Source organism: Dermacentor andersoni, chromosome 1 (assembly GCF_023375885.2).
Source record: "Dermacentor andersoni chromosome 1, qqDerAnde1_hic_scaffold, whole genome shotgun sequence".
NCBI lineage: Eukaryota > Metazoa > Arthropoda > Arachnida > Ixodida > Ixodidae > Dermacentor > Dermacentor andersoni.
In genome coordinates, this window is record NC_092814.1 from 336,258,481 (window position 1) to 336,330,569 (window position 72,089).

At 50.2% G+C, this 72,089-nt stretch overlaps 1 protein-coding gene and 1 pseudogene across 1 annotated transcript; both read right to left on the reverse strand.

Moving 5' to 3' along the window:
- Positions 1–12,291: 12,291 nt before the first annotated feature.
- LOC129381148 (uncharacterized) lies at positions 12,292–42,363 on the reverse strand. Its single transcript, XM_055063782.1, has 5 exons — positions 40,337–42,363; positions 32,227–32,399; positions 27,983–28,210; positions 20,945–21,122; positions 12,292–12,597 (listed from the first exon to the last, which is right to left on the reverse strand). The coding sequence occupies exons 1-5, from the start codon at positions 40,451–40,453 to the stop codon at positions 12,481–12,483; spliced, it is 813 nt and encodes a 270-aa protein (XP_054919757.1). The 5' UTR covers positions 40,454–42,363; the 3' UTR covers positions 12,292–12,480.
- A 19,305-nt stretch (positions 42,364–61,668) lies between these two features.
- Positions 61,669–63,325, reverse strand: LOC126516466 (beta,beta-carotene 15,15'-dioxygenase pseudogene; annotated as a pseudogene).
- Between the last annotated feature and the right edge of the window lie 8,764 nt (positions 63,326–72,089).

Genomic DNA, 72,089 nt, shown 5'->3' on the forward strand with positions numbered 1-72,089 from the left:
TCTGGCTATGAATTTAGCATTCTTCGGAAAAACGTTATCAAACTTAGAAGTATTACATGTTCTTATTGAAGTGACGCACTGAAGTGATCGTAGGTTAACGCTTATATTTTTACTAAAAAGACTCTGCGTAAACACGACCTGGGGGAGTTTGTATCTTGGCCACATAGAATAAAGAAACAAAATAGTGCAGGTTGTGCGACAAACACCGAGTAACTTGTCCCGGGAACATGTTCATGTGCTCTAAGAAAATGTTTGTACTGTTGGCAGCGGAAATATCGACGCTAAATCTGCTATGTTTGATTCTAGACACAGCACAGAGTTCGCCACATGCCTTTTCACAAATAGTCTTTCTCCTATTTCTTCTCGTGCATGATCACGCGCACATGTGCGTGAGATCGAGACGACGATAAAAAAAAGGAACCTCAGCACGCGCCTGGAAGCTTCATCCACTGCGTGCTAAGCGGGGATAACGTCCAGCAAGAAGTCATCTGCCTGCAAGTCCGAGGCGCCCTGCTCACTCGTCAAAGCGCCATGACGCGAGAGCGCGCGTATGCCAGGCGCCGGCCTGCCGCTTCACGTGCTCGTCAGCACTGGGGCATCCGGCGAGGACTCCTGCAGCTTCGTCTCGCCCAGAAAGGTGGACCACTGGTGCCGGACATCGTCTGCTCTGGCCAGCGAAATCATGGCCAGCTGGGAGGAGCTCCTAAGCGCGGTGCACGCCGACTGGAGCGGCAGACGCCGCACGGAGCGCCACGACCACCAGGACAGCGTACGAGCGGCTGGATCAACGTCGTGCCTAGCTCCTTCTGGAAGCCAAACCTGCGCAAGCATAGCGGTGACGACGTCATCGAGAGGGAACGCTTCGTGGGTGAGCGCAGCCGGAGGACCGTGCCGGGGTTCGGGCCCCAGAAATTCGTCGCCGGTGCTCCCTGGGTCGTCCCGTGGCGAGCTCAGCGTCGGTGTCCATGGCTGCCGCTATCGCATGGTCTCCAACACACCATCTGGCGCTGAGCAGACGCTGGTGAAGCGCCGCAGCTGTGCTGGCGAGGAACCTGCAGCAGAAGATCAAGCGGGCTTGGGGTGTTGGTGCTGGCGGCCAGCAGCACCAGCACCACAAGATTTTTTAACTGTAATTTCGTGAACTTTTTTCAGTCTTGTATTCTTCGTTTTTATAATTGTAAAATGATGCCTATGTATAAGCGAAATATAACACGTCAGTTTGTCTAAGCAGTCTCTTAATTACCAGCGCCCGCGTGGTGGTTCGCATACGACCGCCATAAGTCACGACGATCGGTCGCGCGCCATGGTGGAACTTCTGTGAAAGCAGCTCGGCAGATCTTAAGTTTTATTGCGATAGCAATTATATAGACACTGTAAGCACATTTCTGCCGTAGGCGTCGCCGTGAGGTTACGTATAAAGTCCAAGGGCGATAACACCGTCGCCGCGGGCCCGGCATACGCCGTACGTGCGAGTGCCTGCGGGGGGATCCGACGATCGCGGCTCAATCTGGCCAGCGCGAAAGGCACGAATGCGAAGAGGCAGTCTTCCCTCTCGCGCGATGCACCCAAGGTTGCGAAGTGCCGGGGGGGGATGAGGGCAGCGTTGTCTCCCGCTCGCGAATCGTTATTAATGGCTTCTTCGGGAGAGCATGTCGTTCCTCGAAGCCATGTAGCACTCAATGACTACTGGGTGATCAGGCCTGAATGCGCAAACAGTGCGGCCGATAAAGGCACGCTCAGTTCCGTTTGGCGGCACGGCTGCCTTGGAATTTGTCACTGATTTCTGCACTTGGACATCACTTTTTGTATTCTTTTTACACATTATCTAGACGTTTCGCAAATTCAAAAAGTCTTCGAGCGCAGACTTCCGCGTCGGATTTATTAAAGCGGTGCACTTGTTTACATGGACATCTACAACCGCAGGTCGTTGTTATCGTCAAATATTGTGGAAAAGGTCCATCGCTGATATGACATAGTGTCAAAATGTAGCAAAACACGCATATTTGCGCGTATATGCCATGTTGTTACACCCTGAGACGAGTGGATATGCGCGGCCGAACCACTTAAACAACGGCAACTATGATACAGATACATATATTACGGGCTGTTAACTCATTCTCGCTTTTCTTTAACTCCATCATACTTACAGTTTTAGCGTGCCATAGAGCATTATTAGAGAAAACTGTGCTCGCATAAGTGCTCATTTGTAGGCAATGTTGTTCTCTCCCGAAAACGCGCGGATGCCATCGCTCCCATGGCTTTGGTAGAAATGAGCGAGGCGGTTGTTTATGCTGCTGTATACCGAATACACCGTCTCTTGTTTGCCGCTTGAGGCAGAAGCAAACAGTGCGTCTCTGAAATTGGGAAATGTGTCGGCAAAGCAACACGCACAGGCCCACCGATATACGTAGCGAAGGCGGCCGATAGCCTACAGGTACGGTGACGTACAGACGTTGGCACAGCGCTGTGTCGCCGCTTACCGCTTATTGTGTATGCGCCATGCGAAGTGAAGTGTAGCTCATTTCAAATCGCTAAGGTCAGAATTGAACTATAGAAGGCGGCACCCATGGCGGCACACATCGAAGCGACGGCTCTAACCTAGCACTAAACTGGGTTCGATTCGTGGTAACACGTGAAGTTCGCAAGCTAGGAGAAGTGACTGCGGTTATCGCTTTCTCTCAACTAACGTGTGTTGTGAAGATTGATTCATTAGACGCCGCTGATTCCGAATTCTATTGTGGATCTTATGGCTCGTAGGCACGGCTAAGCTTGGCTGGTGAAGGCACATAAAGTTGGTTTGCTCAAAACTAAGCGCAACTAATTGTTTGCTGCTTACAGAATAACCTCCAAATCGTAATTAAACGCGAATACACGCAAGTCAAAATTACTATTCCTATCATAAAACGGTATATTTTATTTAATTATTTCTAATAGCTTTTCTTTGACGCCGTAGTGGCGCTGTCAGCGCAAGACGCTATCCGCAAACGCAAAGCCTTATTCTAAAGCTCTTCACTCCTGCATGCCCCAACGCCAACACCCGCAGAGCTCTTTGGGGCCCCAAACTATTTTGGCCCCTATTCTAAAACTCTCTATTGGCTCAGACTTCGTGGCCACGGCTTGAGAGGGTTAAAGCTTGTGCATTTCGACTTGGTAGGCGTGCTTGACTCAATTTGAGCACGATTAATTATATATACAAGCGATCGAAGACGCTGTCGCTATTGTGTTGTCGGTTCGACGGCCGATCGCGCGGGGTTCGGTCGAACGATGGTCGGCACGCTGATTTTGCCGGTGCCTTCGACATGAAAGCCTGTCGCAGTACGACTCGCGCTCGGCGGTTGCGTCGTTGTCGACCTCGTATGATAAAAAGGTTGCAGTGACGCACAATAGTCGGCCAATCATTGGAGTGAGCGTCTTGTCGGCCTCGTATCGACCCAGTGTTGCCGCGCCTTACGAGTACGTGCAGTCAGGAACGCGCTGCCACCACCAGCATGTGAGGACCGACGCTGCAAAAAGACTTCGTCAGCAACGAGATGTACTTAAGTGTCGCCCAAGTGTAATGCACGGGTTTTCCGTTAAATTATCGAGCCATTCAAGAAAGGCGGCAACTACCTGGCTCACGGTGCAGTCCGGACAACTCGGACGATGCCCTGCCCGCTTTCTCTTTTAATGTGGAGTTGCTGTCTTACGCTACGCACGTTTTCGCCACCGCGCCGACGTCGAGCTACCAGTAGAGTTTCAACGCCGTACACGGCACGAGTGTTTGCAGCAGCGCGCGTCCGAGCGCTCTTTTTTTTCGGGGGACTTTCCGACGCGCGGCCACGCGCACGACCCTTCCAAAACGTTTCGCGACTAATCCGCTAGGGCAGGGCGCATGCGCAGTCGCGGCATGAAAGAGGCGGATTGCGCATGTGACCGCTGCGTGCGCTCGCGCGGTTGACAGCAATCTCCGTTGGGGGCAGATGTATGTCGACGGCTCGTAGATTTGTGCGTGCTGTGTGTCCTCGGCGCTCGCTTTGCGTTGAAGCGATGGACAGCACGAATGTCACTTCCCTTGCTGCTGCTGCCGCGTTTCCTCACGCCAGCGTGTTTACAGCGCGTCCGCTGTCATTGAGTGTGATGTATTCATGTTTGCTGTGCCCGCTGACACCATGCCTATTAATTTAGCTAGCAAGCGAACGGTTACCAAGTTGATACGGCCGATAAAAGTACTATCCTTACTTCGTATGGCTGTCTGCTAAATTGCTATCGCAATCGATGCTTCGCCTTTCGGGCGAAACTGCGTCTTTTCTGTTTATATGAAGACCAAGGGGAATACTGGCCGAGCCAGTATTCTTTGATGCCTCGGAACAATATATTACAGTCGCAAATGAAGCTTCTCTTCTTCCGAAGAGAGAGGGCTGAGCGGATTCCGGATGTGAAATAGCATTTCGATATTTACTTGTCACATTTTGGCTGACGGAAGCAAAAGTATAGCTTTTGTTCGAAGTTGTGCGGTCCTACTTTTTTGCGCAATATCCATGAACGATCCACTACATGTCCGGGGTTGCTTTTCATTCGCGCAGGAGCAGTCGCGAAAACGGAGCCATGCGCGAAATACGTTGTTGTAGACAAGTACATGCATTTTTACCGTTTTAGGAGCTCTTTTTTTGTGTGTGAGGAATAATGTGTACCCAGTCGTTGCTCTCTTAAGCGACTGCGTTGCATCGCTTTACGACTACATCTTCGGTTCCAGAAATACCTCTTGTGGTTGGGTCTGGGTCCACACGTACCTCTGTAATTACGCTTACTTTGAACTCATTTAGTGCGACAGTTGCAGGCTCTCATAGCCGCGGAGTTTCTTACCCTATTACCTAAAGGGAAATATGGCACCACCATCTATGCAAGTTTCCGAACGGGCATTGTGCAGCCTTGAAAATGAAGAGATGTGCTTTTTTCTTTTTATTAGACGTGGCGTGGCCTAGAACAAACGGTCAGGCTATACATCTTAATTTCTTAAGACGAAATCTTCCGAAAAAAAAATTCACGCAGGAACTGCTCTGCAAGTTGTCTAAGCATGCGTAAGCGTTGCGCCGCTTTCTCATCTCCACGCAGCCCGGTGTCATTATCAATGTATTGGAACTTGATTCGACCAGCATAAACTCTCATCAACGCTCATCGGTCGTTATCAACCTTATCGAACTTGATCCGACCCTTATCAACTATTATAGGTCTTTATCAACCTGGATGTCCAGCGATGCTGTTTCAAAACCACCCCTACAATTGCTGAGGGGTGTATGATGGTTCGGATGCTCGTTTTGAGTTTGTTCTTTATTGAAACGTGTGCTGCTCTTTGTGCTGCACGGGTGATTTCAATTAATGTATCCACTGTTAGCTTCACTTTGCTGAGCGCTTGTAGCCTTTGCTTTACGTGGGTATGAGCCATTGTTTAGGGGGGTACGAGCCATTGCATTCGTTTTACATGACGGACGGACAAATTTCTCGTTGGGCAGGCATGCTTACGCACTTAAAAGGTTTGAATCATGCTCACTGCGTCTTCCATTAAAGTTTATTCATATATATGCATGAGAAAGAGCGGAAAAGGAAAACAGGTTTCTCACTGAGCGGCGACCTCCACCTCTGTCGTCCAACTTTAGCGGCCGACCGTTAGTTTTTTAGGTTTCACATAATTGTACATACAAGCACAGGTCTTCATGCTGAATGAAAATTGTTTTTGTGTAACTATAATTATTAATATTATTATTATTATTATTATTATTATTATTATTACTTTATTATTATTATTATTATTATTATTATTATTATTATTATTATTATTATTATTATCTGTTGCAGTAGTAGTGTTAGCGTCACGGGTGTTCCTGGCACTCAAGCATTGATAATTGACGAGGGCTGGGCGGCGACAAAAAATTTTCGCCAGTGTAATCGAATTCTTTCAGTCGAATATTTAATTGATTATTCAGATTTGTTTATATATTTGTGTGCGTGAGCTGAACAAATAAATAAAACTGGCATGATGTGAATATCAAATTACAAAAGAAAAGGAAGAAAAAGACGGCGCGATTTCAATGGACAGTTGCCTGGCAGCAATACTGCCTGACTAGACATATCAAGCAAATGCAGCTTACTAGAATGCAGTCGAACAGTCTAACATGGCGTGCGAACACTCGTTGACTTTCTCCATAGTAGTAGAGAGTTCTTTTTAAAAAGAAAAGGTCATACCAGCTGCATTGAAGAGGCGTTCGCGTGGTGGTGGTCTTTCTCTCAGTTGCATTGAAATGCAGCGCGCATGAGTGGCATGTGTTACCGAGACACAATGGCGCCGTCTTAGTCGGAACATTGAAGCACTATCTTTCGCTGTTTTTCTTGCTGTTGAACAAACAAAGCGGAGGCATTGACTGCAACGTTTACCTGGTTTCGCTTGTGACCTCATGGAGTTGGTGGAGATCAAAATATGAAACGCTATTAAAGCTTTAGTCGATTATCTAGAGCGCGAATCTAAGAATCGCAAAGCGCTAAACAACAACAACAACAACAACAACAACAACAACAACATTAATTGGTTTAAGTGAAAGGATTCACAGAGAAACTGGCAGCTGCCTGTGGTAAACCTAATGGCTTCAAAGAAAGGCGGCAAGCTTAAACAGTACATGTGCGGAAAAAAGAATCAAATAGAAAGAGCCAAGCCGGAAGAAAGAGGGACGTCAGTAAATTTATTAGTGACGCTGGAAGGGTACTTAATCAACTCGCGCTAAAAGAAAGTTACGTACTCAACAACAGATACAAGAGGGAGGCTCGCAGCTTCAAGTTGGGTCTTTAAGCACAGAAGAAAGCAAAATTGCACAAATTGTGCAAGAGACGCTGCCTGGGTCACAAATGTTGACAAGCTGAAGAAAGTAAAAGAGATAAAAGAGATAAAGTGATAAAATTTTCTGCCTAGTCGACAGTCCGACGTGGTTGCCTTAAATTACCCCTCTCCAAGCCCGCTGAATATTGCGGTGATACATAGATGGATGGATGGATGCTATGAGCGTCCCCTCTTCAAACGCGGCGGTTGGTTGCGCCACCAAGCTCCTGCTCTTATTTTGCCTCATCTATTGCTTATCTTTTCAAAAACAAAGCTTTACTTTGCGAACCTCTCCGGGTTTCGTGACCGCGGGAGCTGCGCGGCTGTTCTGTCGCCGAATAGGACAACCACGAGATGGCGCTCGCCTCCGCGCATCCGCGGTAATGAGGAAGTAAACGCCTCCTGCGGATAGAATGGATTGCATTTGCGCTACATACGTATGCGCATGCTGCCTCTCAAACCACGATGCGTTCAAGGCGTCCGGCGTGCATGTACGTGCTTCTCCTTCCTTGTTGTATCTCGCTTTATAAGTGTGTGTTATAAGGCGTCCTGATCTCGCTTCGAAAAATGAGCCTCCCTTTGAGTTATAATAAATTGTTTCTTTCCTGATTTCATTTCGTTTTTCCTCTTAAGTAGTTACCCATAGCAGATTTCTTTTCCATTGCCGCCACCTATGCGATTGTTGCAGCCTCTCGGACTTTGCGTTTGACGTTCTTTGTTGCCATACAACCTATACTATACCGGTCGCATAATTGCTGGTAAGCTTCCTAGCTCTATTCCTCCCCTGTGAGTCAATGTTTTCTTTTTCTGTACAAATACCTGAAAGTTCTCCCAGCACATTTACTTTTCTTCCTATTCCTCAGTCGTTCTTCAACATCAATTTTACTCTGAGCTGCCCTCACTTCAAAACTTGTCCAGCTCATATCACCCTGCGCAGCTTCATTTGCAGTCTTCCCGTGAGCACCCAATACGAGACGCCTCACTGACCCTTGGTTGCCATCGTGTCCTGATTGTACCCCCGATTTCAAGCAAACAACCGCATTTCAAAATGTGAGCCCTGGAACTGTTACACCTTTCCACACAGCCAGGAGCACCACGTACCTGTTCTATCCCCATAGCGCCCTGTGCTTCATTATGGCCGCATTTCTCTTCCCTTTTGCTCTTATTGTTTTTTCCTGTTTTTAAATATATCTATTGCCTTTGTTTATCCATACACGAATTTATTTGTATTCTTTTACCCGAGGTATTTCTCGGCCCTGTATTAACACTGTCTGTTCACTGTTTTCATTGAATAACATAAAACTTGATTCCTTAACGCTAAATTTCAATCCCAAATTCTCACCTTCTAGCTGTCCACAGATATTAGCCTGACATTGCATATCACTTTGCTTGTTAGCAAGCAACACAATATCGTCCGCATAAAGCAAATCTGGAAGCTGCTGCTCTACTCTTGTGCTCGCATGTTTGTATGAGAGATTAAACTTGATATCACTACCTTCTAGCGCCCTCTCCATCCTCACCATGTACGTCATAAATTGCAGCGGGGATAGAGAGAATCCTTCTTTCAGCCACTTAGTGATATCAACTTTCAACTCGCTCCTCATCCCTTCCCATTCAACGCAAACGGTATTTTCTAGGTAAATCTTCGAAAGCTGTATACAGTCGTTGACTAAGCCTACCCCTTGCAGAATATCTCACGAAATGTTGCGCTCTGCGTTATCATAGGCTCCAGTAATGTCTGAAAACGCCACACACAACGGTCTTCATTCTTCTTTGGCTATTTCATTGAACTGAATAAGAATAAGTTATCATCGAGACGCCTGCCGATCCTGAAGCCATTTTGAAGTTCTCCCAATATGCCATTATGTTCTGCCCATGCTTGGAATTTTATATTTAATCGCCTGCATTGCTAACCTGTATGTTACCGATGTGATGGTCAACGGCCTTTATGAGTGAAGTCTGCGTTTTCCCCCTTCCCTTTGTAAATTAAATGTATTCTACTTTGTGGCCAGCTGTCTGGTATATTCGTCTATCTTTTTAAGGTTATTTCTACTGCTTTCAACAAAGCTTCCTTACGTTTTGGTGAAGGTCCTTAATTAGCCTAACTAGGACCTCGTCTAACTTTGTGGCTGCATGCTTAGGAATTTTATCTTCGGCTTCCTTCCAGTTTAAATTTCTCAGCACCAGCTCCTTGTCCATTTGGTTCTCTGGACCCACCTCGTCATTGCACTGAAATGATTCGGCTGTAATATCTCGGATGTAATTTAATGCCGCTTTCCCTTCCAGTTTGTTTCCATATTGTCTAGAATATGTTGTATCGTTCCTGACTTCCTGCCTAATAAGTTAATACACGAAGTGCATGGAGCCAGGCAAACAATGCCTCGCAATAAAAGAAAGCAGGTACTTGCGTCTACGATACGAGGCTGGTGACTGCGTGACCTACCTGGTCAAGATGAGTACATTTGCTCACAAGCGTTTGTCTTTAAAACCAAGCGGAAACTTAGAGATACCACGTTCTTCGCCTTGCAGCACACAACTCAAGCGTTCTAGGCTAGAACCTAGACGTCGTACATGTCGAAATTTGTTGAACATGCTCTCAAGCAACTGCAAGCAGGTCTTGCACTGAGGGCCACCAAGAAGCTAAGCCTTTTCACAAATAGTCTTTCTTCTATTTCTTTTCGCTACCGCACGCATGTATGTGAGTGAGATCGAGACGACGATAAAAAAAAAAAAGGGAACTTCAGCACGCGCCTGGAAGGTGCTTCTGCTGCGTGCTAAGTGGAGATAACGTCTAGCAATGGATGGAAACAACTTTATCTTAAATCCGGCAAAGTTTAACGACCAGGGCTCGGGTCTCCCATGAGGGGACTTCGAGGCCTTGCCTCGTCGCCGCCTGTCGGGCCTGCTGGACAGCCCATTCTTGCGTCTTGAGGTTGGAGCTGCGCTGAGCGGCAGTCCACTTCGATGCAAGAACCTCCGGTGCTACTGCCATTATATCTGATATAACACGACACTCCCACAACATGCGTGAGAGCGTCGCTCTAGTTGCCTGACATAACTCGCAAAGAGCACTCTGGTATTGCGCGGGGAAAATGTGCCGCATTCGCACCGGACTGGGGAAGCCTTGTGTTTGCAGTTGTCGCTAGACGACTGCCTGGCGACGTTTCACTTTGGGGTGAGTTGGGGGCAATATCCGCCTGGCTAGCTGGTAGTGCTTGGGGATGTCATTGTATCTGACCAAGCGTTCTCGCGTGTTTAGAACCAGGAGTTCCGAACTCGAAGAGGCGTTCTCCGATTCTGTGAGGCGGGTCTGTTCTCGCGCAGATTGGTGTGCTACCTCGTTCAAGTTAGGGGGCCCTCATCGGTGGGAGTGGCGACGTGCGCTGGGAACCAGATGATCGCGGTGCTATCGAAGTGTTGTCTACCAGCTTTCCTTAGGATCTGGAGAGCTTCGGAGGAAATGCGCCCACGCGCGTAGTTACGAACTGCGGATTGTGAGTCACTAAGAACTACCTCTCAGAGGGGGTCGGTAAGCGCAATCGCTACCTCTTCCGCTGTTTGCGGGTATTTCGTTGTGACACTACACGCGTGCTTAAGCCGAGAGTTAACGTCTACGACTACCGCCGTGAAGCGGTGTTCTCGTGTGTATCCTGCCGCGTCTACGAAGCGCGTGATCGTCTTCCCACCAAAGGAGCGCGGCAGTGCCTTGGCACGGGCCTGGCATTGGTCCCCATTATATTCAGGGTGCATGTTTCGAGGGATAGGGGCGACGATCAGCGGGTCGCTGAGGTCGGGTGGAATGACCTGTTTCTTACCGTTTTGGACATGGTAATTTAAGCCGAGTGTCTGCAGGATGTACCGGCCCGTGGCTGTCAGGGACATGCATTCGAGTTGCGAGGCTCTTTGCGCATCCACTATTTCCTCAAGCGTGTTGTATACCCCCAGCTGTAGCAGACGAACAGGGCTTGTGGACTCCGGTACGTAGGCCAAGGGCGATCTTGTAAGTCTTGCGTATAACGGTGTTGATTTTCTCCCTTTCGGTGACATTCCAGTTGTGGCAGGCAGCCACATAAGTAAGAAGTCATTTCCCCGAAAGTCCGGGGCGCCCTGCTCACTCGTCAAAGCGCCATGAAGCGAGAGCGCGCGTATGCCAGGCGCCGGGCCTACAGCTTCACGTGCTCATCAGCACCGGGGCATCTGGCGAGCACTCCTGCAGCTTCGTCTCGACCAGAAAGGTGGACCACTGGTGCCGGTCATCGTCTGCTCTGGCCAGCGAAATCATGGCCAGCTGGGAGGAGCTCCTAAGCACGGTGCACGCCGACTGGAGCGGCAGACGCCGCACGGAGCGCCACGACCACCAGGACAGCGTGCGAGCGGCTGGATCAACGTCGTGCCTAGCTCCTTCCGGAAGCTAAACCTGCGCAAGCACAGCGGTTATGACGTCATCGAGAGGGTACACTTCGTGGGTGAGCGTAGCCAGAAGACCGTGCCGGGGTTTAGCCACATGAGTTCTTCGTAGCCGCGCTGTTGTTCATCCCGCTGGTGAGCCCGACGTCGGCGTCCGTGACCAGCTGCCGCTAGAGAGTTGGCGTTACCCTACGAACACGTGGACTCGTTCACCGTTCCTCAAGCGTCCTTGAGGTGTTGGTTCTGCCGGCCAGCCGCATCAGCACTGCTATATTTTTACCTGTAAATCGACGATAATTTAAGAAATGTTTGTACTGTGTTTGTTTTTATAATTGTGAAATTGTCCGTATCTGTAAGTGAAATATAACACGACTTCGTGCCTGAGTCGTCTCTTACTTAACAGCACCCCGCGCGGTGCCTCATTGAAATTACGGCATGTCCGAGGTCACAAGCCATGGTGGAACTCTTTGGAAATTTAAATTCACGTTCCCGTGAAAGAACCCCCGGTGGTCCGAATTTCCGGAGTCCCCCACTACGGCGTGCCTCATAATCAGGCCATGGTTTTGGCGTAAAATCCCATAACTTAGTTTTAGCTCTGCACTCCCGGTATTTCCAGGTCATGGTCGGCATGGGCATTATCAGCATGAGGTAGCATTCTTGAGGAAAGTAGCGAGTGCTGAGTTTTTAAGAAACCAAGCGCAAGAAAGACAGATTAAAGACATATTACGATTAATGTTTGGGGAGAAGATACACCTCCAAATGGGGAAAGCTTTTTGTGTGTATCTTTTTCTTAACCCTTGACAGGTAGTACCTACATGGTTACAGGACCTTTCAGTGCAACTTGCCTAGCACTTGGTAAGCACATATTTCCCACGAACTTATCCTTTATATTTGCCATGACTGGACTTCAAGATTGTCACTTGGCGGCACTTCGTCCTTTTCCTTCTTCTGTATCTAAAGTGCGCGTGGACTAAGCCAACTGAGCTCGTTCGTTTGCATCGTGAACACGAATTGTGGGACGATGACACACACAGCTTTATTAATTAGCGCAAGAAGTCGGTCCCATATGCTGCGCGAGAAAGAAGAAAAACAAGAATATTAGCAGGGAAGCATGGTTGTTATTAGATGACGTATAGGAAAATAAGAGGCAGGAAGAAGCGGGGAACTCTTTAAAGCACCCCGCTCTGGTGAGAGCGCTGCGATAGGAGCAGCGGCCGCGCACTCTTGCCTCAATCATCGCTGTAGCGTTCACGAAACGTCGCTGAAGCGCTCGCTTGTGCCGTAAACCGCTTCGTAGCGCCGATTTCAGCTGGACGGTACCTGAGCTCGAACGAAGCACTGCATACCTGCGCAAAGAAGGTTAAAAAAAGCCGCAGTTTTTCCTGAAAGGCAGAGCATTGATTGCGACAGCAAATTATCAGACAGCTATACGAAGTAAGGTCAGTAGTTTTATCAAGCGTATAAATTGCATAAGGATGAACTGACCAACTAAATTAACAAGTATGACGTAACGCGCACACCGGCAAACACGACCACATCTCACTCGATGGCCGCGGATACTCGCTGTCAGAACACTGGCATGATGAAGGCCAGCAGCATAGGCGAACGAACTGCCTGTAGCTTCAACGCGGCTCCAAGACTTGAGATCGCGCCATCTCAACATTTTGGAGGCGCGGGCTCTCCTGCCTCCCTTCCCCCTTAGGGCGCGTGCAACCCTCCTCCTGCTACTCCTCCCACCGCACAACACTGGGTGAGTGGGAAGACGACCCACGTCAAACGATCGTATTTCTCACCCTCTCACATTTTTCCTCGCACCTACGGCATACAGCGTACCCGGCCACGGCGGCCTCATTTCGATGGGGGCGAAGTGCGAAAACACCCGTGTACTTAGATTTAGGTGCACATTAAAGAACCCCAGGTGGTTAAAATTTCCGGAGTCTCCCACTACGGTGTGCCTCATAACCAGAAAGCGGTTTTGGCAGGTAAAACCCCATAATTTAATTTTTAATTTAGCATACAGCGTCGCGGGGCGTCATAGGATCGTATTGTACTCTAACTTACGGAACAGCACGGCGACGGTGAAAATTTGCCTGGAGTGCGTCGTGACGGCACGCCACAACTTCGCTCATACACCGGCTTTCCCAGAGCGTCGGGTCTGCGTGAACTTAAAAACCAATGGTCGGAGGAGCATGTGCCCTCCGTGGAGTAAGTAAACGAGCGGAAAAGTAAGCGTGGCTCAGTAGCCTAGCTATAGTCATGCCATTCTCGTCACGCTGTCGTGGCTCCGTTGTCGTCACACTGCAATTCCTTCTATAACAGGCGTAATGCGGAGGTTGCGGGTTCGGCTCGCACTGGCAGCAACTTATCTGTTTGTCCCCTTTCATTTCCCTTTCCCCCTTTTATTGTTTTCTACATTTAAATTTCAAACACCACTAATGTTTCCCCGATGCTCTTCTTGGCTTCATGGCTTGTTGGGCATATATATATATATATATATATAACGAAGGGATTTAGGCGCCCGCGGTGGCTGATTTGTTTCTTCACAACGAACGCTCCCACGTATACCCAAGCGCCCACTGCACTGTGTACAGACATCACCAACGCGCTCTGCGCTAGCCTAACGGCAATGCTAGCCATGCACTTGACGAGCGCACCTGCTCGTCCTGCTGCGCTGCTCCAGAAATCGCTCGCAACTTATACGCTTATTGGTTGTAACGCATCAGCGTGTGAGAAGGCTGCCGCATACGTCGCAGGTGATGAAGACGTGATTATTTAATCGTAACTGACGACTGACGGCGTCCTGAAAGCCATCTAAGGATGAAAGCACCGGAATGTCAACAGAGCCACAGTGACGAAGATCCCGCAAACAAACCAAGAATCTTGACGGCAAGGGAGGCGATAGCGGCATCCGGCGATCTGCAGATTTAACTCCTGCGTTTCACCGCGAAGCGGGCTGTCAATTTCGGTACGTGGCTTCAGTCGCTTAATTATGTAAAAAAAAAAAGTGGGCATCAAAACAAAAGCGACTTATTTCACTAAGTGTCTCTTCATTTCATGTTTAATAAAGGTTTTTACTGTTGAACAATCTTAGTCTGCTCTGTTGTGCGTGGTACGCAGCGCGACCATTAGAACGAAGTGGCCTTCATGACTAAAAATATTGTAGGTCCCGAGAATTTCGTTATACAGGCGTTCGACTTTACATACATCCATATGCGAATACATACATACACGCTCTTTTAAGCGTGTATCCTCCCTCTACCTCCTACCACGTGACCCACTTCACACACTTCACGCAGATACACTTTATTCCGCTTTGACATTCCCAATGCAAAGGCATTAGTGATCCTCTCATTCTCTATAACCTAGGAAGAGCAACAGTCAATACACTCTTAGACAAATGTACACCCCTTGGGGTATATATTTGCCACGCAAGAATAATCGTCATCTGTCTTGCTTGCATTTCCTTTCTTGAAAACGCTGCACTCGCTACTTTCCTGTCGAGGATGCTGTGCCATGGTGATAACGCGCATGCCGTTCGTGACTGGGAAGTACCGGGCTCACAGCGTTAAAGAAAGGAAATGCGGACAAGACAGATGGCGATTATTGTTGCGTGGCAAGATACGACCCAAAGAATGTAATTTTGCTTAATAGTACAGGAGTGGCTTAACGAGCGATTGACATTGAAGCGTTTCGTTTACAACGACGCGACGGGAGCTAACGGCGTTCAATTCACTTGCGGTCACTATCTCGCACAACTGTCGGCAAATTGTGTCAAATTTTCGCCCATGTAATACAATTCAGTGAGCGGCGAGCCAAACCGAAGCACATGACGTAGCAAGATGGGGAGTGAGGGTGTATACGTGATAAAGTCACGTGGCCGCAGAAACATGACACAAAATAAAATACTGAGGTTTGACGTGCCAAAACCCAAATCTGATTATGACGCCGTAGTGGGGGGCTTGGGAATAATTTTGACCTCCTGAAGTTCTTTAACGCGCACTTAATTATAAGTACACGCGAGCGTTTTCCCGCCTCGTCCCGATATCTTAATTTTGATACTAAAATTGTCTAGAAATCCCGGACCTGACGTCGCCCACATTACCGTGTCGCCACGACAGAGCGAAATTTGTTGACGCCATGCAGGTTCCGTATGAGGACGTATACAAGTCAAGCACGAGGGCTGGGCGCGCTTCTTACGGCGTTCGGAGGTGGCAGCAGCAACGAGCGCACGAATGGAGCGAGTCGATGTATCCTGATGACACGACGCGTCCACCTCCTTGGTACGGAAACCCTCACTGCTTTGTAGAAACTAAGTGCATAAAAAATATTTGGAGCGCTCTGGCGAATTGCGATTACTTTTCTAGGCTGTTGGAATCGCACCGCTGGCACGAGTTGTTGCAAACTCAGCGCTGACGCCCGTTATTGCAAACGGGTCGCAAGCCCCAAGGGTAGCGTTGGCCTGGCGGCCTGGGGCACTGGAAGCATCCGAAGGTCCCGGCAAAGTATGAGTCGACTGGTAACAGAACAACTGGTTTATTCTAACATCGCAAAAGAGCGCGCGGTCAGGTCGACCGAAGTGAGAGACGGGAGAGCACGTAACTCAACGGAAGAAATCGGAGCCTCTCTCCCGGCGTCCGGGGCCAGCTGCTTTTATAGTCTCGGAGTCGAGGGCAAGAGGGAACGCCTCGATAGAGGCGCACGTGACGGGGCACGGACACGCTGAGAGACATGTTGAGACGAGTGTAGTGATGCATCGCCAAGCTGGCGCCTGTCAGACCTCCTCGCTTCACACTTGGGGAGCTCATCTCCCCGGCTGCCGCGCTTTGACAAGCGTGGGCACACACACACACACGCACACACGAAGACACGTGGCACTGAAACACGCCTGGACGCGCTTGGCGGGAGCTCCGAACGGGCCAAAATGTCCGCCGCTTTGGAACGAAGCCCCGGCGTCCGTTGCATCCGCGCCGGCTATACCGCGCGTCGTAGGCGAAACGTAACAGACCGCCCCGCCGGGGGAAGGAGATCCCGATGGTCAGGGGACTGCATCCGCTGTCCGGAGGGATGTCGCTTGATGATGCTCATAACCGAAGTCGGTCGTCCTTCGGCGTTTCTTGAGCGCAGCGCAGAGAAGGCCTCGTTCTCTCGTTCAGGTTCACACAGGACACTGCAAAGTGACTTCGGGAGAGTTGACATTTTTGTTCTCGTTCACGGCAAGCGTTAGAACTACGCCGAAAGTCAACCGCTCAGTCAGCAAGCACGGCACAACCCTCACTAAGCCCTGCCAGGCTCTTTCCCCTTTTATACTACTGCCTAGTTCCTTACAGTAGTTGAGCAGCACTCAGAACGCGTCCACAAATCGGAAAATTGCACTAGAAAGCACATCATCACTTTGAAACACTACACAAAAGCAATATGTTAAAAATCCTGCCTCAGGAAGAAAAACATCAGTAACAAACAATTTTGAGGCTGATTCCCACGTTAGGGGCTTCGACTTAAGCCATCGGCGTTACCGTTGAGACTCCCCTTTTTGTAACGCCCCTCAAAGGAATGTTGTTGCAAAGCGAGGCTCCAGCGCAGGAGGCGGCCATTTGTGGAAGAGATGGTCTGCAGCCATTGGAGAGGGCAGTGATCCGTATCGAAGCATGCGAAGCGGAGATCGCAGCGAGCGACCGTACACTAGCTCAGCTGGCGAAAACCCCGTAGCCGCATGCGGCGCGGTCCTTAATGCAAACTTCACCCCAGGCAGACACAGCTCCCAGTCAGTTTGATGTTCAAAACACAATGCTCTCAACACGCGCTTCATGACGGAGTGGAGCTTTTCAACGGAATTCGACTGTGGGTGGTACACTGAGCTGTCTAACAGCTTTACCCCGCACCTTTCGAGAAAGGCTGTCGTCAAAGCGCTAGTAAACACTGTGCCCTGATCTGATTGGATTTCCGCAGGAAAACCAACTCGCGCAAATATCGACAGTAGTGCATTGACTATCTCAACTGAGCTTAGTTCTTTAAGCGGCACTGCTTCAGGGAACTTTGTCGCTGGGCAGATCACAGTCAAAATGTGTCTGTACCCCGTGGTTGTTACCGGCAGAGGTCCCACTGTATCAATAACGAGCCGTCTAAAAGGCTCCGTAATGATAGGTACCAACTTCAACGGCGCCCTCGATTTGTCCCCTGGTTTGCCCACCCGCTGACAGGTGTCACATGTCTTCACAAAGTTGTCTGCGTCCCGAAAACACCCTGGCCAATAGTACTCCTGCAAGAGACGGTCCTTAGTTTTCTTAACTCCTAGGTGTCCGGACCACGAACCCCCATGCGACAAGCGCAACAGATCCTGACGGTAGCACTGAGGCACGATCAGCTGATCGAACTCCACTCCTCTGCGGTCTAGATACTTCCGGTACAGGACCCCACCTCTTTCCACAAAGCGAGCATTTTTCTTGGCGATACCTTCCTTGACAATGCAGCGTATGTTTTCTAGGCTGCCATCCTTCTTTTGCTCGGCTATCAAAGCCGCCCGGCTGACTTTTAGCAACCTGTTAAGTCCATCTGACGTAGGCGCGATGAGCAAATCTGCAGATAGCTCTTCTAACTTTCCCGTGTCGGGCATTTCCTCTCCAGTATCTGGTGCCTTCAACGCTACAGGCTCAATTTTATTCAGTTCGGGCGTGCTCTGAATATCAGCTTGCTGCGCCTCTGACCCTTTCTCATTGCACGACAACGTCGGCCCCGCAACTACCGCCTTTGCAGCGAGCTCCCGAACCTTCGATCTGGTTAAGGCCTGAACGCTAGCCTCACCAAACAAAAGCCCCTTCTCGCGCAGGAGGTGATCGGACCTGTTCGAAAATAGGTACGGGTACTGGGGGGGGCAGCATAGATGACACTGCGGCCTCCGTCTCAAGCGCTCCGAAAGGTCCTTCAATAAGCACTTTTGCTACGGGCAGACACACGCTATGAGCTTCCACGGCTTGCTTGATCCATGCACACTCGCCCGTGAACATATCGGGTTCTACGTAGGAGGGGTGAACTACATCCATTGTAGCTGCGGAATCGCGAAGCACTCGGCACTCTTTCCCGTTCACGAGGAGGTCTCGCATGTAAGGCTCGAGAAGCTTCATGTTCTCGTCAGTGCTGCATAAGGACAAAAACACGACTTTTGTTTTTGTTTCTGGACACTGCGCCGAAAAGTGACCCGGCTTCTGGCACGTATAACAAACGCGCGCTTGCCTCGTCTCGAACCGCTTTCTGCGTTCGGCTTCGGCTGCCGCCGTCTCCTTACGTTCGGTCGGACTGCTTTCACTCGCATCCGCACTACGTGTGTCCCCCTTTGCTCTCATGGGCGTGAACTTCGGCCTCTCAAACTTGGAGCCAAATTCACCCTTTTGACCGTCCTTAGCTCCGCGAGCCCGACGCGTCACAAACTCCTCGGCTAGCTCGGCGGCTCTAGCCACCGTACTAACGTCTGGCCTATCCAAGACCCAGTACCGCACGTTCTCAGGTAACCGACTATAAAACTGTTCTAGCCCGAAACACTGCAGAACTTTCTCGTGGTCACCAAACGCTTTCTCTTCTTTGAGCCACTCCTGCATGTTTGACATTAGCCTGTAGGCAAACTCTGTATATGACTCACTTCTGCCTTTCTCATTTTCCCGAAACTTCCGACGGAACGCCTCCGCTGACAGCCTGTACTTTTTTAGCAGACTCGATTTCACTTGGTCGAAATCCTCTGCCTCCTCTCTCTTCAAGCGAGCGACTACGTCGGCCGCCTCGCCGGGTAACAAAGTGAGCAAGCGCTGTGGCCACGTTTCCCGAGAGAACCCCTGCTTCTCGCACGTTCGCTCAAAGTTAACCAGGAACAAACCAATGTCCTCTCCAAGCTTAAACGGCCGCATCAGGTCAGTCATTTTGAACAATACTCGTTCTCCTGCACCGTGTGCCTGACTTCCATTACGAGCGCGTTCCATCTCTACCTCGAGACGCTTCATTTCCAAAGCGTGTTGACGGTCGCGCTCTTTTTCTTGTTGCTCTCGCTCTATCTGTTCTTTACGTTCACGCTCTTCTTTTTCTTTCTGTTCTTTAAGTTCACGCTGCTGTCGTTTTGCCCGCTCCTCAATGGTCTCAAGGCATTCCGACAGCTCGTCATCCTCAGCTTCTAACTCAAGAATAGCCCTTAGCAGTTCTGGTTTTCTGAGTTTGTCTGAGACATCCAGACCCAACTCTCTTGCAAGCTCCAGCAATTTCGGTTTGCGCAACGACTTCAAATCCATGGCTGCTCTGAATGCTGCTTTCTCTACTGCCTACTATTGTCTTGCCGCAAACTAACCCGGCAGCAACGACAACCACAATTACCAGCTCTGTTTCTGACACTAACAAAAGCCTGGCAAAACTCAGAAGAAGAAAGTCCCGCACTCACCAAACCTCGCAGCCAAGAATTCAGCGCAGTCGTTCCGCTGCAGGCAACCAGTCATCACACAGGGCTCGTTGCACTGCTCCCGGATGGTCGTTGTGCTGCTCAGCATATAGTCAACCGCATCTCTTCGCTGCTGGCCTCCGTTGTCGCGATCTCACCGCTGGCAACCAGCTGTTGGAGTCTCGGTGCTGACGCCCGTTATTGCAAATGGGTCGCAAGCCCCAAGGGTAGCGTTGGCCTGGCGGCCTGGGGCAATGGAAGCATCCGAAGGTCCCGGCAAAGCATGAGTCAACTGGTAACAGAACAACTTGTCTATTCTAACATCGCAAAAGAGCGCGCGGTCAGGTCGACCGAAGTGGAGAGACGGGAGAGCACGTAACTCAACGGATGAAATCGGAGCCTCCCTCTTGGCGTCCGGGGGCAGCTGCTCTTATACTTTCGCAGTTGAGGGCAAGAAGGAAGGCCTCGTGACGAGACCACGTGACGGCGGGTACGGACAGACTGAGAGACACGTTGAGACGAGTGTAGTGACGCATCGCCAAGCTGGCGCCTGTCAGACCTCCTCGCTTCACACTTGGGGAGCTCCTCTCCCCGGCTGCCGCGCTTTGACAAGCGTGGGCACACACACACACACGCACACACGAAGACACGTGGCACTGAAACACGCCTGGACGCGCTTGGCGGGAGCTCCGAACGGGCCAAAATGTCCGCCGCTTTGGAACGAAGCCCCGGCGTCCGTTGCATCCGCGCCGGCTATACCGCGCGTCGTAGGCGAAACGTAACAAGGCCTTAACGGGGTTTCGGCCTTCGTTTGACGGCAAGAACCGACTAGTCGAAAATGTCTTGACGGTATTCCTTTAAGTGAACTTGACTCCAACAAGCTCTCTTGTCTTTCTGTGCATTCGCCACGCGTGCTGCTTAAACGATGCAAGAGTGTGGGGCTCCCGCAAAGCTTCAGTTAGGCTAATTAACTGTTCTCACTATTTATCGTTAGTTATATACGTAGACCACCATATAGCTTTCGATCTTCGAGCTTTGTAATTGGCCCAGCCGAGGGCATACACACCCATATCGGCGGAACCAACGCGGCTCACGTTAATTTGATTTGAACTGGTTTTTAAATGTTCGCACGTTAGGTGGAGGGTTAACAACAAAAAAAAAAGATACCTTTGCGTCACCGTAGCAAGTTAGCGGGAGCACGGAACGTGCGCCTTAAGCCGTGGGACTCCTGCGTTCTCTTGCAACGGCACGCCCCGTGCGTCCCTCTTACAAATGGCGCATACCTGTTCGGCACGCATCGTGCGCTCCAACTCCAACTCCTCTCCCAGCGGCGCCGTGCTCGGAGGGATGGCGGCCCGCCGGAACGCGGCGCGCAACGCCTCACGAAGCCAGAAGAGGCAGGCGGACACGTAGGAAGGGGGCCTCTCGCTGGTCGTCACCGCCAACCTGTGGTAGTAGGTGCTGCGGAGGACCACACATAATCTCTGAAAGGGCGCCTCACCAGGCCGCATAACAAACTAGCAAATACGCTGAAACTTGTTACGTGGCCTCTAGGGAGTGTTCTGCCGCAAAAAAAAAAAAAAAAAAAAAAAAAGAGATAGAAATAGTGCCGCGAGCCCATGACTTCGGGAGGCGAGCTCCACTGCCAAGCGAGACGCTCTCTCCACTTGCCCCGTCTAGCCTCCGCAAGCGAAATTCCTTCCCTGCGTTCTCCCACACCGGAGCTCGAGAAACGCGTGTCGCATACGTCACGGGCACCGCCTTCATGTTTTTTTTCTCCTCGCTTTTTTGCGGGCGGCGCGCTTCCGCTGACGGCGTCGCGTGCGAGCTGTTCGGGTTGTCTCGTTTCGTGCAGCGCACAATTTTGCGCGCTGTGCACGAGGACTCCTCACTAGTGGCATAAGTCAGTGCTAGGCGAATACTGAGGCAGACGCAAGCGGATCGCAGAGCGTGATCGCGCGCTGGATCACGGTAGAAAAAGACATAGTTTCGGTGTCTGCGCGCGCGACTACACGACGTGGGAACAAGCAGACAAAACGGAAGCACAGCTCTCTTGGTGTGGTGCGAAGTAAACCAAAAACATGCAGACATTCGCATTGTGTGTTTTATTCTTTCTCTATACTTTAATTCGTCTGTTCAAGCAACAGATTACAGAAATAAGAGATGTTGACTCGAATAATTGTCGAGGTCACGTGCCACTAAGAGCGACGTCGCAGCCCGAACACGTGTAGGTAGGCGCACTAGCACGTGTAGTCACCCTCCAGCTTGGAGGACGGTGGCCGCGAGGGGAAGGACAAACGGCTTTCGGTTTGAAATTTCAGATCTTTCCGTGGAGCGGAGTAATACTTTGTAGACACGATAATCATCGGGCAATGTATCCTCTGCGCTTGTCAGCTCAAAATGGTCAGACCTGGTGAGGGGCCCTGTAAAGCAGTCCTGCAACGCTTCTGAGAAGGCTTGCTGGATGACGCCAATAGCATCATCGCAATGCGGCAATTTTGGGAACCTCATGCAAGGAAACTGACGCCTATCTGCGGACGCTTCACTGTTGGTTATAAATGTTACGTGCTCTTTACGTTTATACGATATTACGAGTACTACGAAAAAAAAAGTACATCATGTTTTCAAAGTATTTCAATTATCGCTTTATCATCATGACAGCCATGAAGAAGGTGCTGTGACCATGGAAATGACGCCATCAACACGCCGACCACGTGCCACGACAACTTCCGCCTCGCGGAAGCCCTCGAGTTAGTTGTAACCATGGAAGCGACTCTATAAACACGTTCAACAGGCTTGGCAACCATCACGGATAAAGGCAGGGCCAAGGGGGGGGGGGGGGGTGGCGCACAGAGAGTACGTGGCCCCTCCCCGAGAAAAAAAGAAAGATCTGTATACCAGATAGCACCTGCCCAGCCTCCTTTCTACGGCACTTCTCCCCCTCTTCCTCCCCCCGCGTCCCCGGTGAAGTGCGTGCCCCCACCGAAAAAAATTCCCGGCTACGCCACTGGCTCGCATATCGTGCCATCTTACGCTACGTAACATCGATGTCCCGCGGCTATTGGGCACGGCAGTTCTACGTTATGGGAGAGTGAAATGCGAGATTTAGCCCCGAAATAATTTGAGCCGAGGGAAACTTAGCTCACTAGTATACTGCTCTTTCTGCGACCGATATCTTGGGGTTGGGTGGGGGGGGGGGAGAGTGGGTAGTCTGCTGTTGGGCCGAGCACGTAATGTTAAGAGCGAGAACTTCGCGGGAAATGGAACACATTTATTTTGTTCTTACTTGTAAACATGCTGAGAATATTATGATACAAAAATAAAGTCCTTAAGAGGAAGCTTTAGCTCGGAAGCTCCTATCTCAACACATGTGAACGGAAAAATAGTTTTTCTCGGTAACCACCTCGACAATTTTGTTAGAGCTTCTTGCATTTAAAAGAACAAAGTTAAAATCTAGTCACTGCAGCACGCAAATTCTTCATTTAGGGCTTCAAATGTTTATAAAAAATGTCTAGGAATTGCAAAAATTCTATAAATGGGACTATCAAGTTTTCAATTCTCTAACTCAGCAATGTGAAAGGTACCACAATTGTTTAAATTGTACCTAATAATACACCTAAATTGCAAAATACTGACATGTCGTCATCATCGCCGTCATCATCATCATCATCAGCCTAGTTTCGCCCACTGCAGGGCAAAGGCCTCTGCCATACTTCTCCAACTACCCCGGTCAGGTACTAATTGTGGCCATGTTGTCCGTGCAAACTTCTTATGTATTATGTATTATACGCTCCTGAAAAATATACCACTAATTTATGAGTAAGGCTTTTGCAAAATCCCTGCCAACATCGTAACAAATTTGCGTGAGCTGTAATTTCAGGCATCAAATTTGTCCGCTTTAGATCATCTAACGGAAGCAGTGTACAAAACTACGATATCTGTTTTTGATGCAGAGTTACGGGTCTGAGCTTCATGCTTCTACCTTTTTTTTTCAAGCTTACCGATCTTCGGCAGTTTATGTAGAAACAGTGAGGTATTAATTCAAAATTCAGCTTCCCACAGTCATTAGAATTTGCCTTTCTTTCTTTCTTTCTTTCTTTCTTTCTTTCTTTCTTTCTTTCTTTCTTTCTTTCTTTCTTTCTCAAATGCAACAAACATTATTCAAGTCGGCTCCGCGGTTCTCTCGGGAAATTATTTCTGCGTTCTACATGTATTCGGACAGGCAAATCGGAGTTGGCCTAAAGTGATGTGTGGCCGTCCCCTTCAAAGGAGTACCGACAAATATTTTGGAGGTTGTAGAAAGTCTATTAAACACTTCTCGCTTGTACAGGGATCTCATTTTTCAAGTTTGAAGGTGTAGAAATACCTTTAGGATATATTTGAATCTGGTACAAAAGTAGTCTCGAAACGCCGGACCCCGCAAATTCCGATCGGTGAAGGATAGGAAAAAGCTTGTGAACTCTACTTTGGGTGCACCTTAGAAAACCACAAGTCGCGATGACTACAGAGCCCCAACTATGACCTCTCTGTGGGTACTAGTGGACCTAGTGGAAGCCACAGCGTGACGTAGCCCCGGTCACCAACCGCCATCGTGGCGGAAGACAGCTACCGGGACGCGAATGCCTACCAGGGCCGGCAGTCACCGTGACATGGCTTCAGCATGGCACGGACAGTGAACCTCACTATGTCCGGTGAGTCTCGAACTCATGGTATAGGACCACGCACACATGTTATGGAACCAACGAGGCGCGCAGATGTCTGACGAACCAAGCTCAGTGAAGAAGGTTAGGCCTGATGAAACCCTGAAGCCGCTAATAGGAAAACAGGTACTTGTTACTAACCAAGGCATGGTGAAGATATAGAGTGCGACGCCGACGACGAGACAAACGCGCACGTGACCTACGAAAAAGAAAGAGTTCAAGACATTCCTGTAGTCTCTCGGTCAATCGAACAGAGTGGAGTTTTTGGAAACTATAGTAAACCCGAATGTTGTTGCCTCCGATAATGGTGCGGCCAACTAGAGAGAATCTGCAATCCTTCAGAGTGAACAAAGGCGGAAGATTTTCGGTGAATGTAAGTTCACTCCTTTCCATCAAGAAACTATTGTTCGCTAGTCTGTAAGAGCTGGCTTGCCTGTAAAAGCATTTGCACCAGAATCTTACACAAGAAATGTAGGAGAGATAAAGCACGTACCTTTGGAATATACTGAGCAAAAGCTTGTGGAATACTTCAAAGACTCCGGCATAAGCCCTGCACGGCGACAAATGCGATACTATCAACTAGATGATGGCGCGATGAAGACACGTCCTCTAAGTAATGCGATTTCATTTCCGTTACGATCGAGTGATGTCTGGCAGTATTCCTCTATTTTACAGTTCGCCCAGTGGAGGAATATCTGGGTCTAGTCAACCGACGTTACAAGTGCGAGAGATTTGGCCATTTAGTGAAGAACTGCAGGAGATACAGACGCTACCAAGCATGTAGAGAAGATCACCTTTACAAGGGGTACAAGTCAGTACGAAAACCAAAGTGCGCGAATTACAACGGTTTCCATACCGCAGCATTTGCTGTTTGTCGGCAGAAATACAAGGGAGCTTCACGACAACGCCATCACGAACTTGTTTACGGAAGCATGCCTTGCCGTGACGCTGTCCCTTCCAACTTGGGCACCATGAACATCCCAATGTACCAAAAGGAGAGTTTGTAGATCACCCACCACAAAGATAAATCTACCTCTAGCTACGCTAAGCTTATGAAGAATTCAGATAGAAGGCGACAGACCTCAGAGCCCCGGGCAGAACTCCGCCGAACCCCTCACGTGAACCAAGTGATTCTGCAACACACCTATGTGGCGCCTGGCAAAACACCAAATGAACATTTGAACCATCAAAGGAAAAAATTCATTCCACCACAGAGTGTCGCGATGCTAGGAACAGCAGTATGGGAACAGGGCAAGCGGCAAGAGAGACAACACGGACGACCTCTGCCCTTTCCATTGAGAAACTGATTCCTTCCACACTTTTCAACGCCCCAATAGCTATATCTACCTCACTTCCGCAAGCTAATAGCCTTTCTGAAATCAAAGCGATATTGTCAATGGAGCAGGTAGTGATGCGAAATACTGTATGCCAGGTGCCGAAGCCTCATGATGGATAATTTCTTGCAATACTCAGCCATGCTTCAATGGAATGTTAACGGCCTGAGGTCCAAGAGGGCAGGTTTCCAGAAACTGGTGGCCCTGCATGCATTCCCTGTGCTGTGCCTAACGGAAGACGGGGTGGGTAGTGACTATTGCTTTGCGAATTATGTTGTTTACGCATCATCTAGACCTGCTGGTATAAGTAGAGCAATAGCGTAAAAAGCTGCAGTCAGTAAAATTAGAAGCGTCTACTTATGGTATTCCGGAATATATGGGAATCGAAGTGAAACTCGGAAGCCTGAGCATATCAGTCATCAGTACATATTTTCATCCATCCACGAAAGTTTCCTTTTCTGCCTTATGCGAATTTTATGCACCTGTGAGGACACTGTTGTCACATGTGACGATTTTAACGCGCATACCGTTATGCGGGGAAGTAGTCACTGCGACAGCCGTGGAAACATGCTGCGGAAGGCTATTGAGAACAGTGGCCTATATCAGTTGAATGACTTCTCCGTGACATTCTTACGTGGGTACAACTACTACAGCTGTCTTGACCTTACGTTCCGGTTCGGGTGATCTCGCAAGCGGCATAGAGTGAAGAACAGATGTGGAGGCAAGAGGAAGTGACCGCTTCCCACTACTTAGCCGACATTGTCGCTTACGCAGTTCAGCGCCTTGGCGAAGTACTAAAATAGCAAACTGAGTTGAGGTTCCATTTGACTCAGCAAGCAGACACACTAAGCGATGTAGAAGGCCTTGTTTCACTTATTCAAAATAACACAGACTCACATCCAGGATGATTTCTATTGCAAAAGGTTATCCAGCGGTAGATTCAGCATATGAACTACTCAGAGCTATTCGACAGAGAGCGAAGCGAAAGTACCGGCGGACGGGCCTTCTTGACGTCTACCTATAGACGCTGAAAAACATACTCCAAGAGGCGGCGTGAACTTCAGAGGCTAGGTAGAAGCACAGAAAAAAAAGTACGAGGAAGCCGACAGAGCTCAAGGGCCGACGCCTATGCGCCGACGCCTAGGCGGGGATATTCGCCCAATCCTCGAATAACTTGCCGGACCTTTGAATAAATGTCTTCTTCTTACGAGATAAATTGTGTACTTTGGACAAATGGCCCCTCTTACCGGGGAAAATATTGGGGCCGTACCCAACAACCAAACTGCAAGAGCACGCAGTTAACACCTTATAATTTTTGAAGGTGGCAAGAATGGAAATGTGTTACTAGATCGTAGTAATCATGTTCAGTGGTTACGCGCGGAATTTTAATGTTTTTGCGAAAAACGAAATCAAGTATGTGACTGCGATGCGATAGGGATTCATGAGATGTGTGACATCACGCAGAAGTTTTCATTACTTTATACCCATGTCTAAAGCGTATAGTTCTGCCGGCTTCGCAAATAACGCTTACTTTAAGTCATCGGCTGTGGTGTATCCTATCTTCTGTCCTCGTCTTTTGCGCTATGCAGTCATGCCGATATTGATTCATCAACTCGCTCAAGCTTCCACTTTATCAAGTACAAAGCAACGTTGAGGCAAAGTCATTGTTTTAGAGGCTATAGCCTCAAAAATAAGGACATAGACCTAACGTTGCGTGCTCTACGCTGTGCGCGCGCCATAAACACGCTCCGCTGGGAGTCCCACGTGCGTATGCGATGCTGTAGATTTATCACTTATTACAGGTACACGTAACGCACGTGCATCACCCTGGCGTAGTGGAGCATGACTGCTCCTCTTCGAAGTGAGATCCACTCAGCGAGACGCAGTGAGTCATCGTAACCACAGTGTTGGGCTGCTTTTCCATTTCAAGATGTCGCTGGTATATTTGCTTAAGAGTTATTAAGTCGCGTGCGACACCGTTACGTAATTAGCAAGCGCGTTGAAACTGCTCTGATGATTTCGATTTTTTTGTGTATCTGCGAACTTTAGATTATACGCCAAGCTAAAATTTCCCCTTTATTGCCTCGACGTCTTTCCTCTACCGTCACTTTTCTGTGGGCTAGTGTACGCGTATGGGTTCATCTCCAAAGCCAACAGAAACAACGCAACGGCAAGCGGACAAGGAAGTAAAGATGCATCACGTAACAGGCGCTTTCCCTGCATCCTCCTTTGTCCTCGCGCTGTTCCAGCTCGTCTCCCTCTCCCGCGTCAAGCAAGGCCCACTCACGCGAGGATGGCCAGTTGGTAGACGATGCTCACGAGGACCACGGTCATCGAGTCCACGTGACACGTGCCCTCCCACAGCGTCTCGTGCTTCGCCAACGCGAGCGACTCGGGCGAGCAGCGCAGCAGGGCCACCACGAGGATTCCGTCCGAGGCGAGGTGGCACACGTGCAGTAGCATGTCCAACAAGTAGATCAGCTTTAGGGGCAGCAGCTGGCTCAGTAGGCGCCGCCTGCGCAGGTTGATAACCTCGCTTGTAAACGATGTCGCTCGAAAGAATGTAGGAGGTAAACTATAGTCACGATGATTTGAACAATTATGCCCATAAGATGACGTACTGAGAAATGAATGAGGCTACACAAAAAGCAAACTACAACACGAATGAAAGCCTTAACACGAGAGAGGTGACGTCACAAAAAGTGCCAGAAGGCACTTGGTGAAAACATTTTCTTGGATGACTCGCACTTGGGTAGTCCTAGCCGCTTGCACTGTAGGAAGAGAGTCGATCGCTTGTCCAGAAATGTCCTTTCTCAGAAACTCGTATTCCGTGCCTTCGAGAACATTTCTAATCCCGCACTTCTTGAACGCGCTTCAAGAATTCTGGCCCAAGCGTCCGAAATACATTTACAGAACCTGGCTGGAGATACCCGCAAGAACCGTCGGAGTGGGAGTCCCAGCAGTCTCATTTGACCTCATCTACTGCACGTAGCAGCGCTTGACGCCGTCCTCGAAGGGTTGGTTTATACAGACGTCAAGCGGTTGCAACTGGGATCTCATGCTTATGCAGATGACGAAGAGTTCGGTGCCATATTCACGCAGCAGTCGTCCAGGTAACAACGAAAATCATTAATGGGAACCGCGTCTATGCTCCGGTTCGCCGACAAAACACAGGCTTTATCCAGCATAGAACAAGAGTATTGTCCATCCACGCTTTCTTGTGAAGTAAGCGTGGTGAAAATGGCGCGATGTCCTTAACGCCTGCTCTCCTTGGGATACCTAATGATGATTATGTCTATAAAGAACCGCTACTGAAGAGTTGCGCTAAAAATGATTTCGTTTTGCATGTACTATGAGCAGCAAATGTGACATGCTATAGAAAAAAAGCTGGCATTATATCGCGTTCTTAGGGTACATTTTAAATGGTTTATAATGCTTGCCTACTTATAATTTCTATTCTTGGACCCGAACTAGCCTAGGGATACGAGTACGATCAGTGATTTACAATTTTTGTCTAGAAATGAAGACAAGAATAAAAATGAATGAATGAATGAATGAATGAATGAATGAATGAATGAATGAATGAATGACTTTCCCTAGAGTGATAATGGCACTGCGTGCCTAGACAGAGCGGATAAAAATACGCCATTAAATACTGCCAACCACTGCCAATAGTACTTACCTAATAATTTTTCAGGAGAATTATGCTTAAAGGGGCCCTGAACCCTTTTGATCGAAGTTGAGAAATCCATTTGAAGTTAAAGTAGACAATTTGAGAAGTACTGTGACGGAAAAGATACTTTAGTGCATTCAGCAGAAGCTGAGTTATTGGCAATTAAAGGTCGCTCATGATCCCTTTCGCGGTGCTCCCGCTCTATTCTCCAATGCCTTGCACTGCGAAGGCCACGGCGGAGAGGGGGCGTGTCCACAACGCTGCGTCTACTGAACGTCCCCGTCATGCGGAGTTGAAATTTCATTTCGGACGTTAGCGCAAGCGCCACTATTCGGAATTTTGACGCCTGCGACGCGCAAAATGCGGTTGTCCTTATCGAGCTGATGCGCGCTCATCGAGCGGACTCGTCACCGCACCCCGCGGCGGTTGCGGTATCCATACGCTACATAGCCGACCGTAGCTATAGGCAGCTGTAGTGCGTATGCGCAACGTTTGCTTTGTGCACCACATGGCTTGCGTGCGCGCTTGCGCTCATGTGGTCCGGTCTGGCCGTGCCACGGGGTGCGCATCGGCTTTGTCCTGCAGCAGCTTTACCGACGGATAGTAGCCACGTCCAACTTGCGAATTTTGAAGCGCCGTCGACAGCTCAATACGAAGCGAAGCCTGCCAATACTTCTAACCGGGAGTGGACAAGATTGAGCGTGCGGTGATAAGTGTGCGTATGGTCCGAACTTAAGTTTCGTGTGGTTCGATGCTAGTTGAGTGTCCACAACTAATCGAAATTAGCGAGACCCGACCGATACGACACCAATAAACAGCCTGGCGAAAGTTTCTTGCCTACGCGGGCAGGCCGCAGCCGACCGCGAGCAACCGATAACCAGCTTCTTCCGGAAGAGCGTAATTCTTATCGAAATTCGAAAGCAGATTTTCGCTTAATATTACTTCAGCCTGTTTATTAAACTGTAACAGTAAAAGTAACAGTAGGAAGAAGCGCGTTGATCCAAACACCCTTCTTCAGTGGCATCAGCTATTCGACAATAGCAGCCGTGTATGGGAATCCGCTATATTACAAAATAAAGTGCCCGAAAAGGGTTAGGAGAGGGCTTCTTTTATGAGAGAGTGTTTGAGAAAATGTGACTTCGTGCTCCACTTGCGAGCTCTACGCGCCGCGCTCGACTGCAAAATTAAGCTCTGATAATCACAGCAGCGTATGCTATCAGTGGACTGCATTTTTTCACCAATTCCAAGGGGTGGTTCGGGACCCCATTAATGGGTGGAGCTAAGAGCAAAATTTGGGTCGTCAAAGTCTCTGGGCAGGCTGTCTTTCGGTGGCGTGGGAAGCGGTAGTCCCAGGCAAAGCGTCACTTGCGCTTACTGAGTAATTTATAGAGGAGCACATCAAAATATTCAGTGCCCTTCCACTCTGGGAAGAAGGATGACCAGCGAAGCTGGGAATTGCACCTCCGCAGCGGGTCGTCTCGGTATTGCACTGTCTTCGGGATCGGCCCACGTATGGGGAGCGCTTAAAGGGCAACTCCGGCGTTTTTGAACCAGAATAGGATATTGTCATATTCAAATGGCATTGACAAGTCGTGTCACTGGTAGGGTGATTCAATTTGCTTCGGAATTCATCAATAATCTTAAATAACCAATAAACGAGATACCGAAACAGAAACGGGTAGCTGATTCGTGATGGCACGATGAGTCGATGACGTCGCATCCTGCACTACCATAATGTAAACACGCAGAACGCGTGCTAAACACGCAGTACACTTAGCGCTACCGCCGAAGAAGCTAAGCTGATGATGTGTCCTGACGACACAGGGAGCTTTTACAGAGTTTCCGAACTAGACAGCGGTGATTTAAGCGACGATTTCAGCGGCAGTGGCGGTGTAGTCTCTGACGTCACAGAGACAGGGTAGCCAGTAGAAAGTCATGAGTCGGGAGGGAACGCAACCAATCTTTAAAATTCATTTGCAGGAAAGCTAAATGACTTGCAGACATATAGTTTGGCGCAGATAATCATTGCGCAAAATACAACATATATTCAAAAGTTTACTAAGATCAGTGGACATCGAAAAATCGCCGGAGCTGCCCTTTAACGCCTGCTTCACCTCCGGAGCGGGTAGGCCCGGTATTACCCTATCTTCGGGATCGGCCCACGAATAGGGAGTGCTTAACGCCTGCTTCACCTCCGCCGCGGGTCGGCCCGGCATTGCACTATCTTCTGGATTGGCCCAGGTATATGAAAAATTGTTGGTCTATGTCCACGGAGACGAGATCCGCCAGAACCTAACCATACACAGCTTCGCCAGCTGTAAAAAAAAAAAAAAAAACAACAAAAAAAAAACAACAACAACAAAAAAAAGCAGGGACATTAGGCAAGACGAACACACGCTAACCTCGGTCGTACTTAAGTGGCACTTAACAAAGCCCAATAAGTTACAGACCAACCATCGGGATAACCCGTTTCTGGCCTATGCCTATCCCGGTGTGTAACCACTTTATGTCTTCAGGAGCTGGAGTTGCAGCTAATTTAAGGGTGGGAAGATGTTGGCTGGCGTAGAGATTCGAGCAGAGCATGGACTTCGAATAGACAGAACTTCTCTGTTGAAATGCACCACTGTACAACTAGACAAACAGACAGCTTTCTTATAATACTTTATAGATACATACAGAACAGGTGATTTCCTTTGCTTCATGCTTTGCCTAGTGCTTCTGCCTATGTTAGATCTTGAACAGCGAAATGATGCAGCCTAATTCATTTGCAGGAAAGCTGTGGGTCATGATAGCAATAGAACACGCCTTTGTCCGCGTGAGAAAATCGAATAGTGATACACCATTACCAGTGAACTCACCCCAAGAAAATGATGTCAAAAAGGAAGGCGGCGATGTACATCACCGCGAAGCTTTGGTGGTGGTTAGGCTCATCCGCATAGTACGTGTCCTCCAACACACCAAATGCAGATTGGGCCGTATAGACGTGGTAGATCTCCTCGAGTACCTCACTAATGGCGTACCATTTCCCAGTCTGCGAGACAAACGGAAAACAAGTTATGCCATATCCGGACCGAGCGCGACTCTGATGACGATTACGTGGCATCGAAGAGACACATGCCTTTTCGACATGCGCTGATCCGCTGAATTATTTGCAGTGCCATTGGACAGATTAGTGTGCACGGAACTTGCGCTCTTTAGAAACAAAACAGTAAACTTACTAAGCTTAGCACTCACCATTGTCGTTATCGTTGTTGTCCAGGGAATATGTGCTCTGGTTTGGTTTGGTGCCTACGGATATGGCTCAACCCACTACGGGGGATCGGCCATGTGGCTCATACTCACTATTGTGGATTGGCGAAGAAAAAGTTGGATTATGTCTAGCTACATTAAGAAATAAATTACCACGACTGCTGTAGATTTAACGCTGTTGGAAGGAGAAATTACATGTTAAAAGGAGAAAAATAATGGCAGTATATGTATGAATAACTAATCATTAGTTATAAAGTACATGCACAAAAAAGAAAAAGTATAACAGGACATTTGGTTGCACTCCATATGAAATTCCTGGACAGTGCAGCAAACATCCCTGTGACTGAATTCCTGAGTAGTGGCCCCAAACGAGAGCATAAAAAAATTGAGGACGCCTAAGTACTTCTCATGAGTTGTGAATGCGAAAGCATTAATGCCCAGTTGAGTACCGCTGAGCGGTCCTTCCAGTTTCGCGCTGCGAGTAACGTACCATAGCGGTAGAGTCGCGTGCAATATGAGCTGCAACACGGTGCCCGCGTTTAAAAGGGCCCCGAGATTGCACGGTGGCGTCGATCATACGAATAACGGGAGAACTAAACGCCGTTACAATTACTGGTACTTATTACACCAATTTTTCGTATGTGGACGCCGCCGTGCAGTCCTGGGCCTTTTTGAACACGCTCACCGTGTTGCAGCTCATACGGCACGCCACAGTACGTGTTGCCCGAGCCAGCAAGCAGCAGCAGCAACAGCCTGTGGTGCCAACGCCGCATGCCACCCGCGCCCTGCGCGACGAGAGACCGAGGAAGCAGCCGCGGCCACCAACGGCGGCATGCGCGCGCAGCAGCCACACCCAATCGGGTGTGAAAGAGAGAGACAGATACGGACCTCGCGCCGGCTTCCGAGAGCGAGACGGCGGCACCCGCACCCGCGCGACACGCGACTGCCTCGCCGACGGCAAGCCGTCTCGCCCCGCCTCGTCGTATCTGCTGCGTGGAGGCGTGCTGGTGACGTGGCGTTGCGGCGATGCTCTCTCCCCTCACGCAACACCGTTTCGTCTGCTCTGCTCGCGCTTTCGTTCCGACGACCTCGTCTCGCCAGTCGCACCCGACTCCACGTGTGCGGACGTGCTTGCACATCGCTCTGGCGTGTGCTGCATGAGCCGCGTGGCCACCGCTATCGCGTGATGCCACGCATGCCCTGCGCGACCTTCTGCGCCTACCCCGCTGAATCGTGCCTGCCGCAGGATCACTCTCCCTCCCCGGCGTCCACACTTCGAGTGACGAGACACCAAGACACCTGCTCCACGCACGGGTGTGGTGCCTTGTGCCCGCGCCACGTGTGTTGTGTTGTGCGCGCGCTGCGCGTGTCGAGCGAGAGTGTGTTCCGCGGTGGGCATGAGTTTTTCGCGACGCCCTGATATCGTGCCCTGCGGTTGTATTGTGTGAGCGTTTTTTTTTTTTAAGCATGAGTTTCCGCCCGCCGGAAGGACGCCCACCGCGCGCGGTTCACCGTCGGCATGCCAGCATGTCGCTCGTGACATTCGAGCCGACTACTCTTCAAGAGCTGCGTGCGAGAGAAGAGTTCCAGAACCGTGCCGCGCACATTGTCGACGAGTGGCTGCGCAAGCAAGCCACCACTACGCAACCAGCGGCTCCCGCTCTGCCTATGGCTGTACTCGACAGCACTGGGGCACAGGCAGCAGCTGTGGAGTTACCCCAGGCGAGCCCCATCTCCCTGACGCAGGACTCCACCCTTGCAGAGAGGACTGCTGCCTCCCTTCCCTCTTCAGACGACGAGGAAGAAATGGATTCCTCGAGCTCGCGGAAACGCGCCCGTGAAGCTGAGAGTGAGGAGGACGACGTGGCCGGCCCTCGAAAGCAGCCATCAAGCGCCGCACCGTGCTCCGAGGCTCACGTATCACCCGACGTACGCTCGTAGCGGACGGATGTCGACAGCGCAATCCCCCGACAACCAGGAGTGACGGCCATCAAATCGTCCCTGACCCACGCACAAGATGGCGCTGGTCTCGAAACGTCGGCGCCGGCTGCTGCGACTTGCCTGTCCCCGCTCCTACAGAACGCGAGCGCCGTCTCTCAGACGCCTGATGAGTCATCGACTGCCTCCTTGGCACTTTCTCCAAGAGAGGGCGCAACTACTCATGACCACGCTCCACCAGCTACTGGACAGAGCGCAGCTGCCTTCCTGAAGGGCCCGCCAGCTCCCCCTGCAAAGCGCCTTGCCTCCAAAATGAAGGGCAAGGGGAAGCGACGGACAAATCCAGGCAGCCTGCAGCCTCCAGCGACTGCTACCACCTCGGGCCCAGCGGCTTCTCCACAGCAACAGGCGCCACTGAAGAACACCCCCACCAGTTCTCAAATCGCACTCTCCCTGGCACCCGAGAGCGGCGAACCAGCAGAGGACGCGTTCACCACCGTCCTCTCCAGAAACGCCCAGCGTCGCGCCAGGGCTCTACAACAAGCCGCCACCATACCGGTTGACCCAGCGGTGGTCGGGACGGCCCTGTTCCGCCCTTCTGGCCCGGGAGGGGCCTTCGAGCGAGGATCCCGCCTTGCTATTGCCGCCGTGCTCTCTGCGCTACCAGGGGTGTCCGCGGTCCGGGTTAACACTAAAAGAAACATCGTGGCCGCGGACGCGACCTCGCAGGCCTGCCTGGAGGAACTGCTCGCCTCCACCGAGCTCCGAGGCATTCCCGTTGCTGCTCGTCCACCAGCTGTCCGTGGAAACAGCACGGGCTTTATACACGGCATTGACGGAGAGACTACCGACGCAGAGCTGGCTGGTGCGATCGAGTCCAGTGTCCCTATCCTGTCTGCGACCCGCTCCGGCAACAAGGCGATGCTTCGCTTTAGCAGCCCGGTCCCTCCCGAGCATGTGTCCATATACATGCTCCAGTTCCGGGTGAGGCCTGGAAGACCGCGCCCACTGCAGTGCCAGCAATGTGGCCGCTATGGGCACGTGGCTGCAACCTGCGACAGACCTACCAGCTGCCTGCACTGTGGGAGGTCGCACGAGCGAGGAGAAAGCTGCCCAAATGCCGCCCACTGCAATAATTGTGGTGGCAATCACCCTGCTAATACTCCTGCCTGCCCCAGGTGGCAGGAAGAACGTAGGGTGGCAACCATCATGGCGACCGCCCCTACTCCCCTCTCTCGTCGTGCCGTCCGGGCCTCTGTGCGGGAAGAGACACAGCAGGCGAAGACCTCCACGCAAGTCTCGTATGCACAGGCCCTAACCGGCCGCTCACGAATGCACCAGTCGGCGATGCTCCCTCCTGGCCATCCACCCAAAGCAGCCCCACGGACCCTCCGAACCGGACCATCTGTAGCCACCACCACAACCACGGAGGCACCAGCCGCACCACCACCGCAGGCCTGTCCAGACCCCCGCGACCAGCTGATCGCGAGCCTGCAGCTGACGCTGAAGGCCATCGGAGAGATGCTGCCTGCTGATAGCCCACTCCGAGCCCTCTGCCTCCAGGCGGGAGGCGTGCCATCCACCCAACACCAGCATGGCTAGCATCCCATCGAGGTCCCGCCGCAGCCGCCCGAGGGTGCTCCAGTGGAATGTAAACTCGCTGCGGCGACGGCACGGCGAGCTGTGTGAGTACCTCTTGCAGTGCGACTTCGACGTTCTCGCACTGCAGGAGGTATACGCCGTGGCCGAGAACCTACGGCTCCCCGGCTACACGGGCTACTCGGGCGCCACCACCTGTGCCACACGCAGTTGCACTGCGGCACCCTGCCTAGATGGAGCCCACAAGACAGGGAAGCCACGCACGGCAATCTACGTCCGCAGCACCCTGGCGCATGCTGTTCTACCCGTTACTGACATCGCGGGTGGCCCCCTGGAGTCATGTGCCGTCACCGTACGCCTTGGCAGTCCGGACACGGCTGTGGCGAGCATCTACATTCGTCCAGGAAAGCCGTGGGGTCCCTCCAGCCTCGTCCAGCTGGCTGTTCGCCTCGGTGGGCATGCAGTCCTGTGCGGTGACTTCAACGCACACCACACGGATTGGGGTAGCCGCAGCTGCACCCGCCGAGGCAAGGACCTCACGGATGCCATCAGCCGAGCTGGCCTGCTGATCATGAACACCGGGGAGCCTACCTACGTCCGCCGTGGAGCTCGCACGGCCATCGACCTCTCCCTCACCACCGAGCAGTGCTCCTACTCCTGGGCCACAACTCCGGACACATGGGGGTCTGACCACTTCCCTATCGTGATCAGCCCCGGGTCTGGGAGAAGGCCTAGATCAAGAACATACCACGTCACAGACTGGTCCCTGTTCCGGAAGCACTGCAGCAATTTGGACGATGGCCGTGACTTCCTCAACGCCATCGCGGACTGTGCTCAGGCTGCCACCGTTCAGTGCTCTGCCCAACCAGATACCCCCGCTCCGGACCTCCACCTGCTCAACCTCCGCGCCTCCAGGCGCCGTATGGAGCGCAGAGCAATCCGGACGGGCAAGGCAGAGCATTGGACCGAGTACAGACGCGCGGATGCCCGCTGCAGACGCCAGGCCCGGCGCAGGAGGAGCCAGAGCTGGAGGAGCCTCTGCTCTACCATCGAGGACAGGTCCAGGGGACCCCTGGCTTGGAGACTGCTCAAATCTCTCACCGGCAGGAGAACAATCCTACAACCTGTCCTCGCCGCTGCCATCACGCTGGGCGTCAGCGAAGAGGCCCTTGCGGAGCTCCTCGCCGACCAGTTCGCGCCGTGCTCCTGGTGCTTATCGATATCAAGGGGGCCTTCGATGGCCTGCCCCACCCAGTCGTTCAGCAGGCCCTGGACCTACTTGGCATCAACGGGAATCTGCGGCGGTTCATTTCGTCGTTCCTGGAGGAACGCACCCTCAGGGTACGAGTGGGCCGATCGAGGAGCTCCCCTCGGCCGGTGGCAGCGGGCGTCCCACAAGGGTCAGTGGTGAGCCCCTTCCTGTTCAACCTGGCCCTGGCCCGGCTTCCTGCTGCCCTGCCGATCGACCCCGACTATCCGGTGAACGCCTCCATCTACGCGGACGACATCGCCCTGTGGGTGCGAAGCCCACCACACAACCACCGCAGCGCGCGCTCGGCCCTGCAAAGAGCTCTCGACACCGCCGCTGCTTACCTGAGCAGCATTGGCCTTGCCATCTCGGCAAGGAAGACGGAGGCCATGCTGCTCCACCCAAGAGCAGCCGCCCGCCGCACAGCACCCCGGCTGCACCTGGAAGGCGTCCAGCTAACCTGGAGCACCGCAGTGACGTACCTGGGGCTGCGCATTGATCACCGACTGTCTTGGCTGCCTGCTGTCAAGACCCTGCATGTGCAGGTCCTCCGGGTCCGCAAGGCAGTCTCCCAGCTTCTTGCCCGAGGACAGGGCTGTACCACGGGGTGGGCACTGCGGCTGTACGATGCAGCAGCTACCTCACGCCTGCGGTACGCCCTCCCACTCGTGGCACTACCACCTGCCCGTCTCAAGAAGCTGGAGCTGCAGCATCGGGCCGCGATTAGGCTCTGCCTGGGCGCTCCCCGCAGCTCCCAAGTCGCTGCAACCTTGGCCGAGGCGGGAGCATGGCCCCTGTCACTCCTCCTCCTGCAGCAGGGGCTACGCCATGTTGACCGCCTCCACCATGGACCAGACGGCAGTGCCCTGCTCTCCCGACTGCGCTCGCGGCCCCATTCACAGATGGGCAGACTCTGTGGGCTATACGAGGAGGTGATTGGGAGGCCTCCAGCGAACAACGCATAGCTGCCTCCTCCCCAGAGACCACCCATACCCATCACCACAGAGCTGCCCGGCGTTTCCAAGCGGCGCTCCTCGACTTGTGCCCTTCAATAGACGGCTGCCTCCCTCCTGCATGAGGACCACGGAGGAAACCTGCAGATCTACGTTGACGGCTCGGTGATGCCAGACACAGGCTTGTCGACTGCGGCCTGCGTGGTGCCCGCTTTGCGGAAGAGCAAGCAGTGTCGCCTCCCCTACCATGCGACGTCAACAGCGGCAGAGGTAGCAGGCCTTCACCTGGCTGTGGACTTACTCGCAGAGGAGCTGCCGGTGACCCCAGTGACCATCTACTGCGACTACAAGGCGGCACTTCTCAGCCTGCAGAGGCCAGAAAGGGCCAGCCTCGGGGTTGCCCTGCTCTTGACAAGGCTGATGGCGCTCCAGGAGGCGGGCTGCTCAGTGTCCCTGCACTGGCTTCCAGCCCACGTAGGGATACCGGGCAACGAGGAAGCAGATGCACTGGCAAAGCGTGCCCACCACTGCGTGGTCCCGCCCAGCCTAGCTGTGACAGCCAATGATTTCACAAGCCACAGGCTTCGGCGCCATCTGCTGGCCTGCCATCCGGACAAGCGAACGTCCTTGGGCCGCCCTCCGTGACCACTTCCACAGCGCGGCCTCGCACGCAGGGAGACCTCCCTCCTTCTGCGACTGAGGATTGGCTGCTGTTGGACGGGTGCTCGCCGCCACCAGCATGGCCTCATCGCCTCTCCAGCCTGTGCCTCCTGTGGGGAGCCCGAGACCCTGGAGCACCTCCTACTGGCCTGCCCTGCTTACCTACAGCAGCGTGACCGTCTCCTGCAGGAGTTCCGACGCCTGGGGCTTCCTTCTGCACGGCAGGAAGACATCCTCTTCCCTGGTCATAGCGAACTACCAGCCCTCCTAAGTGTCGTCGAGTACCTCGACTCGTCGGGGCTCTCGGCGAGACTCTAGGATTTTCTGCAAAGACGGATAGCCTCACGGCTATCCAAACCACTACAGGCTACTCGACCTGCCCCAATCATCTGGCTCCTGCTAGATCACCGCCCCCTGGCCTTTCACCCGATCACCACTCCTACCGGACCCAATGGGCCCTTCCTGCCGGACTGCTCAGCCGCTGCCCATGGCGTCACTTTAACCCTCTACTCTCCTATCTCCTTTGCTCCCACTCTCCCCCCCCACCCCTGTAGACGCTGAGCCGTGCTCCCGCAAGGGCTGCAGAAAACAGCGTCAACCTTTCCTTCTCCCTTCAAGAACCAGTTCTCTCTCTCTGCTCCATCAAGGCGCGCTCGTGTCGTGGCGTCGCAGCCGATGAGAATTTAGGTGTCGTTTCGCTGCTACAGACACCGGCTTTTTCGCTCAGTGAGCCATTTGAGCCAAATCTAGGCTAGGCCTTCGAAGAAGTACTGCTAGTAATACATTTCTGCAGCCGTAACGCGGATACAATGTAGAAAAATTGGCAGAAAAAACTGCACTCGACGTCCACGTAATGCGAAGCATTCATGATTTGCAAAGAGCGATTGTATGAATAACGTAAATGTTGGGTCGCGAATATCTATGTATAGTGGATATAGGCTGTGGTGTTTATATTTATAATAAGGAAGACAATGCTTGTAATGGCAAGATATCAGATTGAAAGCAAACTACAACCCAGTGACACATACCCAGGGGCCCCAGGGGCACGTAAGTGGTAAACACTCAGAGGACCCAGTGAACATACCCAGTGGCACCTACATACCTGTCTCGAGACAAGACGCAGCGACACTGGCATCCGCACACGCTAGGCCTTTACATTGATCCCTCTTGAGAGATACCAGCCATTAGTACGGACCCCTGTATAAAATTAATGCATCTTGTGATTTTATATGCCGCGAGGTTTCACTAGGGAAGACTGAAGATGCCTTCACCGCATGAGACTCAGCGTGGCCTTCACTACTTCAAGACTCACGGACTCACCAATTTGCTCTGTCCGTCACGCCACTGAATACCTGCAACATTTTCTGTGCGACTGCTGCCGCCACTTGTTAGATAGTCTCCGAAGGCGACGCTACACCTGCAACGTAACTGGAGCATGGAACTGCGGCACCTTCATGGCCCGTGTCCAAGCACGACCTGCGCGTTATGCACCAAGGCTGCTAGTGTTCTTGAGGGCCACAAAGCTTAACAAAACTATGCAAATATCTCTATTGTGTATGTATGTGTGTTTATGACTGAATGTGACTGTTTGTGTGCCTTTGGGATGACAGTCTATATCATAATTATCACCCAGTACCTGGGGTAGCGTGCCAAGTAATCAGCCCTGCTAACGTCTGCAGCATATCATTAACTTTGTATTTCTCTCTCCAGTGGCACATACCCAGTCGCCCCAGTGGCACACTGCTCAATTACCGGGAGTGGCCCATCAAAAACATCGAGATGCCGTGCCCGCCAAGAAGATGACTGCACTTGGAGGAGAATGATTCGCATTAAAAGAAACGTCGAATTGTTTCCGCCTCATTACAAAAAGAGCACAGAGGATAGGGCACCAAACCTGACCTGCGTAAGTAAATTTTCAGAGACGGAACGCGGCACTGTAATTTTCTTACCCTAATGAAAACTTTAATGAAAACGAAGGGTTGAGTGCAAGTCAAATATTCCAATACGAGGCGTTTCCTCGCACTGGTATGCGTATATCGCAATGACCTCTGCTTATTGTGTGTTTAGATGCTCTTGTATTTTATTTATTTTTTATTTATTACATACCGCTAATCCCAATGGGCAGTAGGGCAAAACAAAACGAGAAAGCAAAACAGTGACATATATAGTGTCAATACGCAGTTACAGATCTTACACAATATTATTTGGGTTGTGGGAGCAAAACTCATATAGTAAAAACGTTACGAACAGGCATGATCACATTCAAGAATTTCGCTAGTACATAAGAAAACTACACAAGATTCTACTGGGGGGTAGTACGCAAGTGATTTTCAAGTAATGCAAAAATTTACTCAAATCGTTACCCCCCCCCCCAACTAGTTATACATTACGGTAATCTATTCCATTCTCTAATTGCCTGTGGGAAGAAAGAATATTTGGGACAGTTAGTGTTGAAACGGTATTCTTGTAAGTTTAGTGGATGTTCGTGGTGTGATTGTCTGGTTTTGTACTTAGATATGTATCTTGAACTGTTGATCTTGAGCTGCTTATGAAGGAATTGGAACAGCTTTTTTTTGGCGTGCGAATTTAGCTCGATTACTTAATGTTATGAGTCCAGATTTTCAATTAATTCTGAGGGTGAATCGAATAGACCATATTTGTTGTAGACAAACCTAACGGCTTTTCTTTGCACACCTTCCAGCTTGGTAACCAAATTGTTTGCGGCCGGGAACCGAAGTACGTTTACATATTCTAGTATAGGTCGAATAAAGGTGCTGAAGGCTAAGAGTTTTGTTTTAGGTGGTGCAGATCAGAGTCGCCTTTTAAGGAAGAATAACCTTTTTAAGGAGCACAATGTAACATAGTTTACGTGTGCCTCCCATCTAAAGTCACTTGAAATCATTAATCCAAGGTACTTGTGTACTTGGTTGTAGTTAGTTGCGCGTCACCAATGGTGTAGAAAAAAATCTGATACGTTTAGTTTACTTGTTATTCTTAGCAAAGCTGATTTTCTTACATTTAAAGTCATCTGCCATTTCGCGCGCCATTCTGATACTAATATTAAGACATTGTTGTGGACAATATGATAGGAAGGAAAGTCCATTTCATTATGAAAGATGCAATCATTGGCGAAAAGCTTTGTGTTAGTACCGGTGGATGAGGGTAGTCCATTAATAAAAATTAAGAACAAGATAGTAGCCAGGACGCTGCCCTGCGGTACTTCTGATGTAACTTCGCTTACTTCGGATTTCTGCTGATTTATTTTTACAAACTGTCTTGCTAATCCAGTCTGTAATTGGTCATTTATCTATTCTTACCTGTAATTTCTTATTAATTTTTGATGTCATACCCGGTCAAATGCTTTAGAAAAGTCAAGTAAAATAATTTCGATCTGTTGTTGTTCGTCGATGGCCAAAGAGATGTCGTGTATAAATTCGATTAATTGTGTAACTCTGGAAGGACCTTTACGAAACCCACGTTGAGATAGTGACAGAATGCGTTCTTTTTCAATGTAAATAGTGATATGTCTAAGATCAATGTGCTCGAGAAATTTGGATATTGTGCTTTTTAATGATATTGAGCGTAGTTGGCGACATCAGCTTCAGTGTCCGAGTAGGGAAGTGGCGTCACCTATGCCATCTTACACTCACAGGGCAAGGTACATGAAGTTATTCACATGCGATCGTACAAGTTTCTAGGTGTCATAATCGACAGGGACTTGTCATGGAGCCCACACGTATCATACGTGAAAAAACGGTTGACAGGCATCTGTCACCTGTTCAAGTTTTTCGCTGGCAAGACCTGGGGAATGTCGCCAAGAGCCATGTTGCAACTGTACAGGGTGCTTTTTCTAGGATTTCTGCGATACAGTTTGCCAGCAATAAACAACACAGGTAAAACAAATCTACGCACAATACAAAGTCTTCAGGGTCAAGTGCTTCGGATCTGTCTAGGCCTGCCTCGGAGTGCTTCAACAGTGGCTACGATAGCAATCGCTGGAGACCACCTTGTCAGGACCCACATTGAAATTGAAGTACTCAGGACCCATATAAGGCACCTGGCCAGGACTCCTCGTCACCACTTGGCCTCCCTAACAGCGGACAGACCACACACATCTTTCAGCCAAACGATAACCGCATATGATGAATCTTTGCCAGATTGTTTCACTCCAGCTGCGAGACTTTCGATTCCTCCATGGTGCCTCGCTCAGCCAAAAATCAACCTCACAACACCTGGTATCTCGAAAAAGGCTGATCTATCATCGCCAGCCCTTAGGCAGCTCACGCTACTATATTTGTACGAGAACTACCGTGACTCTACGCATATTTACACTGATGGATCTGTCCTTCCAAGCAGCTCCGCGGCGGCAATCGTCATACCAGCGAAAGCTACAACAATCAAATTTAAGACGACCCACGCGACAACATCGACGGCAGCAGAGCTCGCAGCGCTCTTTACTACCCTTCATCACATTGGTGATGAACTACCACACAAGTGGACAATATTCTGCGATTCGAAGGCGGCACTGCAGTCTCTACTGTCAACTTTACGACGCGGACCGCACGAACAACTAATATTCCATATTACAGAGACGTTAGAACATATAAGTGATGCAGGCCATGAAATAACCTTTCAGTGGCTTCCAAGTCACTGCGGGATTATCGGCAATGAACGGGCGGATCACGCTGCCCGCTCAGCCCTTACTGAGGAGCGCCACGTCCCAATTCCTCTTTCTAGAACTGACACAGCACGGAAGCTCCGCGTACTTGCTCGGCAGTGCACCGCGTCGCAATGGAATGAGCCACATTTAAGAAATACGCGACTGTACTCACTTGATCCCACACTAAGTCTTCGAGCGCCATCACAGTTTCGCTGTAGAGACGCCACGCTTTTATATCGACTTTGGTTGGGCGTTGCCTTCACCAAAGCCTATGCATTCCGCATAGGGATGACCGACAGCCCAACCTGTGACCACTGCGGCCATGAAGAATCAATTGGCCATATTCTGTGCGCCTGCCCGCAGTACAGTCCATAGAGGGCATGCCTTCGCCACGAACTTGACTAACTGGACGACCAACCGCTATCCGAAACAAGAATTCTACAACATCGAAAGGACCTACCGTCACAGAAGAAGGCCATGCAAGCGCTATTGCGCTTTTTACGATCTACCGGCCTGTGTGAACGACTTTAACTGGAACGCCTTTTGTGTGTGTGTCTCCACGTGTGCGTGTTTTTTTTTTCTTTTTTTAGCGTTTTCCTCTATGTCATCTTTCTAACCCCTATCCCCCATCCCCAGTGTAGGGTAGCAAACCGGAGACTCATATCTGGTTAACCTCCCTTCCTTTCCTCTTCATTCTCTCTCTCTCTCTCACAAGTTGAAGATTATATGCAGATATTTGGCTACCCATTCGGCGTAGCCGGTGAAAAACTCATTCGGTATATTATCAGGCCCTGGTTGGGTTTTGATGTTTTAGCAAAACATCACGAACGTTTTAGCAAAAGGTTAAAAATACCTGCTTCGCTTATGTGAAGAGGTTCTATGTAGTTAGTACTACGAATCTGAACAAGCGATGGGATGTCCTTGTCTGTAGTGAAAATTGAGTTAAAGTAATTATCAAGTAAGTTAGCTCTGTCACTCTTTTGGGGGGTCATTGTACTGTCTTTCCGATTTTTAGGATTCAAATAGTTCCAAAACATTTGTGGTGCATCACTTAGAAAATTAGGTAATGTGAAAGAAAAGTAGTGATTTTTGGCAGCGGTTATTTTAGACCTCATTGAACTGATTGTTTCCGCAAGGTTCTTTCTAGTTAAAAGCTTCGGTGTTCGTTTAGAAGATTTTCTGAGGCGCTTTACTTTGCGTTTTGCATGAATAATGTCGCGATTTATCCATGCATTGAATTTTTTGTTTTCTTGGTTTTGGTTGCATGTAGTAAGAAACGGAATATGCTACAACTCCTTTAAATTTCTGGCACACGATTCGATGTCACCATCCGGATGGCAAGCAAGCTGCTCAAACGAACTAAATTCGTGTCATAGGCGGTCGACTATGCTAATGTCATCAGCATTATTGAAATCGAGGAAAGTTAAAACTGATTTGTAGGGATTTATGCGGTCACGCACCGGAATGGAACACAATGCTATCTTGTGGTCCGATATGCCGTTTATTAACTCAACGTTGGCTTTATCGGAGGGAAAATGGTCGCTAGCAAAAACTAGGTCAAGTATATTTGGGGAACGCCCTGCACACGGGTGGGCTGCTTAATAATTTGAGAGAGGTTAAATGTAAGCATAGTATCAAAAGTTATGTCGGAAGAGAGTGACTGATGTGGCATCGTGAGCCAGCCGATATCAGGGAGGTAAAAATCGCCCAGCAAGTATTATCCTACTTGTAAGAACATGAAAGTGCAGGTAAGTGTACAAGGAATGCATAACATCGAGGTTTGATGAGGAACTCCGTCAAACATAGCATGCATCGCATGCATCGAAGGGCATTTTACAAAAAATAGCTTCCCCTCCTTCAACGTCGGGAAGTGCCGTGAAAGCAACAGCTTTTCTTATTAGAATAGCTACGCCTCCCCAACGTGTCATTCTATCTTTACGTAAGATTGAGTAATTAGGCGACGTTATCTCGAAGTCCCTGACGTCACTTTACAGCCATGTTACAGTGAGCGCGACACAGTCAGGTTCCGGGCTGACTAAAGATTACTCTAGCCATGTTATCTTTTGAAGAATACTGTGAGCATTAATGTTGGCGAACTTGGTACGCGTCTGAGTGTTGCATGGACGCCACGCGCGCACTTGTGATTCTTCGTTGTTTTGTTGTGGGTTGCAGTTAATAGCCCGAATGCAGTTTCCGCCCCCATCTCATCCGCATAATTCGTTGTTAATCTTTAACTTGTCAAATAAAACAGTTACCTTTTCACCAGTCTCTTTCTTTGCCTTAGCCGCTCGCCATAGTTTCTTTCTGATGTCGCGAACACGGGGTGAAAAAATCTTCCCCCACCGCAAAATTTCATCCCTTTAATTTGTAGCAATTTGTGAGTATTCGAGCCTTGTCTCGGAAATCCAGAAGCTTTAGTATTATTGGCCGTGTTTTATTGGCAGCAGATTTGTCGACTCTATGGATTCGATCGATTGCTACTGGTACTAATTGAATCACATTTTTTATTATGATATCATTAATCGTATCAGAAAGGTCCCTGTCGTTTTCCTTACCATCCTCTGGGATTCCATACAGTATGAGATTGGATCGTCGCGAGCGGTTGTCAAGGTCGTCTAGTCTTTCTTCCACAGCTGAAAGGGTTTGCTGTAATTTGTTTGCAATGTTCAGGCATGAGGAAACTTCGTAAAGTAATGCCGTAAGGTAGTAATGTCGCGTGATGTGGAATGTTATCAAACAAAATTTCCGGGTAATTTGAACACGTAATAATGCGAGGCCCATTGAAAATTTCTACATTCAGTGGCTGTGTGAAGAAGAAGACGCGCCTCGCGGCACAGACACATCGCCAACGCGCGGCTCGGCTCCGCTCGCGCTGTTGATTACTGTCGCCTTTTTTGGACAGTGCTTCGGGCTGTCTCGCCGTTCCCGGTCGCTGCGCTTTTGCCTTAGGAGCCGCCAATAAACCTCTTCTCAATTGGTGGAGGTGCTGGGACTCAAACCCCGTCGCTTGTAACCCTGGAGCTGCGATCAAGAACGCTATCGCCCGCCATGACCGACAGCTCATCCCAAACGGCGCCGACGCCACAGTCCGTCACTTGCACCGGCGTTGCACGACAACGCGACCCCAAGATCTTCAGCGGTGCAGACGACGAAGATGTAGAAGACTGGCTGGCGTCATATGAACGGGTGAGCGCGCACAACAAGTGGGATGATCCAGCGAAGTTAACCCACGTCATCTTTTATCTGGCTGGTGTTGCCCAACTCTGGTTTCACAACCACGAAAGTGACTTACCCACATGGTCAATCTTCAAGACAACCTTTACAGAAGTGTTCGGCCGACCCGCTGTTCGCAAACTGCGCGCTGAACAACGCTTGCGCGCCCGAGCACAGCAGACGGCAGAAACATTCACGAGCTACATTGAAGACGTCGTGGACCTGTGTAAACGAGTCAACGCGGCAATGCCCGAAGCTGAGCGAATTCACCATATACTGAAGGGCATCGATGACGGCGCTTTCCAGATGCTTCTAGCCAGGAATCCGCGCACTGTGTCCGAAGTCGTCAGCCTATGCCAAAGTTATGATGAGTTACGCAAGCAACGCGCTTCGACTCGGCGTGCTCTGGGCAGCGACGACTTGGTGGCAAGCCTTGACAGCATGTACGACCCATGCTCATTACTTCAACGGGTCAAGGACTTCGTGCGTGAGGAAGTTGCCCGCCAACTTTCTTTAGTCCCCTTCACTCAGGAGCCCACCTCCCGTCTTCCAAACACGCTCCGCACTATCATCTCCGAAGAGGTCGCTCAAGTTGTCCCTTCCGCACACCATCAGCCGCCTGCAGCCACGAATCTCAACTCTGCTCTGGCAGTGCAGCCTGTCGCGACTCCTCGCACCTATGCGCAGCCAGTCCTGCCTGTGGCTGCGCCTCTTACGTACGCGCAGGCAGTACGCAGGCCTCCGCCTGCGTCTTTCGCGACCCAATCCCAACCGGTGCCACCGGAAGCCCATGCTGCATCTTGGACCGCACCGAGAGCTACTCCTTGGAGGACGCCTGATAATCGTCCCATCTGCTATTCTTGCTGTACTCCTGGACACGTCGCCCGATATTGCCGACGTCGGCCTCAAGCGTTCGGCGACGCCTCTCGGCCCTTCCAGTACGGCAGCCAGCCCTTTCGCCAATACGCCACTCCTTCCCACCAACCGTATGCTCGTGCTGACCTTCCAGAATTTCCTTCGCGTCGCTCGCCATCCCCTCGCCGACGCTCGCTCTCCCCAATGCGTCGGCGACCCGCACCACCTGACCAGGAAAACTGAACGTCGCAGTTCACGAGGCAAGAACTGCGCCCCATTCGAACTGTCTAAGTCCTCGCGCCTGTCCTGCTAACGTGGTCGAAATTAGTGTAGAAGGTGTTCCTGCATTCGCTCTTGTGGATACCGGCGCAGCCGTTTCTGTGACAGCCGCCAAACTGTGCCGTTCGCTGCGCAAGGTGACCACGCCGCTTTCTGGACTGTCGCTTCGTACGGCAAGCGCTCAGCACGTCACTCCGCACGCAGCCTGTACGGTACGTGTGCTTATTCACGGCATTGTTTACATAGTCGAGTGCATTGTTCTTCCCACCTGCTCGCATGACGTCATCCTCGGATGGGACTTCTTATCCCGTCATAAAGCCGTGATCGACTGCGCACGCGCCGAAGTTGAATTTTTTCCTTGTGATGCACCCTCGCACGAAGATTGTGACCGCCCTTCTAAACTTACCGTGCGCGAGGACACAGATATTCCACCTGGCTCCTTCGCTCTCGTACCCGTCTCTTGCGATGCCATCACTGATGCAACGGTCCTCTTCACACCTTCCGACGTCTTCATGAGCCGTAAATCTCTCCGACTACCCTTCGCAACACTTGACATGGCTGGCGGCTGTAGCAATATATACTTCTGCAATCCCCACTGTGCGCCGATTACATTGCTCGTTGGTGAATGCCTTGGCATCGTGGAACTCCTCGACTCTTCGTCTTTGGTTGACGTCCCCGGAGACTCTTTTGATGTCGACTCCGGCCAGTCGTCTTCGATTTCCGCGCTTGAAGAGACGTCCAAGGATGCATTCTCGAGTGCCATCGCCGATACCCTCACACCTGCCGAACGCGCCGACCTTCTTGATCTCCTGCACCACTTTAGAAGTTCATTCGACGTTTCACAACCTCACCTGGGCCGCACGTCGGAAGTGCAGCACTACATTGACACCGGTTCACATCAGCCGTTACGTCAACGACCCTACCGCGTCTCGGCCGAAGAGCGTCGTGTCATTACCACCCAAGTCGAAGATATGCTGCGCCGTGACGTTATTCAACCTTCGCACAGTCCCTGGGCGTCGCCTGTCGTTCTCGTTCGCAAGAAGGACGGGTCTATTCGCTTTTGCGTCGACTACCGTCGGCTAAATAAGGTAACGCGCAAAGACGTCTATCCTTTGCCGCGCATCGACGACGTCCTCGACAGTCTTCAGGGAGCAGAATTCTTCTCGTCCCTTGACTTGCGTTCGGGGTACTGGCAGGTACCGATGGCTGCAGCCGATCGCCAGAAAACCGCATTCATTACGCCTGACGGCTTATATGAATTTAACGTAATGCCGTTCGGGCTTTGTAACGCCCCTGCCACCTTTGAACGACTCATGGACAACACGCTGCGTGGCCTCAAGTGGTCCATATGTCTGTGTTACCTCGACGATGTCGTGGTTTTCTCGCCTGATTTTCCGACTCACCTGCTCCGCCTCAGACTTGTTTTGACCTGTCTAACGAACGCTGGCCTCCAACTCAACCTCAAGAAGTGCCGCTTCGCCGCGCGAGAGCTCACCATTTTAGGCCACGTTGTGTCCAAGCACGGCGTTCTACCCGATCCTGCAAAACTTCGAGCAGTCGCTGAGTTTCCGAAGCCTCAGACCATCAAAGAACTTCGGAGCTTTGTGGGCCTATGCTCATATTTCCGGCGCTTTGTTCGGAATTTCGCATCGATCATGGCGCCATTGACTCAGCTTCTGCGCGGTGACACCACCCTCTCCTCCTGGTCCCCTGCATGTGACTCCGCCTTCGCTACGCTGCGTCGTCTTCTCACCTCCCCACCTATTCTTCGCCATTTCGACCCGTCGGCTGCAACTGAGGTACACACAGATGCCAGCGGGGTCGGTCTCGGCGCCGTCCTCGCCCAACGAAAGCCAGGCTACCCCGAATACGTAGTCGCCTATGCGAGTCGCACGCTGACGAAGCCTGAGGCCAATTACAGCGTGACCGAAAAAGAGTGCTTGGCCTTAGTATGGGCACTTGGCAAGTTCCGACCATACCTGTACGGGCGCCCATTCGACTTGGTCACAGATCACCACGCGCTTTGTTGGCTTGCCAACTTGAAAGATCCCACTGGCCGCCTGGCCCGTTGGGCATTACGCATCCAGGAGTACGATATTCGCGTCGTATACCGCAGTGGGCGAACACACTCCGACGCCGACGCTCTGTCTCGTTCACCTTTACCTCCAGACTCGGCCTGCGGAACAACTTCCGCACACTCCATCTCATCTCTCGACATGGACTCCTTTGCCACCGCACAACGTCGTGACCCGTGGATCGCTTCTCTTTTCGACTATCTTTCTGGATCATCGACCATGCCTGTATCCCGAACCCTCCGACGCCAAGCAGTTCATTTTGCCATTCGTGACCAGCTGCTCCACCGACGCAATTACTCTCCTGAAGGCCGTCGGTGGCTTCTGGTGATTCCCCGCAGCTTAAGGTCACACATATGTGCCGCTTTCCACAACGATCCACAGTGTGGCCACGCCGGAGTCTTCAAGACGTACGAACGAATTCGCCACCGCTACTACTGGCGCGGCATGTACAATTTTGTACAAAAGTTTGTTCGGTGCTGTCTTGACTGTCAACGCCGCAAATCGCCGCCTTTACGCCCGTCTGGTGCCTTGCAGCCGCTCCCGTGCCCTGCCACACCCTTCGATCGCGTCGGCATCGACCTATACGGCCCGCTTCCTATGACGCCAGACGGCAATCGGTGGATCGTAGTTGCTGTCGACCACTTGACACGCTACGCCGAAACTGCTGCTTTACCAAGTGCTACGGCACGGGATGTAGCCTTTTTCGTTCTACATCGCTTCGTGCTTCGACACGGCGCACCTCGAGAACTCCTCAGTGATCGAGGTCGCGCCTTCCTCTCCGAAGTCGTCAAAAGTTTGCTCTCGGAATGCCGCATTATTCATCGGACAAGCACGGCATACCACCCCCAGACTAACGGACTCACAGAGCGATTTAACCGCACACTTGGTGACATGCTGTCGATGTACGTGGCATCTGATCATGGTAACTGGGACCGCATCCTTCCATTCATCACGTTCGCGTACAACACCGCGATCCAGGCCACTACGGGATTTTCACCTTTCTTCCTCCTGTATGGCCGCCAGCCTACGCATACCATCGACACGCTCCTTCCATACCGTTCTGACGCCTCCGAGTGTCTACCTGTGTCCGACATCGCCCGACAGGCCGAAGAATGCCGCCAGCTAGCGCGCTCCTTTACGGCCGAGCAACAGCAGCGCCAGAAAGAAAACCGCACCGACACGCTTCCGAACACCACCTACGCTCCAGGCGTTCTTGTGTGGTTGTCTGTGCCTTTCCAGACTCCGGGGCTTTCCTCGAAACTCGTCCCAAAATTCGAAGGGCCTTACCGAGTCTTGGAGCAAACATCTCCGGTGAATTTTCTAGTTGAGCCACTGTCACCACCTGAAGACTTGCGCCGGCGTGGACGTGACATTGTCCACGTCTCGCGTCTGAAGCCCTACCACGACCCTCTGCCTCCTGATTCTTAAGGCGCCAGGATGGCTCTTTTTGTCCGGGGGGGAGATTGTGAAGAAGAAGACGCGCCTCGCGGCACAGACACATCGCCAACGCGCGGCTCGGCTCCGCTCGCGCTGTTGATTACTGTCGCCTTTTTTGTACAGTGCTTCGGGCTGTCTCGCCGTTCCCGGTCGCTGCGCTTTTGCCTTAGGAGCCGCCAATAAACCTCTTCTCAGCTGAAGTAATATATGAATAAATATAATTTTGGTTGTATGAAACTTGGGGCAATGAGCTGAAAAAAATTAATTCTGGATCAGAGATGAAAATTATTTGAGAGCGGTTTAAAAGAGATTGATAAAGCCTTAAGAAAGTCAGGTCAGCCAGAAGGCGAAGTCAGCCTAAAAGGCTTGCTGCTGAGAAAACGCACGTCTAACGGAAATCCGTTTTTCTAGTTTGCTTTTGCTGACGTCAGCGTCGAGTCATATTTTACAGGCAAGAGCCTACACATCTATACCCCGTATTCAGAAATGCATCTTAATTTGAAGCCCATGCTTGACTTGCTATAAACGACGCCTGGTGCGAACGCACTCAAGACGCTCTTAGCGTTTCCTTAGGTGCGTGAACGACAGGCGTCATTTAAATCAAGTCAAGCGTGGGCTTCTAGTTAAGGTGCATTTCTGAATACGGGGTTATGTCTCCGAGTGTTGCCGTATATAGCTGCGAGGCTGCATGAAGGCATCCATCTCAATGGACGCCAAAAGCAATACCAAAAGCAATGTCGTCAAACATTTCGCCGGCATCAAGGGAGTAGCAAGGGCAGGGGGTGGGGGTGGGGGGGGGGAGTTGTCACACCGGGCCCCTAAACTTCTTGTGCTGGAGCGGCTAATTAATTGCAGTTACATAAACAATTATTATTTTTATGTATCACTGCTGGGCACGTTTCGCAGTTGCGAGATTGATGCCGGACGCTTCCATCTCCTCTTCGATCTTCAATCTCGCCAATCGCCTTCCCTAATAATATGTTCAACATAGGGATTGGCTAGAATTTTTGTTCTTACGAAACACTTTTAGCGTAAGTGCCTTTTGTGAATACGGGTCTAGTATCTTGGTTTCATATGTTTGCGACTAACAAAATCGGACCCCTCGGTTCCACTTCACGTCTTTCATAGCAAAGCGAGGGTCTCAACTCCAGCATATTTCATGCCTTCAGGTAGCATCCGTGGGTTTATTCGTCAGCCGCCTGCTCCTAAAAGTTCACGTACTACCTGACGCCATCGGTCAAAAGGACGTTCCACATCCGCCGCCATGGCCAGGAGTGGCGCTGCCTAAAACTCCCCGGGTTAGATCTTGTACTCGCACAGAAATACCCAAGAACGCGGACGTGGGAACGGCCAACCGCCGTAGCCCTACTAGTGCAAGGCACGCTGATACGGAGGTTTTGGGATCGGCCCCCACCGGTGGCAAGTTGTTTTTGCATCCATTTTTATTTTATCGCATAATCTTATCATTTCTAGGCTTCAGTTGAAAAATACAAATAATTTTGTGTATGCTTTCCTTGGTGTCATGTCTGATATAGTACCCAACTGATTCAAACAACGTGTTGATTCGGGGTGGCCCACTGATTTGTACGTCTCATAGTGGAACACCGAATTAAATACATACATTAACGAACGCTTTAATGAACTCCATGAGTGATCGATGTTGGGCTAATTTGGTGCTGCATACTTGGACCGGGGGAACAGAACGTAAGAAGAGGACAAGTGAAAGAATGACAACACAAGTGTTTGTGTTGTCGTTCGCTCACTTGTCCTTTTCTCACGTGCTCTTTACCCGGTCCAAAACGCTTTATGGTTGGCTCTTGTATGTTTACTGCGCTTTGATATGTTCTGACATAAATGGCGTCTAGACTTGCGAAGGTGTATTAAACATGGATGAAATAAACATGTGCAGCTGTGGTTTGTCTGTCTGTTTAAAGCATCGTTTTAATGCTTTAGCGTTAGGAGTGTCAAAGTGGAAACAAGTGTATATGCGTGAAGTGTTGGAAGCCGGCTACGTGGTAGAGAGAGGGTGGCAGAGCTTACAAGAGTCTGTATGTGTGTGTGTATACATATACATATAGTCCAGGGTACTCAATTCACGCTGGGATAACTTCCCCGACGCTGATTGGCACCCAGTGAATGACCATTAGAGCCAGCCAATGAAGCCGCCATTCAGTCGTGCGGTTCCGCAAATAAGTCTTTACACTTTTCAGTGCCCAGAAACTTCGTTCTACTGCACCTGTCGTCACTGGGAGTGGTGTCAATATTTTGACGGGTGTGTGAACTTTCGGGAACAGGGGTCCGTCGCCTGGCCTTCCCCCGGCCTGCCATAGCAAGGCCCGCCATTTCGCCTTTCAGATCTGCCATTTCCCCTTTAACCTACGGACACCTGTCATTTTCATATACGGGAAATTCAAAGGCAGGTTGCACAGACTTACAAAGCTACGCTCAAGACAAGCTCTCAGATCTTCGATATGGGCAGTGGACGTGGCTCGCCGGTATTACCTTTCTGTAGTACTTGGAAAATAACTGGCCCAATATTTATGTGTGGGGGCCGATCATACACCCACGACACTTTGCCATTCACTCCTAACTCGGTTGCTTCGTGCGGATCCAAAATTAAATTCCCCTGCTTGTGTCGAGGGGTAAAAGAAACCACCACGGCACTAGACGCCCCTTGGCGAGTCGAAGTGAACACTAGCGACAACGTTGTTTAGTTGCATGACGACGACATATAAAGCACTCGTCCTGTCGTTATGTGCGCGACTTTCTGTGGTCATGTTTTTGGAGCTAGATTCATTATTATTTATGAGACTTGCACCAACAAGCCCAACAGCAAGTACTACTACGCCGATATGCTGCGAAAATTAGTTTGTTTGCATGCGAACAGGGGCGTATCTTTCGCAGAAGAGAAATTAGTGCATGAGTGCTTGTACTTTTTTACTAGTCATTATAGTCTCGCGCCCTCTCCAACTTCACACCACGTCCAAGGATACTCCTTCGGTACCCATACGATTGCTTTTCCGTGATTAAACAAACGGCTTTGAGCGCATTTCTTTTGCATTTCAGTAGCATAGAACCGGACAGTTCACGACAGAGGAATAATACGATGGCCGTCTACCTTTTCTAGACACCCTAGTAAAACGCAATGTAGTTTAATGTATTCAGAACGGACACAAATACCGGCCTGCACCTCAACTTCAGTGCCGTACACCCGATCTGTCACAAGAAGTCGGTAGTCGCCTAACTTGTACGCCGTGCAGAAAAACTGTGCTCAAGCCCGGAGGACCGCACGGCTGATCTAGCTACCACACGCCGTGATTTATTGTCTTCGGGCTACCCCAGTTCGGTTATCATAACTGTCGAAAATCGCTTAGCTCACGCGGTATCACAACAGCCCCAGCGACAGGAGAAAAAGAAAAGGATTCCGATGCCTTACGTTCCCGGCGTAAGCGAGAGCCTGTCCCGAATCTTTAGGTCGTACGAAGTTGACGTCGCACATGTCCCTACGCGCAAGCTCAGACACGCAACGGTGACGGTGAAAGACAAGCTCGCAAAAGAGAAGTTCTCGGGTGTCGTGTACAGGATTCCTTGCGCTGGTTTCGAACATGTGTACACCGGTGAAACGGGCGATTTCGGAAAAACATTGAAATAGCATAACTCTAATGTCAACAGCGAGCACGAGGCAACAAACGGGCTGGCTGAACACGCAGTGTTATCTCTTTCTCTCCCCGATTCCCTTCCCCACGCAGAGTAGCATGTCAGTAATGTCTATATGCCGGCTAAAATCTCTGCCTTTCATTAAAGGGTTCTCTCCCTCTCTTCACGAAATCGACTGGGATAGCGCGAAGATAATTGAAAAAGAAAAGAACACGACGGCAAGGCTCTATCGGAATCCCTTCATATCCAGACGGCGTCACACATGCTCAATCGCAACTTGGGCAACCTGCCCCCGTTATACACCCGATGATTGCGTCACACCCTAAAGCGTATATAACCAACTTTCACTTCAATCCATCCCTTGTGAACAAGGTTCCCGAAGTGGGGCCGAAACGTCCTTTTTCTTTCTTCAACGTGGCCGGCGCTTGATATTTCCTTCCATGAATTTTCCCGACCAGACGGGTTTCTGTCGAACCCTGGATTTTTTTATCCAAGTATTACGTAAAAAATTCAGTGCCCTTCCACTCTGTTAAGGATGATCAACGAAGCTGTGTATGTGGGCCTCTTAATGGTGAGCTGCACCTATGCCGCGGGTTGGCCCGGCATTGCGTTATCTTCGGGATCGGCCCCGTATGGGGAGTGCTTAATGCCTGCTTCACCTCCGCCACGGAACGGCCCGACATTGCACTATCTCCGGGATCTTTTTCTACACGTGGACACGATAGTGGGGAAAGTAGCCCTTAACAGCTTCGCTGTAAAAAGAATTTGGCGAACATAATAAGTATTAAGAAGAATTCTAGCATGCAATTCTTTTTGTCTCACGCAGGAAGATTAAGAGGGCTTCACAAACGTTCCTGTGGCTGTAACCCAGTACGGTAGGCCTAAAACAAAGAATTACAGGAAGAGTCAAATTTAAGCTAAGCTTTTGAAAGGGTTCTTCTAAAAATCTTTTCCGTTGAATCATGAAACGGCGTCATGTCAAAAAGAAGTGTTGCAGAGATTCGCTATCATTGCATAAAGAGCACAAAGGCGATACAGCCAGACCAAGCCGAGGTGGCAGATTAACAATAACCACGAACGTGCTTTTTCGACCGCCATCTTCGTCGTCCTGCTGAGTGCCTTCTTCAGAATGCGAAAATGGCCTGTAACATATGACCCCAAGCTGTCAGAGCGCCGTCTGGGAGTTTAGGCAAGGAATGGTTTGAAACGTACGGCTTGAGACGGGACACATGCACGACTTCTTGGGAGGGCACTGAAGGTGACGAGATCCCATCCAACGGGGCGATCTCATATGTGACCTCGGTGAGCTGGTGTCAAATCTTGTAGGGCCCGGAGTAGCGGAGAGAAGTTTCGAAGACAGGTTGACGTGGCGGCAAGGCGTCCAAAGAAGGACCAATGGGTCTGGTTTGAAGTGAACGGTTCTCTGGCTGCTATTGCAACGGGCCTTTTTAGACAGCTACTAGGCAGAGAGACGGTCCTGTGCGTCCCGTTTGAGCCCAAGCAGCAGCGTCGCGGGCATATTCTGTAGAAGCACGCGTAGCTGATGAAAGGAGTGTCTCAAAAGGCAACGTGACCCGTTGAGGTTGTTTAGTGGCTATGGTGTTGGGCTGCTAAGCACTAGGTGGCGGGATCGAATCCTGGTCACGGCGGTCGCATTTCGATGGGGGCGAAATGCGAACGCACCAGTGTAAGGTACATGTTCAATAATCTGAGTGGTCCAAATTTCAGCAGTCCCCCACTACGGCGTGCCTAATAACCAGATCGTGGTTTTGGCACGCAAAAACCGCATATTTTTTTCATTTTTAATGGGCAACGTGGGGTGGCGGCCAGACAAGAGGTAAAAGTTGTAAAAGCCGGCGGTGTCGTGGCGGGACGAGGTGTATGCGAAAATCACATAAGGCACACTTTTGTCCCAATCACGGTGACCTGTTGAAACGTACATGGATAGCATCGCGATGAGCTGGTGGTTCAGGCGTTCTGTGGGTCCATTAGTCTGCGGGTGGTAGGCGGTGGTGAGCTTATGACGTGTGGAACACGAGCGGAGACTATCGTCGACAACTTGTGAAAGACCGACCGCGATCTGTCAGATTCTAAGCATATCACATTCTGAAAAAATGTTCACCGCGCTAACAAGTGGCGCTGCCTTCGCGGTAGCGAGTGAAACTATAGAACCGTGGCACGCCATGGCGCCCCTCATTGCATGGCGGGGCACACGAGTCGCTTTCTAGGCGTGCGAGATGGCGAGCGAGAGCCTCAAATTCTGTGGTTTCCCAGCGAGATGAAAAATGTGATCGCATGAACATCTACTTGACAGATAAAATAGCAATTTCTTAAAGCTAGGTATTCCACTTGTCAGCTTCCCACCAATTACGGCATAAGATTGCTGTCACACTCACCTATCGATGGTTCCAGCTTATTTGCAGTGTACGACTTCATAAACAGGATCACGACTGCGGATGCAAAAAAATTAAAATAAGAAATGTTCCACGAAGCTTTCCACGTTACCACTGAAGGACTGGGCACTGTTAAGAATGACCAGCTGCCGTGCAGGATTGCCACCCACTTACGACAATGAAGGCAACCTCCCGGCGCTGTTAAGAATGGCCAGCTGCCGTGAAAGATTGCCACCCACTTACGACAATGAGGGCAAGATACCGGGAGCTTCGCCGCCAACTTCTAGCCACAGCGTGACTAAATCGACTTTGTGACGGAATGAGTTCGGCGGGCCAACTATTGCTCCCAAACTCCCCAACGCGCTACCCGGAACGGCTCCGAGTGCTACGGGGCCCCTCTGGCGCCGGCTCCGGACATGGGAACGTGTGTGCCTTTGTGTGCGTAGGCCGTCCTGCGGGAGGCGGCTAGGTTGCGTTGACGAAACGAACGTTCGCCGCCTTGTATCGCCGGAGGACCGAGTGTTTTGGAACGTGTGTGCCTTTGTGTGCGTAGGCCGTCCTGCGGGAGGCGGCTAGGTTGCGTTGACGAAACGAACGTTCGCCGCCTTGTATCGCCGGAGGACCGAGTGTTTTGGAACGTGTGTGCCTTTGTGTGCGTAGGCCGTCCTGCGGGAGGCGGCTAGGTTGCGTTGACGAAACGAACGTTCGCCGCCTTGTATCGCCGGAGGACCGAGTGTTTAAAAACTGCTGTTGTGCGGATGCTCGACACACTTCTCTTGAGCAGTCATGTTGGACTGACACTCTCTCTGAAGCAGTCATGTTAGACTGATGTACTTTCTCAAACAGTCATGTTAGACTGATATAAATATTGTAAATAAACCCATATTCCTCGTTCTCGATGAGAAGCAGTCCTTCCCTTCATCAACGTCCTCAGCGTGAATAAGTTGGACGACGGCATGGGCCAGCCACCTTCTAATTCATGCCCGACTCCAATCTTGACAACGGATCACGAGCGACGGGATTGAGCCCCCAATCCTGACAGCACTCTGACCGGTAAACTTCCCGCTGAATTTTAAAAAAGCGGGTATCATAAAGACTGGTTGTCAATTCCGTTAAAAAAACTCATGTGGTTAAACACCTGCAACGAACAATGACAGTTATATATGTGATATATGTGACAGTTATTGAGGCACTATGTAGCATTATTTATTAAAGAATCTGGGGTGATACATGAAAAACTAAGATCTGTTTACGGGCACCCCATTGTGGGGAACTCCGGATTAAATTTGAGCACCCGACGTTCTTTAACGTGCACCTAAACCTAGCTATACAAGCGTTTGTGCACATCGCTTCCGTAGAAATGCGGCACCCGCGGACTGGATCGAACCCGCGGCCTCAGCAGCCCAACCCATAACCACTGGGCAACCGCTGCGGTCATGCAGCATTATGCGTCTGGTAATTTTCGCAGAAGTGAGTCCGACCCATGATCAAACGTGCGTTTCCTTCCTTTGGTGGTATTTTCAGACCACGACCGACATGCGCGTATCAGTGGGTCTCTTCGCATATCCGTATCTGACAGTACTGGACTGCCTATGAAGCTACACACGCAATGCTCATTGGCTGGAAGCCCCGCTTCGGGCAGTCCGGTGCTCTCAGGGACGGATAATCGAAGAGGCCCACTGTGACAAAGCGATCCCGACAGGAAGGTAACGAACGCAGATTGTTAAATGAAGGAATTGCACAAACAGATAGCGATTATAACTGGGGGACGAGATCAGTAGCAAAGGAAGTTAATTTTAGAACGACGTCATATTTCAGTGTTGAAAACCGCAGTATAACATTGCCATTTTCTTCATGATCGACGCTATCTACACAGTAACACAGTAAATGACCTTTAAATCCAAGGGTCCCTAAAATAAGTTTCCTGGCTACAGACATCAACATAAGTTCATTGTGAATCTAAGAAACGTGCCCGGAAAAAATTAGATGAAGCACTGTCTGCCAGGTACACAAAGACTGGTTTGTTATATCACACGCGGTTCGTAGCGGTTGCTAAAGGAGCATGACTATATGACAGTAGCGTATGTGCTCCAAAAAATCGGTGACAAAAAGCTGCGTCAAGTTTTAAGCGAATTATTTTCACAGCGAGTGTAGCTAACAATTGTTATATCGAAAAGGATAGAATGCCTGGTCCCGCAGAATGTTGTTTGTGTGTTGGAATTGACGTGGAACTTTTTGTACTCAAAGAGAGCTACGATAACGCAGCTAACTCGAGGGGGCCTGTCGAAATTTAGTCGGAATCAGGGTGTCAGAACGACATGTTTTTCGTTCTGGTTTTCAAGATCTCTGGATTTCAAGTGGCCTAAATTGCAGATTACGTAAACTGGACCCCACGCTACGGCTACAACTGCCATCTAGCCTTCCCCGCGGCGAAGCAACCTTGTTGTGTCGCTTGTGGCTGGGAGTGGCGTTCACGAACGCATACTCCTACCGTATGGGAATGGCCGAGAGCCCGATGTGCGACTCCTGTGGGTGCGAGGAGACCATCGAGCACCTATTGTGTACCTGCCCTCGCTACGATGTCCAACGCCTCTCTCTGCGGGCAACTTTACGCAGACTGGACTCGAGATGTTTCACCGAGTCAAAGATACTCGGACCGTGGCCACACCCGTCACTGGCTCGAAAAGCGATTCGTGCACTAGTGCGGTACTTGAAGTGCACGGGCTTAACAGACCGTTTATAGTGTCCTTGTGTATGGTGTCGCTCCCACACGTACTCAGTGCTTCCTCTCTCCCTTTCTTCCTCTTTCTATTCCCCTTTCCCCCAGCCCCAGTCTAGGGTAGCAAACCGGATGCTGTTCTGGTTGACCTCCCTGCCTTTCCTACCCTTGTTTGCTCTCTCTCTCTCTCTTAGTTTCGTTCCGGTTCTGCTCTGGGATGAATATATATATATATATATATATATATATATATATATATATATATATATATATATATATATATATATATATATATATATATATATATATCCGCAACGGTTCATAACCGTTTTGGCTCGAGTAGAAAATTCTTCGAAGCGAAGTACAGATAAAAACAGTATTTATTTTTTTTCAATAAGTGAATTTTGAGATTAAGCTCAGTGCCTTGAGTCAAGGCAATGAGCATGATCTCAGAAGCAGCTCATCATCGAGTGTACTCGCCGAAATGCGAGACTGCTGTCCAGATAAAACGAACTGAAACGAACGATCAAACTTTGGTAACGAAGCATAGTACTCGTAGAAAATGAAATGATAAGCTCTTCAGCGAGCAAGCCCTGGATTTCGCTACGATGACGACCTCCTATAATGCACCGAGCGGCAGGGTTGGATCAGTGGAATGCTCGACCGCCTACGCACTATCCTTGCCAGAGATACGCGCTTACACGGACCCCTGAGATACGGGCTAATATTTGTTTCACAATGAAAGAAAATAATAAATAACGTTTTGGCTATATCTTCCTTCTGTTCCGACACACATTGGTCAGAATTACGACATCCTGCAGCAAATTTCTCTTTATTCGGGCATTTAATCTTCTTTAAAATTCCGAGCCCCGCTTAAACAAAGATAATGAACTAGTGAAGGCACTTCTGCTAAAGATTTCGGGCGTGCGGTGATGATTTAACTGACTGGGCCATATTTAATAAAATTACCACAGTAACCTGTTTCCTTACGACCACTTATGACACTTCGTGCTACTGCGTGTAGTTGTTTCTTTCACATCCAGAAACTGTAAAATAAAAAAATGTGCGCTCTGCAAACTACGGCTGCTTATTACTTGGCCTCAAAAATTACTTGATCTGTCAAAAAAAAAAGAATACAAAAAGAATACACAACGCTGTGAATCGGAAGTTTGAAGGCTTGCTTAAGCCTCTACTGCGATGGTAAGTGAATGCGACGTACTAATACAGACATAGCATGAAGATATTGCGCATTTCTGAGGTGTCAGTAAAGAATATCGATGTGATGATACTATCCTTTACTGAGCCTTTTTTCAGAAGCCTGTCGGACCACTGCGCAGCGTAATCACAAGCTCGTTGTTCGTAAGCACTTAGCAAAATGACTTTAATTAATAGAATTGCCTTTTATACCGCTATATTAAGGCTAAACTATGATAAAAGCGCATATTGCAGTTTGAAATGCTCTTTACATCTCCAGCTGAAGAAACCATCCGTGAAAATCTGCCGGAATTGAGGACGGGCAATCAAACTCGGCAAGGGCCAGTTGTTTGAATGTTTTCGCGTCCAATACCACTAGAGCGAGCTTCTTCTCGTTCTCCTCGTGCAGAAGGGAGCTCAGGACGACACCATCGTCTTCCTCAACAGCGCCTGGACGCGCTACAAAGACAGGTTCTGAGGGGAACCACCCTTGCCTTTCCCAGCGCAGCCAATCGCCCGTAGTGACATCGAGCTTGGAGACGAATGCCCTGTGTTCTTCGCCTTCGACGTTGCTGAGGCTGTAGCTGTACTTGTATGGTTTCCCATTGCGGCCTTGGTTGATTCTAGGAAGTTCCCCGCGCAGCTTGCCCTTGGCTAGTTCCCGGGACTCGATGATCACACGCTCGCCCGGGCCTCGATTCAGAGGCAGCGAAAAACGACGCATTTGTCCCATCTTGAACACGACGGGCTTTTCCACCGTGTAGTCGAGGCTCCTGATGATGCTGTCGTCGTCGAAGCATATTAGGTCGACCACGAGCTCGTCGCCCTGTTCGAAGGCGTTGATGTGGTGGAAAGTGAAAAATGCGGCGGACTCAAACACGGCGGGGTGAAGCTCCCCCGTCTTCTTGTTCATTACGTGAAAGCGGACGTTCTTCTTGGCATCGAACTTCAGGGAGTTCATGTGCGCCTTGTAGCCCAGGTACCTCGACGCTAACATGCAGGGCAGGTGCATCGAAAGAGACTGTTCCAGCACGACCACCCACTTTTCGGTCATTCCGAAACTGTGGATGTACGGCACGGATATGCGAGATTGCAACGGTATCGTGCCCACGGCTCTGGCACGGTCCACCGAGCTTTCGGATCCGCCGGGAGGAAAGTGCACAAGCACGAAGGAATGACGCGCACCTACGTGCGTACCGATATTGTACGTAGCGCCGTCGTCGGGGTCCAAATGTGGGTGGGCGGTGGCACTGTGCACGGCCACCATTTTACTCAAGGTTTTCTTCTCCAGAGTCTCCAGTGACGCAGGGTCCACTCGAGTCATGTGAGGTGTCTCCGTCAGGGTGTACACCTCGTCGCCCACGGGCATCACGTTCACCAGAGCGTTGTCCGTGGCGTCCATGGAGAAATACGACGCCACCCGTTCGAATACGGTGGCACAAGGGTCCGGGTGCGCCACGGTTCCAAACTCGGAGACGACGATTCTGTTGGCCCTCCGGTTGCGCACGTATGCTTCGCTTCGCAGGAAGCGGTTCTGGTAAAGCACTCGGCCATTCTCTATGGTGAATTGCCTCAGCAGAGCGGGGCCGTCAAATGCGTGGTTGTAGCGATCGGGGCCAATTGAAGACAGTCCCGGACCGTTCCGTAAAAGCCTACCTTGTAGCCAAGCGGGAAGCTCTCCGCGTAGCAGGCCCGTGACCGGCTCCGAAACTTCGGGCGCGCACGAGCGCCTGTAAAACTTTCTCGCATCTATGTCGGAGGCCGATGAGCATTCCTGGCTTGCTGCCATCGCTTGCTGTCGTCCGCTCCTAGTCGGAGAGAAACACTCCCCGGCCTCTGCACCAAAGCTAGACAGAGAATCGCGTTCGGGCTTTCAAGGACGCGCCAATCAGATTATGAGGGCGAGGGCGTTGTCAACCGCTCAACGTCTTCCCTTCTCTAGTGGATCCGCTAAAGAGGTTGTTGCGTGTCAGCTGAACGACAGCGGGCAACGGCCGCGACTGAAATAGAAACTCCTCCTCTCTCCCTTATCGACTGTGTGCTAGAACCGGTCTGGAGAGTGCCCCTGCCGCTGCTTCGTGGGCAGCTCACTTTCTCTTTCTCGGTTGAGGGGTCTTGGGCCTCGTAACACATTTTTGAAACAGAACAGCGCGGTTTTGACGGTAACAAGCAGGGATGTGGATATGACTTACTAACTCGCCCAAACGTCCGTTTTAACCTCGTAACACTCCCCCGACGCTGTTCTCAATCATGCGGTGAACAACGCCCGGATATTTGGCGCGACCGCCCCGTAAACAACTTCGCCGCACAGCCTTGACATTGTGCTGTTTACTATTTTCATCTGCTGTGCATTAGCACGCGAACGCGAATATGAACGGGCTAGCAGGCCATGCGTTGAAATAATAAACGCTAGGTTACATATACCATTGATTTATGCCCTGTTTGGTACTTAAAAGAAGTAACTAAATCACCGTTGATCATATACAAAACTGTAGCATATTCGAAAAATGTGCGGCGAAAGATGGAACAGACAAATATCTACCGTCCACCGTATCTTGCGCATGCTGGAGGACAAATATGAACCATTACGGAGCCGGCCTACCTTTATTCCTGCTCTAACTGTAATCACTTAAACTTTCTTGTAACGTATCCGCGTGTTCACACGTGCTGCCTGCGTAATAAAAATGCGGGGTGTAACAGTACTGAGATTGGACAATCTCTTTTCTTGTTAACATTTTGCCAAAGGAGAGAGAGACAAACAAGGAGAGGCAGGGAGGTTAACTACAGGCACGCCCGGTTTGCTATCTTGCATTTGGGGAAGGTGATAAATGGAAAAAAATAAATGATACAGAGCACTGGTAGAAGAAAAGCACGCGTTGTTGCGACGCCTGTATCTCGCAGCTCGACCGGCGTTACTTTTGGGTAGCGTGGCGTTATCGGCGGGCTGCAGGCGCGACGATTTCTAGTGCGAAACGTGCATGGTTTATTCAATGGTTGGTGAAAGATGTAAAAGAAGAGAATGAAGTGAAAAAGTACATTGCGGGGCCCTTTAAATAGGCCCACTAAAATCGTAGGCGGGATCGTGCTCACGTCAACGTCACGTGACATGCACTGAGTGCCACGATGCTTGGTGGCGGCACCCGCTTTCCCAGGACGCGGTTTTCCCGAGCTTGCCTCCGCTGGTGGCCTTCGCAGCTGATCCCTTCTCTTTCGCGCGTCTTGGTTCGCGGAAAAAGCGTCTGGTTGTGGATGGGCTACTGATCCATTCTCCCAGTTGACGTCTTCACGAGCGCGCCTCCGCTGGCGGCAGCCCGGGGGTCCTGTCTGGTTCGCGGAAAGGGTTACAGAGGCCTGTGAACACTGCGGGGCAACCGCCAGACCGGCATCCACTCGAGACAACCATAGCAAATTAGGAATACACTGTTCGTTTCGCTTAGGCATGCGTACACACGAAGGGGCCTGTAAGTACTGTGGTGCACCTGCCAGTCCGGTAACCACTCGAGACTATCACATCAAATTAGGAATCCACCCTCCATTTCGATGAGGCATGGTGGTTGAGCATCCTTTTTGCCCGGGGTGCTACACGCCAACCGTGACAACGTGTCTTGAAATACAAGAATTCAGCACTCGTATTAAGAATGATGATATTTGATGTTTTATGGCGCAAGGGCCAGGTATGGCCAAAGAGCGCCATGTCTGTGGTAGTGGGTGTGCAGTGTAACTATGATTGCTATGAAATTGGTGTGACGTGGCTGTAAAGGGGCCTTAAAATATACGCTCTAAAGTGCGTAAAATATGTGTAATAAAATTATGGCGATGACGTATGACTTGTACTATGAACATATAGATGCATATAAAAAGAATGATGCGATAGGTAAAATATATCAGATTATAAGAAATGCCAGAGCACTACTACCTCCTTAGAGCCCTTGAAGCACAAGGGCCTGGAGGCATGTGCTATTCAAAACAGTTATCGCAGTGGCATCCTCTCGAGAGAGGAGGCGCTACGAATTCATGGGACTAATAACATGTAAGACCACATCTCTAATATAATGTAGCACTGTGTCTGTATTAAAAAGCGGTTCTGGACCAAGGAGCATTGCAGGATGAAGAGGAATGTGCTGTCGGTATGCTAATGAAAAATGTCTCTTTCTCTCAGATTCGGCTTCCCGACACTCCAGGAGGACGTGGAGTACGGTCAGCCTCTGCCCGCATCTACCACAGGTTGGAGGCTCACTTCCGGTGAGTAGAAAATTATGGGTGCCAAACGTGTGTCCTATTCTGAGACGACAGAATAGGACATCTGTTCGGCGCGATTTTGTAGTAGGGGGCCAGAATCTTAACTGCGGTTTTATCAGGTGGAGCTTATTATCCGTTTCCGCGTCCCACATGCGTTGCCAGTGGTCTCGCAATCTCCTTCGCAAGAAAGGTCTCAGATCTGTGACAGGCACCGCAGCGGTAGGGTTAACAGCTTGCGATGCGATTGACGTGGCCATCTCGTCCGCCAGAACGTTACCCTCGATGCTCCTATGGCCAGGCACCCAGCATATAATGATATGCTGGTTAGATCTGTACGCTTTACACAAGACGGAATATAGTTCATTAAGTACTGGATTTTTGTGTATATAAAGTGACATCAGGCCCTTCACGACACTTAGGGAGTCTGTGTATATCGCTGACTTTTGGAGTTTTGATTTTCTTATATGTTTCACGGCAGACAGTAATGCGTAAGCCTCGGCAGTAAATATACTTGTTTCCGGGTGTAGTACATCGGATTCTGAGAAGGATGGGCCGACAGCAGCATACGACACCCCGGCATTAGACTTCGAAGCGTCTGTGTAGAACTCTGTGCAGGAGTGCTTGTGCTGGAGTTCTAGGAAATGAGTTCGTATTTCGATCTCTGGTGCGTGTTTTGTTATTTCTAAAAAGGATATGTCACATTCTACGACCTGCCACTCCCAAGGCGGTAACACCTTGGTTGGATGCATTAGGCGAAGCTCGAGGAGTGGGACATGTATCTGATCACTAAGCTCCTTCACTCGAAGTGAGAAAGGCTTTCTTACAGAAGGACGATTATGGAATAGTGTAGAGCAGGTCATATCGTTAACAGTGTTAAAACATGGATGTTGACGATTGGAGTGTATCTTTAGGAAATATGTAAGGCTGATGTAAGTTCTCTGTAGATGGAGCGACCATTCATTTGATTCCGCGTATAAGCTTTCAATCGGGCTTGTTCTGAAAGCACCAGTGGCTAAGCGGATACCTAGATGGTGGATAGGATCTAGGATCTTTAGTGCGCTCGGAGCGGCAGAGTTGTATACGACGGCACCATAGTCCAATCGTGATCGAATTAGCCTCTTATAAACATTCATCAGACACTTCCTGTCGCTACCCCATGTTGAGTGGGATAGAATTTTAAGTAAGTTCATTGTCCTTAGACATTTTTCTTTAAGATATTTAATGTGCTGTATAAAAGTAAGCTTGCAGTCTAGTATAATACCTAAAAATTTGTGTTCTTTGTTTATGGGTATTTGATGTCCACACAGTTGAACACAAGGATCGGGAACCAGGCCTCTCTTTCTAGTAAAAAGAACACAAGAGCTTTTGTGGGGGTTGATCTTAAATCCGTTTTCGTCAGCCCACTTGGAAACCTTGTTCAGGCCCTGCTGTACCTGTCTCTCGCATACTGCGAGGTTGCAGGATTTAAAGCCTATTTGTAAATCGTCGACGTATACGGAATAAAAAATGGCCGGTGGCAGTGAAGCACGTAGTGTGTTCATCTTAACAATAAAAAGAGTGCAGCTGAGCACACCTCCCTGGGGTACACCGGTTTCCTGCGTAAAAGGACGTGACAGTGCATTACCGACTTTTACTCGGAAGGTGCGGTTGGACAAATAACTTTCTATTAGGGCGAGCATATTGCCACGGATGCCCATGCCCGACAAGTCTCTCAAGATTCCGTAGCGCCACGTTGTGTCGTACGCCTTCTCCATATCGAGGAACATGGATAGGAAATATTGCTTATGTAGAAAGGCGTCGCGAATGTTTCCCTCAATGCGCACGAGGTGATCAATTGTGGACCGCCCTTCCCTGAAGCCACACTGAAAGGGATCAAGCATTTGGTTTAATTCCAGGAAATGTATGAGTCGCCGATTGATCATTTTCTCAAACAGCTTACAAATGCAACTTGTGAGGGCTATCGGGCGGTAACTTGACGCCAACGAAGGATCTTTACCTTGCTTCAGAATGGGAATCACAATCGCTTCTCTCCATGCAAGTGGAAGATATCCAGCAGCCCAAATAGTGTTAAAAAGTGCAAGTAAAGTCAGTTGTGTATCAGTGTGTACGTCCTTAATTATGTCGTACATAATTCTGTCAGGTCCTGGTGCAGAGCTCTTGCATGTGATCAAGGCAGCTCTTAGCTCGGCAATGCTAAAGGGACGGTTGTAAGGCTCATTCTCTCGACCTTTTCTTGTTGATGGCTTACGTTCTTCTGTTTCTTTGTATTTGAGAAAGGATTGTGTATAATTTGTTGGGCTTGACACGTTCTCAAAATGCTCCCCAAGTGAGTCTGCCTGGTCTTGTAGTGTATCACCCTGTGTGTTTACTAGAGGGAGTGAGTATGTTTGCCGCCCTCTAATCCTATTTACTCTGTTCCAGGCTTTGGCCTCATCCCTAAACGAGTTAATACTTGATAAAAACTTGTGCCAGCTTTCTCTTCTGGCCTGTCGGCGGGTTCGCCTGCCTTGTGACTTTACTTTTTTAAAGTTGATAAGATTTTCTGCAGTGGGAGAAGCACGTAGCAGCCCCCACGCCTTGTTCTGATTCCTACGCGCGATCCTACATTCGCTGTTCCACCACGGTACACGTGGTTTGCATGCCAAACCACTTACTTCGGATATGCATTTTGACGCGGCATCTATTATAAATGTTGTAAGATACTCCACCGCAGCATCAATTTCTAAACAAGAGATGTCAGCCCATGAGATGCTGGTGAGAGTTCGAAATTTCTCCCAGTCGGCTGTGTCTATGTTCCACCTAGGAGCTTGTGGAGGATATTCGTTTTCTTTAGATGTTTTTATTAGTACCGGGAAGTGGTCGCTCCCGTAAGGATTGTTTGTAACTGTCCATTCGAGTTCGGGCAGTATACACGGGGAAACTAGGCTGAGGTCAATTGATGAAAATGTTCTGTTGGCGAGAGAATAATATGTGGGTGCCTTCTTATTCAGCAGGCATGCACCAGAAGAGAAGAGGAACTGTTCAACAAGACGACCTCGCGCATCTATACGAGAGTCGCCCCACAGGCTGTTGTGCGCATTGAAATCTCCAACTACAACGTAAGGTTCTGGCAATTCATCTATGAAGGACTGAAATTCATGTTTGCTTAGTTTGTACTGTGGGGGTATATAAATCGAACAAATAGTGATAAGTTTGTTTAGCAAAACATTTCGAACCGCCACTGCTTCAAGGGCCGTTCGTAGCTGTAAATGTTGACATGCTATGCTCTTTTGGATTACTATTGCAACACCTCCCGATGATGCGATGGCATCATCGCGATCTTTGCGAAAAGTAACATGCTGTCGGAGAAAGTTTGTGTGTTTGGATTTTAAATGTGTTTCTTGTAAACACAGCACTTTTGGATTGTGTTGGTGGATCAGTTCTTGTACATCATCGAGGTTTCTAAGGAGACCTCTGACGTTCCATTGTATGATTTGTGTGTCCATATTTAATGTAAATTAGTGCTGTGTTTACGGAAACGGAAGGGATGCCTTAGATTACAAAGCCCTTTCGAGGCCCTGTAATAGGGGTTTTGTTCTTTCTGGAGCGTTCGAGGGAGCCTCGCCGCTCCTTAGGCGCTTGGTGCGCCTTGAGGATGGGTGTAGTGTCCATTGCCTCTTGTGAGGCGCCGGACACGTGCTCTTGCGAGCGAGCGGTTTTCAGGGGGAGTCCCGCCTTGGAGGGCAAGACCCCTGCGCCCACCAGCCCGGAGGTCGATGGGGCTCCCTGAGGGATTTGGCTGCGCTGGCCGTTGCCAGCGCTGGAGGGGGCCTCGGAGGTTGGGGCAGCCTCGGCTGCGCCCACCTTCGGGGTCGATGGCTCCATCTGCTCGGTTGGCGGAGCAGCGCTAGCTGCAACCACCGTGGGGGCAGATGGCGTGACTGCCGACTCACTGACTGTGGGTCGGACAGCCGCCGGAGGCCGTTGTGACGCTGCCCCCTGACGCGCCACATCGGCAAAGGTTTTCTTTGGCAGGTATACTACCCGCCTTCGTGCCTCTTTGAACGATATATTCTCTTTTACTTTTATAGTCACAATTTCTTTTTCCTTCTTCCAGGAGGGGCACGACCGCGAGTACGCGGCGTGGTCCCCGTCACAGTTTACACAGTGTAGAGAGTTCTTACATGCTTCAGTGGCGTGTTCAAGGGCACTGCATTTGGCGCATGTTTGGCGGCCTCGGCAGCTCTGCGAGCTGTGGCCAAAACGTTGGCATTTGAAACATCTCAAGGGATTCGGCACATACGGCCTTATACGAAGCTTGATGTACCCGGCCTCGATTGACTCGGGCAGGACACTGGAGTTGAAGGTGAGTATTAGGTGTTTAGTCGCAATTTCTTTTCCGTCTCGCCTCATCTTGATTCTTCTGACATTTATGACATTCTGTTCGCTGAAGCCCTCCAAGAGCTCAGCCTCAGTCAGCTCCAATAAATCACCATCGGAGACTACGCCACGCGTGGTATTCATGGTACGATGAGGAGTTACTGTTACTTTGGCGTCACCAAATGAAACTAGATTGGGCAGATTTTCATATTGTTTCTGGTTGCGGAGCTCCAAGAGGAGATCGCCGCTTGCCATCCTGGATGCTTTATAACCTGTACCAAAAACTTGGGTAAGAGACTTGGACACGAGGAATGGAGAGATTGTTCGCACGGGTTTGCCTGGTGTTTCAGAGTGCACTACATGGAAACGAGGAAAGGTTTCTTTTTGGCGGGCAAAAAATTCAAAGACATCATCGGTGCGCCCCCTCTTGAGGGAGCGATCAGGTAATGGGGGGAAAGAAGAAGCCATAAGAGATTGTAATTTCGGCAGTAACGCCAGCCACCCACCGTGGAGTCCTACAAGGGGACGCTGCAGGATCCGTAAAACACGGCCTGCAAACGCCAGCAGTACGTTACCACTATAACCAAATACGAAATAACCTAGGTTGGCTATTCACACAAGGTTAACCCTTGCTGCCTGGAAAAATTGGAAGTAAGTGGAAGCTAGGAGAAGACAGGAAAGATAAAAAGTGAGAGAAAGACGAAGATTAGAGGAAGAGAGAGACAGGAAAAGGCAACTACCGATTTCCCCCGGGTGGGTCAGTCCGGGGGTGCCGTCTACGTGAAGCCGAGGCCAAAGGGGTGTGTTGCCGCCGCCGAGGGGCCGTAAAGGTCCAAACACCCGGCATTGGCTCAACCCCCAGGATCCCCTTTTCCCCGGACACGGCTAAGCCGCGCACGGCTACACGCGGGAGGGTCCAACCCTCGTGTGCTCGGGTCCGTGGTGTCGCAACACACCAAACGCCTGCTGACGCAGACGCCCCTGCGGGGCTCGTATTAAGAAGACGCGCATGCACACACATTGAGCTATTGGGGTGTATATCTCTAAGGTTACATTAAACTGTGACTTACACTGTAGAATCTCGGTAAACGGAATCGCAGCTTATACTGAATAGCATCATGGTTGGTTTGTTTTGCCTTAAGGAAATGCAAAAAAGAAAGTTCGTTAAGCAGAACCACTTTTTTTCCAACTCCGGGTAAACGCTACTAAAAGCATTAATGAAAACAAAACTGAGCGGCAAATCTCAACGGCGTCACGATACATCCTCACTGTTTAGCGCTTTTCCTGCCTTTCCATTTCAAGTTTTCTTGGCAGTTCTCCACGTTATTGCCACGGCGGCTTTTGGAAATACCGTGTTTACGTGGTTAGTGTGGCTACAGGGAATATAGTGTCGCTTTACCTTGGCCATGACTGACGGTGTTTTCTTTCGGTTGGTAATGTCGAGGAGCTGCGAGTTAGCTTAGTGTTTCCGATGGTGGCGCAGAAACGCAAGCACCGTTACTGACGCTGGAGAGGGAGGTCCGTGTTACTAACGGCCTTGATAGTGGTTGCTTCACTGAAACTGCTATTTTGTTTTCGACATGACTGTTTCGTTATTTATATTTTGTGCTGCTAGCTTTAGGCAGCGGCTGCATACAAGCAGAAACATTGTAAAAAGAAGCTTGTACTCAAGTCTGCTGCATCGATTATCCGCTGTCGACAGTAGAGTATCTGACGCTTTCAAAAGAGAATTTGTGTCCCCATGAGCTCAATCTCTTGGCAAATGGAACTCTTGATAAGCGTAACTTATTTTCCTAGTCCCTCGAAGTTCCGTTTACAGAGAATCCGCTGCATGCGGGATCATCGACTGCGTAATAACAAGCTACTCACTCGTTCTGCTGGTAAAGATGTTCCGATGACCAAGAAAAGCCCACAAGAGTGGCAGGACTGCCAACATAGGGATGCCGATCAGTTCCTCGGTGTCGTAAATGTGGAGAAAATCACGAATTAAAAG

Coding starts and splice junctions, on each gene's coding strand:
- LOC129381148 (XM_055063782.1), bottom strand. CDS start 40,453: ATGCTCCAGTTACGTTGCAGGTGTAGCGTCGCCTTCGGAGACTATCTA. Junction 21,123..27,982: donor TACCAACTGGCCATCCTCGC/GTGAGTGGGCCT, acceptor GGTCCTCCGCAG/CACCTACTACCACAGGTTGG. Junction 12,598..20,944: donor GCACGATGCGTGCCGAACAG/GTATGCGCCATT, acceptor TTCTTTGCGCAG/GTATGCAGTGCTTCGTTCGA.